At 40.1% G+C, this 71,000-nt stretch overlaps 1 protein-coding gene and 1 long non-coding RNA gene across 4 annotated transcripts; one reads left to right on the top strand and one right to left on the bottom strand.

Annotated features, from left to right (window-relative positions):
* Positions 1 to 30,707: 30,707 nt before the first annotated feature.
* LOC125290162 lies at positions 30,708 to 34,188 on the bottom strand. Of its 3 annotated transcripts, none has more exons than XR_007192761.1 (8): positions 34,051 to 34,188; positions 33,281 to 33,327; positions 33,060 to 33,105; positions 32,653 to 32,712; positions 32,464 to 32,546; positions 32,116 to 32,274; positions 31,938 to 31,982; positions 30,708 to 31,494 (listed from the first exon to the last, which is right to left on the bottom strand). It is a non-coding gene; the product is annotated as an uncharacterized LOC125290162 (long non-coding RNA). The 3 variants fall into 3 exon arrangements; XR_007192763.1 differs by lacking the exon at positions 34,051 to 34,188 and adding an exon at positions 33,954 to 34,034; XR_007192762.1 differs by lacking the exon at positions 32,653 to 32,712.
* A 3,803-nt stretch (positions 34,189 to 37,991) lies between these two features.
* LOC125290161 (N-acetyllactosaminide beta-1,3-N-acetylglucosaminyltransferase 4-like) lies at positions 37,992 to 39,289 on the top strand. Its single transcript, XM_048237103.1, has one exon. It carries the CDS (start codon positions 37,992 to 37,994, stop codon positions 39,087 to 39,089), a length of 1,098 nt encoding a protein of 365 aa, XP_048093060.1. The 3' UTR covers positions 39,090 to 39,289.
* The last annotated feature ends 31,711 nt before the right edge of the window (positions 39,290 to 71,000 follow it).

Raw genomic sequence — 71,000 nt, 5'->3', positions numbered from 1 at the left:
CTAGGTCTAGGCAAAGCATTTACTGTTGATTCAATGTCTGAAGGTACGCAAACAATTCCACCATGTATTAATTTCTGCTGGCCTTTGGGAAGACTGATTATTTTTGCAAATGGTATGTACCGTGCTATGATGTGCCTTTCAAGTATATTAAGATTACTGAGCTCTGGAGGAATTGGTGATAGCTCTAACATATTGTTTACAGCAATGGCCGGCATTTTCCCCATCTTCAAGTTTTCATGACAGCTGTAACAAATCCACTCTGTCTTTTCATCTGGTGCACAACATGATTCAAGTGCACTGCACTGCTCGCTGTATGTATGTAAATATTTGCCTGTTAAGCATCGATCAACCATGGCTCGATTATTTTTATAACATTCATGATTGCACTCTTTTACCTGATTATAAAACAAAGCTCTGTGACACACTGTGCAAACAAAAGTAGGGCCGTTCTTTACATCCATTCGAAAAGATGTGATGGCATCATGCAAAAGGGTGCTTTCTGTTGGTGTTGACTGTTGTTCAACCTCATGCTCTGATTGAAGTCCAGACAGGCGTGTAAGATTTCGGTATTTACGTTGTATATGTAAAGCACAACGCATTTTGTGAATCATTCTCTGGAAACTGTTATTTAGGCCCACACCTGCATTCTTTTTTTGTAGGGAACGATAATGCCTGAATAAAGGGTCATTTCTGTATCTGTCATTGTAGGTTTTATTTGTTTTCTGCCTGTATGTTGGATCATTTGCATAGTGATGTTTCATGGTCAACTTCTGTCTTGTCGATAGGTTGAATTTGCATAGTGATGATGTTTCATGGTCAACTTCTGTCTATCATTTGCATAGTGATGTTTTATGGTCAACTTCTTTCTTGAACGATAGGTTGGATCATTTGCATGTTGTCTTCAACTGTCTTGTCTTGAACGATAGGTCAGGTCATTTGAATAGTGATGTTTATGTATGTAAGCCTGCTGTCTTGATCTAAAACTCTGGTCACAGGAATAGCGGCTGTTGATGTATAACTTTTTTTTCAACTTATAGGTAGGTTCATGCATGTAACGGTCTCTGAGGTGCGATTTCTTACTGTGTTGAATGCAGTTTGCATACCTCTTTCTTTCATATTCAATTTTTTTCATTCTATTCTGTTCATAATATTTTCGCTGTCTGATTCTGTTGTTCTCACTGCAGGACATATCCTTTTGTGCTTTGGCAGCTTTTCTGCGCCTGCGATTCTTATTACATTTAGTAAGTGAATTCTCAGAAATGGCTGGAGCTGGGAACTCTGCAGTCCGAGCAGGTTGCACATTGTCAGTGTGGCTCTCTTGTTCATTATTACACTCAGATGTAAATAACACTGGCATTAACTCATAAAACCCATGCATCAGATGATTCAAGTAATGTCCAGAATGCAAGCAGATGATCAATCACGTCACTCAAGCTGACAAAGGTCAACATCACAGCAGTGCCATTGTTTGCTGGAAATCCATGAGGTGTTCTTGAATGTGGATCAAAAACTCCATATTTATCATCATCTCTAAACAAAGCTATTGTTGAGCTACCTACAGTTAGCAGTGCAAACTTTACATCATTTGACAAACAATGCAGTCTTTCAGAGAGCTGTAGGAAGTCCACACCATCAGGTCCATCTTGCCTTAGATAACCAAACCGTGACGGGCACTTTTCAATATGATACATCTGTCCATAGATCTCAACACTATCAGGTAATTCATCAAGAGCCAAGTGGTCGGGTGCTTCATTGCCTCTCCGCGCTCAACCTTACCAGTGCTTCACTGTACATCAAGTTACCTTTTTGCAAAACGTAGTCAAGATCATCACTGTTGAGCTCAGTTCTGTAATGGAGAGTTGCCAGAAATACCAGGGAATTGCAGGTGCACTGCTTGTTACTGTTGTTCCCATACCTTACATCACGTTGGCTATGAGTTGCTTGAACACATGTGATGGCTCTCTGCTCCATGTTCATGCGGAAAACACTAGTTACCTCATTTACCTGTTCTCTCTCATTCAAGTCACTCTGGTCTAATGAAGACTGATGTGGTTCAACTTCAGAGAGGTCCAACTTACGCCAACGTCTCTTTTGAGCCTCTGAGCGACGGCCTTTCCTTGGCATGTTTCAAAATGTTACAATCTTCGCTTAATATGGTCTACTGGTCAAGTTTACTTAAGTCTAATATGGGTTGTACAAATTATTGTTTATCAGATTATACAATAGCACTTACGGTTCTACTCACAGGTTACTTAATCTGAGTATACAAAAACAGATTGAATGTTAATTAACTCCAAACACTAGTATTTATTTCAGTGGTTTATTCCAATAAATAGTGGGCCCAAAAATGAAATGTTGCTAAGCAAAGAATTAAAACAAAATTATTACAATATGTTTGACACCCAATAAATAACAAGCTGGCTGTCAAAAGTACAAAATGCCAATTTTCACCTTCACACACAATATTTACTTTAGTTTAATTATTGATTAAATTCTGAATTTATCCTCAATTTTATCTTAATGCGTATTTTGTTTATCAGTGGCAATTCTGAATATGGCACTGGAATGGCTAGGTAGAGGTAACACTTGATGACACTGATGAAGAATGAGAGGAAGCTCTTGAGATGATCAGTTTTATGCAGAACTAGGATGGAATCTCGAAGTCCTCACACAGCTCAGGTTCAGTCTTGCAGCACAGCCCAGGTCTAAAAGTAGGCATATAACAGCAAAGACAAGGTCAAGGTATTATTGATATATAACCTTTAATTTAAAGGAGGTTTCAGTCTCAAAATGATTCCAAATAGGGTTCAAAGGATGTTTCAGTCTCAAAATGGTTCAGAATTTAAAGGTTTCAGTCTCAAAATGGTTCTGAATAGGATTCAAAGGAGTTTTCAGTCTCAAAATGGTTCAGAGTTCAAAGGCGGTTTCAGTCTCAAAATGGTACAGAGTATAGTAGCCAGGTATGTGTGATCAGAAAGTGGTCAATTCTTGTCAGTAATATGTTTGCAGGTATGTTTAGAGTGGGTTTGCTGGTTCAGAGTGATATTCAGAGTCTCAATATGATGCACAGTAGTATTCAGAAAAGGATTCAGTTTCAAAACGGTTCAGAATATGATTCAAAGGGGGTTTCAGTCTCAAAAGGGTTCAGAAAATCATTCAAAGGTGGTTTCAATCTCAAAGGCGGTTTCAATCAAAAGGGTTCAGAGTATAGTATGTGCAGTCAGATATGTTCTCAACAAGTGTTTGGTTCTTGTTGTAGATATGTTTGCAGGTAGGCGTTAGTGGGTTCTGTTGTATATGAGTGCAGTGCAATGTAGTGCAGGGTGTGCAGACGATGACAGGCAGCGTCACAAGTGACACGCAGACACCACTCTGACAGGGCTGGTCTGGAACAAGCCTAAAAGGCAAACAAAAAAGAAAAAAAAAACATGTTACACACTTCCAAAAATAAGCAGCAACACACACAGCAACATTGTTGCTTTCTTGGTTCTATCAATTTCAGCAATAGGTTGGTTTTAGTGATGTAGGATGAATTAAGTGAAGTGAGCAAAGAAAACTAATACAAAATTCAGCACAGCAGTATATTATGCAGAGCAGGAACATTCAGAGTTTGTAGGCAGCTGAACAAAAGATTATGTGATGGTTGATTGTTATGGTTATGTGATATGATGGTTACTTTTAATAAAAATAAAAAGTTTGGACACATTTGTAGTTGTCAATGCCGATATGGTAGGCATTCTGCCATCAAGACAAGCAACCTGCAAGTCAACTAGCCTCCATTAGTTACAGTAGGTCTACACCAAATCAGTGAAGTAGCTATTTTTCTTCAACGTCAATAAAACACAATTTACATGTTTGTGTAACAAAAAAGTGTAAGCAAGCAGCATAGCTGGTCTAGCAGTAAAAATAATTAAGATGACATACCTGAAAAGTCTGCAGCACAGCAAGGGAAGACAGGATGGGAGATGGGAGTCTTGAAGTATTTCTGTGGCAAAGACTGCCGCACCACAAGGGAAGGTGGAGATGGAGGAAGTCTTTAAAAAGACTATTGCTTGCTTTTGTGAGTAAAGAAACTTGTGTGAAATCGTGACCACTGCTATAACATTACAATGCAACACAATTATGTTAAATTAACAAAATGCAGCACAACCTCTCATCTGTGTGAGCAAGTAGTACCTTTAGGTTAAATACCATGACATGTACTCAACACAAATATTAGGGGCACACTTAGAAATAGGTTTGTTTGCTGTAACATTATAATCAGAAAAGAATTGGGCCAGTATGTTGATAGGCTAAGATTTTCTAGATAAGTCTATTATTTTTCCGCCACAATAAAAGTAAAAAAAATAAATATGTGATAGCATTGGATTCAGGATAGATGTTTGTCTTTTATCACCCTGTTGTTCATTACCCATATGCCTATGGAGGTTCATATTACAGGCATGTTGGCAACATCTAGCCGGCCTTAGGTCATGTAACGTTAACGTCCTAGTTCAAGGCATACCGTCAAACGCTTCCGCGTTGGCCAATTGTTTTTCTATGGAGAGGCGTTAACGTTAACGCCTTAATTTCGTTTTCGGTTTTGCGTTGTGGCCCTGACCTTTCTGTGTTGCTGCAGTGTTTTAGCATATAACTATCGATAGTTTCCAAATGTCAGACTTCACGAATCAACTATACTACTACCTGACCAATTGTGGGGCATAGTTCATAAACGTTGTTTTTTACAACACATACGTCAAATAAAAGTGATAATGAATGTCACATAAAGTACATGTCTAGTTAAAGTAGGCTAGATAATGGCTAGACCTGTCAAGTTGGCTGCCACGTTAACGTTAACTTCCCAAGACTTAACATTCTAGACAATAGCATTGCTAGATATTCTAGCTTTATTGACCCCAAACGTTTCCATAATTTCCAAATGGCAGACTTCACTAGTCAACTAACTATAACGTTACCCGACCAATTGTCGGACATAATTCATAGTTTGTTATGATAATGAATGTCACAAAGTACATGTCTATTTAAAGTAAATGATAGCTAGACATAACGTTAGTTAGCCACGTTAGCAGCCAAACTTTACCTCAGATAGCGAGCAATGTAACTATATAAGTCCTAGTCCCACGTTTCAATAATTTCAAATGACAGACGTTGAGTCAGCTAACGTTATGGTAGCTGCTACCCTACCCTACCAAATTGTCGGAAACAATTCCTTAACATTGTTTTTGACAACATATACATCGAATAAAAGTGATATGATTAGAGTAATTAAGGTGAGGGAGGATAAAGGAATTGGGGCACCAACAAGGACACCAAAACAACAGGGCAAGGAAAACTCCCCACAAGGGAAAACCTTTGGGCAGATCCACGGCTCAAGGGGCTAACCCAACTGCCAGGGTCTTGGTGTGTGTGTTGGGGGGGATGACAGGGGAGATGTGATAGTGTGCTGTGTATGTGGGGGAGTGGGCAGTGTGTGCAATATGTGTGTTGGAGAAGCTTCCTCATGAGACAATGTGCTGTGAATTGGGGGGGGGGGGGGGGAGCAACAGTGTGCTGTAAAGCATGTTGGGGGATGTGTGTTGGAGAAGCTTCCTGATGAAAATAATGTGCTGTGTATGTAGGGGATAAAGGGCAGTGTACTGCAAGTATGGTGAAGATCTTACTATTGCAAGCAAGTACATGTATGATGTATGTGATGATGAAGATGTGTGCAGGAGCGGGAGGGGGAGTGTAGCAGTGACTGTGTGTGTGTGTGTGTGTGTGTGTAGTATGCGTTAATAGGTAGGTGGGGGCAGTGTGCTGTAAGTATGTAGAGGATGTGTGTTGGAGAAATATCCCGAAGACAATGTGCTGTGTATGTAGGAGGGGGGGCAGTGTGCAGCAAGTAGAGGAGGCTTACTGTAGCAAGTAGTGTGCTGTATGTATGTAGAGGTGATGACAGTGATGATGTTAATGTGTGTGTTTTTTGTGGGGTGATGGGGGGGGGGGGGGGGGCAGAAAAGGCTAGGCAATCAAGGACATGGGTAGATGGAGAGAAATCAAAAATAATAAATAAAAGTTCTATGGAGATGTGCAAAAAGTTGGAGAAAGTCAGATATGTGTGTGTGTGTGTGTGTGTTTTGACGTGATGAAATAAGAAAATAATAAAAGGTCCATAGCATAGGAATTTGGGATGTAAAAGTGCTAAAAAAGTCTTGTAGGTGTGTGTGTGGGGGGGGGGGCATGAGAGTGCTGAGGAGTGAATAGAGTGCAAAGTCAGCATAGTGTGAGTTCAGAGTCAGGAAATGTTTGAGGAGTGCTGAAGAGTGAATGTGTGCAAAGTAAACAAGATATTGTGAGTCCAGAGTTGGGAAATGTTTGAGAGTGCTGAAGAGTGAATGTGCAAAGTCAGTATATTGTGAGTTAGGATGGCCTGGGGATAAAACTTCTCCTGAGCTCTCAGTTCTGGCTTTGTGACTACATAGGCGTCTTCTTGATTTCAGTGGTAGGAATAATCCATTGTTAGGATGAGAAGAGTCCTTCAGAATCTTTTTGGGCTCTTAGGAGTACTCTTCTGAATAGATATCTTGTAGAGCAGGAAGTTGAGTTCTAATAAGTACGTTCAGCTGAGCGCACTACTCTCTGCAGAGTACTACAATCTCTAACTGTGGAGTTCCCATACCAGGTGATGATGCTACCAGTTGTGAACACTCTCAACCGCTGAAGTGTAGAAAGCCTTCATGATGGATGTAGAAACTTTGAATTTCCTTAGCTGGACTAAGGAAGTAGAGTCGTTGTCTGGACTTCTTCAGAACATATTGAGTGTTAACAGTCCATGTTAGGGTCTTCAGTAATGTGGACACCAAGGTATTTAAAACTTGTGACTCTCTCTACAGGTTGCCCGCTGATCATTACTGGGGTGTAACTGTAGTTCTAATTAACTTGGTGGTTAAGGTTAACGGTAGTGCTAGCTCGAAAGTCGCGTTAGGTACCAGGCTCATTTAAGCTATCGATACAAAGAACGTTGTTAACCTTACCAAAATACCAAGCAGCTATTGTGTTAACGTTAAGAGAATAAAACTTACGTTTGTGGTAGTGTGAAAAGTCCCGGTAAGTTCAGGGCGAAGTTTTTGAAGGCTCCAAAACTTGACAGAGGCGACGAAGCTCAGCTCAGGTAGCAGTACAACAAGAGTGAGGCTAGTGGAGTAGACGAGGCAAGCTGTCAAGCGCGAGACTGAGCGACGTCATTGACTGAAGAGCATGGGTAGGTTTGGTCAAGTCAGGTCACTTAATGCACAGTTGCACACTTAATGCACACTTAACAGAGTTGATCCAAAGTGTTTAAAAATAAACAAAATAGTAAAAAAACAAAAAAAAAAAAAACAACAATAATAACATCAATAATAATGGGATTAAAATAAAGTAAAATAAAATAAAACAATTGTCAGCAATCAAAATGATGGTAGTTTAAATAGACAAAAATAAAATTAGGCCCAGTGTATTATACAATAATCAAATCAAATTGAAGGCTGGGCAGTTAAAATAAACGAGGAACATTATCAGAGAATATTAAAGGCCAAGGAAAAAAGTGTGATCACACTTCTTAGTTCCAGGGCGTAATCTAGCAGCAGCATTCTGAACCATTTGTAATCGCTACAGTACAGTTGGGCAAACCAAAATAAAGTGAAGTAGGCTACAATAGACAAGTCTTGATGTAATAAATGCATATAATTAATGCGACTAGAGAAGGCTGAAGCAGAGCAAAATATTGCACTTGATGCCACTCTTTAATCACTCCAGCAGACAGTTTGGAAGTGAACATATATTGTTATAGGCCTACTTATGATAGATAGATAGATAGATAGATAGATAGATAGATAGATACTTTATTGATCCCCAGGGGAAAGTGTTGTTTAAGAGTTGTAGGGGTAGATTAGGCGAATATGACATTATCTGACTTTATCAAGCCGTCTACAGCCACCTGAACCGGCAGATCTTGTCAGTCAGATGGACTCAGTCAGAGTTCATCTTGAATGCGCCTATTGACACTATGTTCCAACAAGCAGTAGACAAAAATGAAATAGTAAAAGATCAAATTATGATTCAGCATGTTAAATCGACTATCTTCTCCACTTCTACATTACCAGTCCTACAATTTCTTTTTTCCCTTGATATTTCACTCAAAATCCTGCATATGGTATGTGTAAATTAAAGTTTCTTTCTTTAAATTCTTTTAATTATACCTTAATTTTACGACCAGGTATTCCTAAATCACCTATTTAGCTATAGTGTTGAACTCGTGCATGAGCAGATATTCCAGCTGATTTAAGTCTGGTTCAAGTGAACAACAAGCAGATGTGGCTAACTCGAGTTAATGGAATAGCTTTAGCCTCATGTTAAAGTTGACACTACTTTTAACAAGGCTTAATCATGTTGGTTGTTATGTTGGTTGCTAGGTTGTCATTGTCAAAATGGTTGCTAGGCTTTTGCTAGGGTACTTTAGGTGGTTGCTAGGTTGTTGATAGGGTACTTATGGTAGTTGCTTTGCTGGTTGCAGGGTTAATCATGTTGGTTGCTAGGTTGTCATTGTGGAAGTGGTTGATAGGTTGTTGCTAGGGTAGTTATGGTGGTTGCTTTTGCTGGTTGCTGGGTTAATCATGTTGGTTGCTAGGTTGTCATTGTGGAAGTGGTTGATAGGTTGTTGCTAGGGTATATGAGGTGGTTGCTGGGCTATTGCTAGGTTAGTTGTGGTGGTTGCTATGCTGGTTGCTAGGTTAATCTAATTGGTTGCTAGGTTGTAACTGTGGAAGTGGTTGCTAGGGTATTTGACATGGTTGCTAGGCTGTTGCTAGGGTACTTGATGTGGTTGCTAGACTGTTGCTAGGGTAGTTATGGTGGTTGCTATGCTGTTGCTAGGGTACTTGAAGTGCTTGCTAGGCTGTTGCTAGGTTAGTTGTGGTGGTTAGGCTTAGGATTAGCAACCATCTTAGTATTATTTGCTATGCTGGTTGCTAGGTTAAACTCATTGGTTGCTATATTGGTTGCTAGGCTGTTGCTAGGGTACTTGAGGTGGTTGCTATATTGGTTGCTAGGTAGATGAGGTTTAATAGTTGGAATGACTGAACAGTTAAATAGGTGGATAGTTTAAATGGTTAAATTATTTGAGAGGTAGATGAGGTTTAATATAGTTAGAATGACTGAACAGTTAAATAGGTGGATACCTTAACCCTTTCGTGCCCGTGCCGAACATTCCATTTTTGGTGCTGGATGACCTCCTTACACAAAAAACCTTATTTCTTGAGTATAATACATACCATCAATGGGATATACATACCATTGTAATCAGAAGGGTCAGTTCTATCAAACGATGTAAAATACATATGGTAATGTTGATATAGTAATGAACAGTCTTTGAAAATCCTCTCCAAATGTATACCGAAATACGTTAAAATTTAATTTCATTCGCATAAAAATGAATTTTCATCATATTTCTATACGAGATAGAGAAAAATATAGAGTGTATGACATGTTTAGCAAGTTGTGGGCTATTTAACAAAAAAGACTGAATTGGAATATCATTAACCTTTCAAAAGTTATGATAAATTAAGTGATAAGTGTAAAAAATGCAGGAAACGGATTTAGAATGTTGACAGAATTCACATTCTCTTTCTCACCAAAAACAAAAGTATGCATAAAAACTAATAATGAAGTCAGACACAGTGGTTTAGATTGATTTGGTCCATAAGAATAAACCATTTATTTGTTGTTATTTGTGTGTTATTTGCTACAGTCAACAATAATGATATATAAAAGAAAAACATGTACCTTACCAGTAATACAGGAAGTAAGTATACTGTATATTTATTGAAGATCAATTCTGAATAGAGACATAGAATACATTTGATTCAACAGATACAACTTCCTTATATAAATTAGTGTAATATGAAAAATGATATACATCTATAAAATGTATTATTTATGAAAAGCTAGAATACAATCAACTTCAACATCACTCAAAAAAATCAATGTGTCTAAACATTTGAAAGTGGATTACATAGAACAAGCCTGTTGAGAATAAACACATATACACACAAACTCACACACACACAGAGGAGGATAGGGAAAGGTGGGGTGGGGAACCTGAAGGTTAAACACAGAAGACCTATGACTCATAACGAAACGCATCCCCTTCTGTAGAATGCCAAATCTGACAGCAATTTTGTTTACCAAAAAGCAGTCACCTACCGCTAAACTCCAGGCCATACAAGCTATTTTAGTGTTATTATGTATTGTTTTTATAACAAAGCCAACAATTTTTCTTTGGCTCCTGCTGTACAGGAATATGTACTTGATGAAAAGACGACAGAGTAGTAGTTGGAGCAGCTGAAGGCGAGGCTTAAATTTTGATGGAAATGCCTGCCAGCTGTTGTGATAGATTTTCGCCAAAGTCTTTCTGGCTGTAGCTACCAAACCTAGGTTAAACACCAGATTCTGCATTGCCAAACTTGAAATAATAAGAAACTACTGAAACAGCAATGTCAATGGAGAAAAAGTGTACACAATATGTATTTCTCATTTGATCAACGCCCCTGATCCCTTCAGAGACTTGGTTCCCAGTAGCAATGGATATTAGGGAGGGAAGTGAAGTCCCATGTCAATGATCAATCCCAGAAAACTGTGAAACTCTTCTGGGGTCTCTTCGTCCCATGCCCCTGCACTGTGTGTTTGCATACGACGGCCTACTAAGCACAACCTCCCACCCGTTCCGGTTGGTAAAACCACATATGCCTGGGACAACAACATAAAAATCAACATAACAAGTCTATTTCAGTGTTTTAGTGGCACTCTACACCACCCCACGCGACGCCACCTAAATCTATACCTTCTTCCTCCATCCTCACATGGTCTTCAACATTGTGAGCTTAAACTCATCAGCAGTCAGCTACCTCTTCAGGCCTGCAAGGAGGTCTGTGTAGGTCTTGTCATCCTCCATCTGAAACAACAGTAAAATCATACAAATGTAATACATTTATTAATTAAAAAAATAAAATCACAAAACTACAGATGTGTGCGTGTGTGCACATATATACACAAGAGGTAGCCTAAACTATTGAAGCATTTTGAGTAACTAAAAAATATTTAGAAGTATGAAAAGTCATTTTATTACACATGGGTTTAGCTACCCTAAATCTGAATATCTGGCTGGCATTAAGATAAAGACAGATTACATTTCACCTAGTAACTAACTGCTTAAATGCAATAATGACATTTCTGACATAATATGTGATTTCACATCATGTTTTCTATAAAACTACATATTGAGAAGAGTAGAATATCAAGTCATGCCATCTTAGAAAATGTTGAGACAAGCACGTCTGATGTTTGTCATTTATCTAGAAGTTAGCAAGGTAAAACAGTTCACTACAAACTGCCTAGCTTTGGGTAACAACCCGAGGAGAGGCAATACGTTAATTAGCACTACATTTCTGACAGATCCGTGATTTCACATCTTGTTTCTACAACTACATATTGAGAGGAGTAAAAATATCGCTCAACTTATTTCATGTAAGAGAACGCAACTTAGAAACGCGGCGCCCATTGATTTATTCAGCTTTGGTATGCTATACTGACTTGCCAATATAATGCTTACCTAACAAGCAAATTGGTACTAGAAAACAAACTTACTTACAGGTTATAGACTAACAGGTTTTTAAATGAAATTGTCAAATGAAAATAACTGATATCAAAAGCAAACGAGAATACTGCAAGCAGTTCAGAGTAATGCAGCTAGCTAAAGTTACATGACGATGCACTTAGCCCCCGCTATGCCATAATGTTGACTCTGATGAGAAAGCATATTACTGTCAAATAACATGATTTTATGACTACAAATTAAGATTAACCATAACTAGAAACGATGTAAAATATATATTACCTCAGTTTATCCAGCTGTGTGGTTTCCAGTCGAGGTAAACTCCAACGGCGCAGGTGGCATCTGGCGTCCATGTTAAAATGTACGACTGAAGTGAAAAGTTTTTTTCACGACTCATCTTCAAGTATCCAAAACATTTCGCGCCATAAACCCCTTAACCAATCATATCAAATTGAAGCTTATGTTGTCAGCATTACAGGGAAGATTTCAGAAATAAAATCAGTCATTGGACAGCTGAGATATTAGATGATTGGTCATCGTTAAAATTTTAACGAAATTAGAACGGTCGGGCTTGTAAGGGTTAAATGGTTAAATTATTTGAGAGGTAGATGAGGTTTAATATAATTAGAATGACTGAACAGTTAAATAGGTTGATAATTTAAATGGTTAAATTATTTAGGTAGATAGTTGACGATAACTAACAGTTGGAATGGCTCCAATGTTTGCTAGCAGTTATGCTAACTATATTAACAAAGATAATCATGCTAACCAAGTTACTATGCTAACTAACATGCTAAATATGCTAACCATGTTACTTAGCTAATCATTTTTAGCAGTTTTGCTAACTATGCTAACTAGCATGCTAACATGCCTGCATGCTAATTAAGCTAACCATGTTACTTAGCTAATCTTTTTTAGCAGTTTTGCTAAAAATGCTAACTAGCATGCTAACTATGCTAACCATGTTACTTAGCTAACTAAGCAGTTTTGTTAAAAATGCTAACTAGCATGCTAACTATGCTAACCATGCTACTTAGCTAACTAGCTACAGTGGGTAGGAGTCATAGTTGATGACAAGTAACAGTTACAATGGCTGAACAGTTAAAAAGTTCAGTAGTTTAAAGGGTTAAATTGTTTAACAGTAAAATATTGAGGAGTTTGTATGCTTAAAGCCTGAGACTAGCAGTTGATCCAGGTGGCCGGAACACCTGCCATAGGATTCTAATTACTTAACGGCCGTATTATGATGTCACAATTGGCAATGTTAAGTCTATGGGGATTTTAAAAGTTTTTCTTTAATAGTTTAAAAGTATAAAAAGTTTCAAAGTTGAAAAGTCATACCAACCCGATCTGTTTGAAGACCTACATTACAAAGTTTGAATGAAGTTTCTAAGTTAAACTGTTCAAGAGAAATTGCATACGGAAAAAGTGGTAAGCGGAATAATAATAATAAGAAGAAGTAGAAGAAGTTGCCTAGGAAGAACATTACAGTGCATTTTCATGCACTTTAATAATAATAATAAGAAGAAGTCTAGGAAGAACAGTACAGTGCATTTTCATGCACTGTAATAATAAAATGCCTTGGAATAACAGTACAGTGCATTTTCATGCACTCTAATAAGAAATTTTGGAAGAACAGTATAGTGCATTTTCATGCACTATAATAAGAATAAATCGGATAACAGTAGAGTGCATTTTCATGCACTCTAATAAGAAGCCTAGGAAGAACAGTACAGTGCATTTTCATGCACTGTAATAAAATCCCTTGGAATAACAGTACAGTGCATTTTCATGCACTGTAATAATAATAATAATAAGAAGCCTAGGAAGAACAGTACAGTGCATTTTCATGCACTGTAATAATATTAAGAATAATTCGGATAACAGTAGAGTGCATTTTCATGCACTCTAATAAGAAGAAGAAGAAGAAGAAGAAGCCTAGGAAGAACAATATAGTGCATTTTCATGCACTATAATAAGAAATCTAGGAAGAACAGTACAGTGCATTTCCATGCACTGTAATAATATTAAGAATAATTCGGATAACTGTAGAGTGCATTTTGTGACACAAAATGCAAAAATGGCTGCTGAATGAAATATTGTTGAATATTGTCTAAAATATAATCTAAGTAAAAAGATGGAGATCAGATAGAGAAAAAAGCTGGCGGGGAGTCATAATTGATGACAGCTTACAGTTTGAATGGCCGAACAGTTAAATAGTTTAAATAGTTAAATTATTTGATAGCAAATTATTGTATTGAGGACTTATTTTGAAGTTGAAGTTGTGGGCAGAGGAAACAGTTGGCGGGAGTCATAGTTGATGACAACTGACAGTTTGAAAGGCTGAACAGTTAAATAGTTGGATAGTTAAAATGGTTAAATTATTTAAAATGGAATTATTGTAGTGAGGAGTTTTACTTTGAAACAGTTGTGGGCAGAGGAAACAGTTGACGGGAGTCAAAGTTGATGACAACTGACTGTTGTTAGAGTAGTTATGGTGGTTGCTATGCTGGTTGCTAAGTTAATGTTGGTTGCTAGGTTTTAACTGTGAATGTGGTTGCTAGGCTGTTGCTAGGGTACTTGAAGTCGTTTGTAGGTTGTTGCTAGGGTGTCCATGGTAGCTACTATCAGAAATAAAGGAGTTACTACAGTGGTTTGCTAGTATAATCATGTTGGTTGCTATGGAAACTGACATAGATGCTTAATTTCAATGGTTGCTAAATTGGTTGCTAGGTAGGTGGTGGTTTAATATAGTAGGCTAGAGGCATAGTTGATGATAACTGACAGTTGGAATAGTTGAAAAGTTAAATAGTTGGATAGTTTAAATGGTCAAATTATTTAATAGGGAATTATTGTAGTGGAGACTTTTATTTTGAAACAGTTGTGGGCAGAGGGAGCAGTTAAACAGGATCTGTAGTCTTAATAGAGCCAGATTGTATGCTTAAAGCCTGAGACAGACAGTTGCTGGAGGTGGCCGGAACACTTGGCATAGGATTCTAAGTGCCCTACTGTGATGTCGCCAATGAATCGCCAATGTTAAGTCTAATTTCTAGTAGTTTTTAATTAATAGTTCAAAAAGTATAAATGTTACAAAGTTGAAAAATACATAGCTGAAGTCACCTAAGTAAGACCTACGCAACACAGTTTGAACAAAGTTTCTACGTGAAACGGTCGAAGCTGAATTAAACGCACAAATACGTAGAAGAAAAATAAGAAGAAATCGGATAACAGTAGAGTGCATTTTCATGCCCTCTAATTACCCCTTGCGTTATGTATAGGGATGAGCGTATTCTCTCTTTTACAAAGTCCATGCACAGCTGTTCACGAAGACTATTGTTTTAGTCACTTACCAAGGCACTCGCAATTTTGTCCAAACACCGCAACTTTTTCGCAAATTTGACCAATCATCGAAGTTTCACCGCGGAAATTTCACCTACCACAACAGTCCCTCGCAGAATATTGAGCCAGATGGCACACTTACTTCTGCACCTTCTGCATATGACACCAAAGACTGCCCTAACGTGTTCGTTCCTCTACAGTTTTGATGACAATAAATAGAAGGCTAACGTTAATGATCTGCTTACTTGCATCTCTCAACCTGGTGTTGCTAGTAAGTGAAAGTAAGTCATTGGGTTGCATAGCCTACTCAAATGTCAGTAAACCAGCCTTGGTTTACTGACATTTGAGTAGGCTATGCAACCCATTGGCAAACGTTTACCTGGATATGTCCTTTTAGCTTATGTCATGTTTGCTAGCTTGTGGGCTTAGTTTGAGTAGTGCTACCAAAATCATAGAAATTAATAAAATTGCAAGACATTTACCTCTTCTATGATCCAAGAATGATTTCATTCGAGTTGTTTTTTTAACATTTATTTTAACTAATGACATAGAAGACATCCCCAATTGCATCCACATATCGTAATGCACTATGCATAAAGTGATTTACACTCGTAGCCGAACACAGTGAGATGCAAGCCTTCCAATTCACTAAGAAATGTAATTAGGCTACTCTCGCGTCCATAAAGGGGCAGGCAGTCAATTAGACGTACACCACCAATGTAATGACATTAAACAGAAGTGTAGTCAAATAGTTTAAATCAATATTGTAGCGATCTCACTCTCAGACAAGATTCACCTTTGGCCAGGGCGGCCATTTATTGGAACGGGAAGACTCAGACACAATTAGACAACTTGGACAGGGCAACACAGAGGTAGTCTCAGCCGCACATGTAACACACAATAAGGGTTTACCACACACATCAACACGAGGTACAACCAAAGAGACTAACACGCTAACAAATACACAACATGCTAAACGTAACTACAACTATTATAACCGACATTACACCAAAGATTGTTAAGGCTCCACCTTAACAATCTTTGATTACACATTCTAGCATTCACTCGCACTGCATTCTGGGAGACACTCATTCAACGTTAGACATGAACATCCACCGACGCTACAATATGAAATTACTAGATACTTACTTGGCTATTAGTGATTATGCAGGCCACAGACTATGAATTATTAAAAAGAGATGAACTTAATATGAATTACAAAATATATGAATGTATTGAAACATATGACATGATGCCATCTCTTTAGGTGACTGCCTTTTTTGGACAGTTCTACGAAAGGTTATATACTGCTTTAATTACCTCAGTCAAAGCATTTTCACAAATAAAGTAGGCCTACTTTGATTTTCTGTAATCTTTACTGTTTACCTTTGATTATCCTTTTTTAATAAGCATCAAGATTATCAGTGTGATTTTGGTCTTACTAACCTTAATTGCCCTAAATTTAAAAAAAAAAAATCGCAACTATTTTTGCAATTTTCACTTCCTTCCGCAATTTCTCCACAAGAAACAGCTAAAAACACCGCAACTTCCATCCAGCCATTTGATTTGGAGGGAGTGGGGTTGGGTACGTGTAAATGAGCCCTATGACCCCAAAGTGTGCCATGACTGGGCCTCAGGTCAAAGAAGTTTGAGAAAGGCTGGTCTACATAACCTGTATCAGATTGAGGTTTGCAGTGATGCGCCTGAAGGCACGGGTTGAGGACCCAGTCAGTTACGTCACAATATGCACATTTGTTTAAATTCATACCTACATAATCACCATGACCAAATTTGTACTTTTTTTTTACTTTGAATCTTGAAAAAAAAACCTACCGACCCATTTTTTTATTTTTTTGGCTGTTACTGCAAACAAGAATATTTTCAAGGATGGCCTCATGACTGTGAAAATGGCTGACATTGAACCACAGTGCTTTAAATGGGAGCCCCCAGTATCAGTCATCAAGGCATCAAAATCTGCCACAAACACTTACAACACACAACATCACTCATAAACACACACACACACACACACGGACAGAACCACCACTGTTCAAGAGACCATTTTGGGGCTAAATGTGCTTTTTCTCATTTGGTTGTTTTCTGTTTGTTTATAGAGCAGAATAGAGTTCAAAGCACCCATTTGGGTGAAATTATTATTATAATTTATGTTATTATTATTTATTATTATTTACTATAGGTTTCTAGAATAAATAAAACAGTGTGTTTGAAATAATGGAATTTGTGCTCTCTCATGAAGCTGGGTCTATGGGACATGGGGAGGGTGGGTCTCTATTGATCGGGCTGAGGGGGGCGGGCGCCCACGAAAGTGGTTCAAGTAGACGAGGGACTTTCATGTACTTCCGATTAAGGGGGCGTTGAGAGCCCTGCTTGCCACATAAGTTGCAACCTGTGATAGAAAGATGAAGATAGAGACGCAGGAATTTAAAATAATAAAGACACTCCTCCAGGAAAAGCATATATGGAAAGTATTTGGAGAGGACATGAATGCAGCACTAGAAATCTAGACGCACCCTAGCGGCGGCAAATTAATTTGCTCAGCCTGTACATCTAGTATCAGACCATAGGGATTTCTATTGGCTGACGCCGAGACGCCATCCAATCACAGCCTATTTTGTTAGAGAGTCTTAAGGCGGCTTAACAGGATAACGACAGTCCTGTGACGGTGAACAACAAGGAAGGTGGCTATGGCTAACTAAGAGCGGTTGTTTGAATCGGCGCTGGCGCCAACTTTGGAGGAGTTGGACTTGTGCTTTTTCTTTGAAAGTTGAGCAACACAATGCACTTAAGTCATTCCTTTCGAAGAAGGATGTTTTGCCGCTTTGCCGACCGGATAATGGATATGGTCGTGAGCGCTGGCCTATTGCATGCCTAGGCAGTTTGAAAGACAATTCTCTGCCCGCCTTTGGATTAAGCTTGAGGTGAATGGTTCGATTCCAGACTATACATTTCAATGATATAGGATGGCCCGCCAGGCTATGCAGCACTGGTAGATTTAGCCCTTCCAGCCTAACCAAGTAACTTCAAGTGCAATTTCTAGGTCTCAAGCAATCAATATATTGCTTTACATGATACACACTGACTTGGAACAGCTCTTTTAGGCTAGGCACAAGACATAATGACAAGTCGCTCAGTAAAATAATGCTGATACTAGCCTACCAGTATTTTATGATCCCACGTCCCATGTGTAGCCCACGTTAAATTTTAAGCCTAATGTGTTGCAAGTTGTGTTGTATTCAACACATTCGTTTTAAGAGTGTACAGCCAGTGTTTGTGAACATAAATGTTATGGTACACAGACTACGCAGAGCCATCTATGCATACACTTTTAAAATGGATGTGTTGAAAACACATGTGTGTCCATTTTGTTTGTTACATTTTATTTGATGTGTTGAAACTACCACAACTTGCACTGGAAACACAGCTTGCAATGTTTTTTAACACATCTCTGTGTCCAGATATGGACAACACATGTTTTAAGAGTGTAGGCTATGGTAGGTTTCACATATTGGTATGTGCATAAAAGTTATCTTACTTTGTTGTGTTTGTGACTTTAAACAGTGTGTGTGCTTTAACTTGCGTAAACTTACGCTGTTTTGACCAGTAATTTCTCTCTCTTGTATGGAAGCCAGTTTCCGCCACTTGAAAGAAAAGAGGTATAGTCATAATTATGAAATATAAAGTCAAACTAACGTGATACTAAATCATAATTATAATATAATTTGTTTTATATTATAATTACATTTGTGCCACCCCTGTTTGGTGAGCACGCCCAGTGCACAAGAAGCACAGTACCACTGACGGACTGTAAAGCTCACCAATCAGAATTTCTGTGCCCCTCAGGCACACCCACTAACGAGAAGTGCCATTGTCAATGAGGATGAAATGAATATAAAAGTCAGAAACTGTGCACAATTATTTGTAGCCTTTGCGATTGGGTAAATACATTGGTTCATATTGTGATTATGATTGCGATAATCGTGCAGCCCTATTTTCCGAGGATGGATACTTTGTATCTCTAATGTAATGTCAATACTCTCGTTGGTGCTTTTACATGTCACATGCACACCAGCTATGATGCTGCATCTGAATAATAATACACTGGCCCGCACTTCCCAACACCAGTCTGCACATGAATGTGTGTGCCTCCAAAGGAAGTGAGACGATAGTGCTATGTTGCTGCCTGCCAAGTCATCATTTTGACTTAGTGGGCCCTTACAGCGAAGCTACATCAGCCGCGTAACTGAAGCGTTCCGTTCGCGATGCGTAAAATCCATTTTAGATTAATGGTCTATTTTTTTTCGAACGTACGCGCCGCTATCATGTCTGGTGTAGCTACTTCCATTGATTATAGTAGAAAGCTAATTGTTGCAGCATACGCAATGCGAACGGAACGCTTCAGTTACGTGCCTGGTGTAGCTTAGCCCTTAGTCAGAAACGGATGGTCAGAGGTACAAAGTTTATAGACATTACGGATTTTTCGCCATGCTCTGTACTTTTATTAAGATTTGCGCCCAGGGGTGTGGCAGAAGGTGTGTTCTGGTGCACAATCCAAAATTGCTATCTTACACCCTCTAAAAATCATTACGCCACTGACCAAGAGAAACCTGGTCAGAAATCCTTGGCGAGTTGTTTATCTTATTTTAAGAGCGTGCAGGAATCCTCTCTGCTTAAAGCCTTGGTTACTAGGTAACGATAAACAAACTCAAAGATCGTAATTCTTGATTTCGCTTACAAACTGACAGTTTTATGCGTTCACTAAACAAAGATTATGGAAATTAAACACCACTTTTCCATCAAAAAGCTTGTTGTAAAAGGCATAACTTGTTACATTTAAGAACTAGGTTCGCTAGCTCTGTGTGTTATGACTCCCATAGAACAACACTGCCAATCTACTGGATTAGAAAGTCTGTCAGCAGGCGAATTAGAGGTAGGCTATTTGTGGATCTGGGTGGCTCCTCTGCGCAAAGATTGTCTCAAAAACATGTGTGCTGATCCACAAATGCGAAAGGGTGGTTGAAGTTTTTGAAAAATAATTCAGATATTAGGCATGGAAATCACTTAGTCCTGTTGTACTGACCCTTCCATTCCCAAAAATATGTATGGTCTTTTAGATTTTGTGTTGAAATTCATATTTATTCACTAATTAGTTGTGGTAGTGACTAAAATTGTCATATGGTGTGACATGAAAGTTATTGTGTATAAAATTATAATGGGGTATTTTTTTTTATGTGAGTCAATGTATTATAATCTTCTATCATTACTTCATCAAGATCTAGCATTTCCTTGTGCAAATTTATTACATTTTACAGTATATTTCTTCATCAATACACAGAGTAAGGCATATGTCCTCAATCTTTCAATAAACGTCATATTCATTTTGACATACATTGATATAAAAGAAAGAAAATGCTTGTGACTTTTGCTGACCCTATTTTCTATCTGTTCCATTGAGATTTGTATGATTTAGACCCCAAAAGCCTTTTTATTTTCATAATTTCTTGATGTCACACCAAATGATATGGTGTCACGCCATATGATAAATAACACCACATAACAATCTGTTAAAGGTCTCATCTCATCGTTTTTTCATTAATTTTCTCTCCTGCGTCTATTTCATGCTGTTCTAGTTTGGTGAGGAAGGTGGGAGGGGAGGAACGACAGGATTTGCCTCTTGCTCATGAATATGACAAACCTCTGATTGGCTAACAGTACTGTGACGCTCCCTCCAGTGCGTCCTCATCCGATTCTGCCTGTGCTATGCTCCATATTCAACTTTACAGTGCTAAAACCTGGCTAAAACTCAAATCAAAACTGTTGCACAAAATGTCTTCGAGATACAACTTCATGTGTTTGATCCTAGTATCCGAAAAGTAGGAAGAAGAACCGCTCTGATCGCTTGTCGCTGAACGCTGGTTTAATAGAATGGTAACAATTGCATGTCAGCTTTAAAATTTCTCCTAAAAAGAGGTAAAACGCTTGTGGCAATCACATCTTGCATTCAAGCAATAAACAGTTGGAAACGCTTTTAAAATAAAAGTCCTATTTCTTTACATAGTCAAAAGTCTTTTGCAATCTTCCTAGTAGATATTTTACTTCACAACACAGGTTATAAGCACCCTAAATGCAGTTCAGCCACTGACCTAGCCTGCTAATTGTATGCTATTGGAATAGATAGTTATAGTTCCATGATACTATCATTGAAAGACCACTTGGTTATAGCTCAATATATATATAGATCTAAATGCAAACACACACTCTACCTACTACTAGCTAAATTTCGCTGAATTGCACCAGAATGCCTACAGAAGCAGAGAACGAGAACGCAGCTGCAAGATCCTCCAGTAATGAGTATACTATGGCTTTGATAGCCTACATTGTCAGAGGTTAGCCTACTCAAGTTGTTTTCACGTATGACCCTTACCTTAAAGTACTATAGGAATCTTATAGTATAAGACTACTATAGAAAAACTATAGCAGTTATAGTATTTTGGGACAAAATATTATAGTAATCTTATAGGAATACGTATTTTGGGACATACTGTAGAAGTACTACTAATAACTCTATAATATCCTATAAGATTCCTATACTACTTTTTCATAAGGGGATTGCTCATGTGGTTAGAAAAATGGGCAACACCAGTACCCCTGTTGTCTGTATGACCCTGTACCCAGGATTAGAACCAGTCTGCCTTCACATGATGTACTCCCTTCAAAATGCACTAAACATTCGACCATGACCTACTATGGCCCCTATGAGACAGAAGATATGAAAGGTAAGATAAACCTCTAGCCTAAAAGGGACAAAAACTGATGCAACTCCTAAAACTAATATACAAAACAGGTCAATTTTCAATAAATAGCTTTATTATATTTACATACAGCAGTGGTACTCAAAGTGTGGTCCGCAAGCTCTCTCAAGTGTTCCATATATATATAATAGATGAGCTGTTTGAAATATTGAGCCAACTACTATATGTACAGTAAATCCAAACAGTTCTGCAACACTCCGCCAACTGTAACCTACAGTATGCCAGTTTAAATCATATGAATCCTCTGACAGCATAAGCATGGTGCAAAGACAATAAGCAAGGTGGTTTAGTGAGAAGGCCTATTGTGTAATATACTGTTGAAGTAGGTCTACTGTTTTTCTTTTGCTAGGTGGTCAGTGATCTTTTTTTTTGTTTAAATTATTATTGTTTAAGTGGTCCTTGGTCTGAAAAAGTTTGAGAAACACTCACAAATAGTAATATTGCAGTCTATTAAAATAATGCAAACACAAAACAAGAACATCCAAACTATGCACAGAATAAACAATGTTCTCTTTTTGCCAGACAATGCAGACATCTGGCCTACAGATCCTTTGTAAGATGGTGCTGGGATTGTTTAGGGAAAAAGGTCTGAGTTGTTGTTTCGGCTTGTGTTGTCTGGGTATCTGAAGGGACAACACACAAAACACATTCGTTGGCTGTGATGATTCTATTACATTGCTCATTGATTGTGCTGGGCCATAGGTGGAGCCATCAGGTGTTATTATGACCGCCCCAGCAGCTTGCCGGGCGGTCATATAGGTTTAGTCAGATTTTTTTTTTTTGTTTTCTTTTTCCCCCCCCGCTGGACTGGACATCCCGAAAGGAGGGTAGGGCAGACACAGTTCTCTGTGAATATCTTGAGAACTGTAGGGCCTAGGATGACCAATTTTTTCCGTATGTTTGCCTCCAGGGGTCATGTTAGCCCATTCCATGTGCACACATGTGCATAAACAGATACACACGCACACACATACATTTACAGTAATCATAATGCATGACAAATACTCACACAGTAGACATATGTACGCATGCATGCACATGCACAAACACACATACGCAGGCAAACACACAAGCACGCACATACACACACACACACACACCCACACACATAAACATAAATTTGTACACGCACACATGCACACAATTCAAATTTTTCCCGCATTCTACTCCCTGAATTTTTGGTCATTGATACCCGGACACCAACCACCGGGTACATGAAATTTGGTGGGTATGTAGCCCCACTAGACTTTTACGGAAAAATTTAATTTCGTCTGGCATTCTCTGGGGGTTTGCCCAGTTTCGTAGAATTTCATCCATGGGGGTCTAATAAAATTAGGTTATGTGTACATTTAGTGACTGTACACTCATTGGCCTGTAAATGGTGGTGCACACATATACACATGCACACACACAGGCACCCACATACTATCGGTATTAGAACGGCCGACATACATAATTACAAATTCAGTAGGATGAAAGCCAAAATAAATATTCATCATCATCATGGCTGCATTTTCAGTATTGGCGAAGTAGTCGCTTGTCCACTAGATGGCGACGTTGCAGTGAGGCGTAATTTTGTTGGAAGTTAAAAGTGGGTTGGAAAAACAATGGACGCTTCCTACAAGGACTGTAATTTCACTCACAACATCTAATAAGGATAGGACGCATGTTCACATGAAGTGTAATTCCCATTTCTTCTTGAAGCCTAAATAAATCTGAGGATGTTTATCGGACATGCTTGGTTTTACTGCAGGTAATGCTAATCTTGTAATATCAATAAGGACCTAGGTAATGTTACCGCAAGCTGCTGGTTGAGTGATGGAGGCATTTGATTGATTGCATTTGTAGAAACTATAAATGCGGTTATACCAAGCAAATGTATAGCAGCACTGTTTGTATCTTTCGACTGTCATTTATTGCACGTGGCTACAAAATCATTCTGTGCAATGGAAGATTTACCAACGCTTACACCGTCTGATACAGTTTTGCCTATACATGCGTGAGACTGAGACGCCTGTTTATTTTGTTTTAAGTGCGTGCAGGGTGTGAGAGGGGAATCGATGTGCTTTGATTACAGCTTGGTAGTTGTAGTCTGTGAAATTAAAAAGCACGTGTGTGTGAAGTATCCAAAACAATGACACCTTCATTTCATTATGGCTGCTTTAGCAAAACACCTTAAGCTACTGTGTAGTGGGTCCCATTTAGAAGTGGCTACTTCATTCGCTTTCCTTGACTCATGGAGCTGCATGAATGTTATTACAACTTTTCAGCCAATGATATGACAGTTTAAGTCCGCTTTGATACTGTAAAGGCGAAACCATTGGTTTCAAAGGAGATTTTATTTGTGTCGCCAGCATAGCCTATTGACAATTTATTTATGTAGAAGAAGAAACATTCACAAAAAATCCATCCATCCAAAATGACCTTTGTTTTTGATAGCTGTTGAAAACGACATGGAACTGACAGAGATGTTTTTGTTTATAAATACATAAAAAAAAAAAAACATTATGCTGATACCTTTGCTTTTCCCAAATACAATGTAGCCTACAGGTGTAAGTGACCTTTCATCAATCCAGTTGCAATGGATGAACTGTGATGAAATGCCCTACTTGTGATTGTTTAGAGATTTTAAAGGTTTTATAACAATGCTACATCTTCTTTGGCTATTCTACAATCTATTCACCTTTTCAGCACCAGTAGGCTACTTTCTGTGCAGCCGCACACACACACTCAGGCATGCCAAACAAGCATACACAAAAGTTTCAAGAGTGGGGGATGGAGTAAAATATGGAGACAAATTGAAGTGTGATTTATTTTCGCGGAACGGATGTACAGGACTGAGCGGCGGTCATATTTTGTACCGCTATGCGGTACATCTAGTTGTGGAGATGTCACTTTCATCCTCCTCCTCCTCTTGATCAACCCGAGGTCTTCTAGCTGGCCTTGGATGAACAGGCTTGATGGGAGTAGAGGTAGCAGGCCCCCATGTCCATGGTGTATCCGAAGTGCTTGTATCAATACTCATGCTTTTCATGAAGTATTCTGTTTGGGTACTGTGATGTCACGAGAGGCTGCGTTCTGGAGGGGCGCTACATTCCCCTGAGATGGCTGCAGTCACGGACAGCTTTGGCTCCATCTGCTGGTGGAGTTGGAAACTCCACCCCTCAAACACACGATATCCCAACACACCTGAGACCGATCAGGGCCTGATGAGCTGAAGGGCTTTTTAAGGCCCAGACCGTCGAAGTGGCACTTTCCACGTGAAGTACTGGAAGACTGGAATACTTACCGCCGGATTGGCCACGGGCTGCGGCGCTGACTAAAGTAAGGCTGAAGACCGCTTTCCAAAGAAGATTACCTGAGGGAATGGGACTATGATTTCACGTTTGAAGAGACATTGTTTAAGTTTTGACTGTTGAAAGATCAACCGTATCCTTAGTTACCCTTTTGAACTTGGGAATTAACAAAAAGGTATGCCAAGAACTTTATTAAAAACCTTCCTTGTATTATACCATTGTGTCCTTGCACTGCTGAACTGTCCCGCTGAGAGCCGTGTAGCCTCTCATGATATCACATATGGTGGAGAATGCGGGCATAGTTCAAGGACTAATAGTGCATGTCAGAGGAGGACACTGAACATTTGATTCCCCCCCCCCCCCCCAATTTTCCAAATTGGCCGTAGGCCCCCCACAAAACAAAATGGAGGCAATTTTGCAAGCCCTGGTGGCTGGCCAGCAAGCCCAGACGCAAGCGAACGTGGCTCTCTTGGAGGAGCAAAAGAGAGCCAATCTTCTGAAGGAAGGAAGGAGGAACTGCAATTACAGAAACAATTGGCCATCCGTAATGTCCGCCAACCCAGCCACTTCAGGAGCTGTCCAGGCTCCAGGGGGAGCCAGAAACCAGCCGGCACCAGGAAGAGGACACCGGTCGAGTGAAACCCGACAGTGTTACCGGTGTGGGGAGATGGGACACATCTCCTGGCAGTGTGGGAAACCGGCGGATGAGCCTATGCCCACTGCCGAGTCCTCCAGTTCACCACCTGCCCACCTTTTTGCTTCGGCTGCATTGGGAGTAGATGGCTTCAAGAACGACCCCCCACCTGCCGGTGACTGTGAATCACCATGATGTGGGCAGCTCTGCTAGATTCCGTAGCCGGGTCACCCTGGTGCATAAGGATCTGGTGGATTCATCGTGTCTGACCCCAGGGAAAGTCCTCCCGGTTTCCTGTGTCCATGGAGACACCAGAGACTACCCCACCACTGAACTCGCAAATGACCACCACCAGGGGAACCATCCTCACGGTGATTGTGGTTGATTCCCTACCGTCCCTGTTCTAATTGGATTCAGACTGTCCAGCCTTTCATCCACTGTGGAGGGAGACTCAGGAAAAGGCTGACCCGAGTACCTCGAAGCGAGAGGTAAGACGTGATCCTGAGAATACATAAAATACAACCCTCAGAACCACTCACTCCAGCCTGTGCTCTTGCAGGGATGGCAGGTGCCCAGGCTGATTCAGAGACTGGTCTAGACACGGAGGAAGAGAACATGGTCCCAGGAAGTGCTCCAATCTCCAGTGAGGAAGACGTCCAAGGCACCAAAGAGCTTCCCCCTCTCACAGGCCAGTATGGTACAGCCCAGTTACAAGATTCCACTCTTGCAAATGCCGTGAAAAATGTGCAGGTGATAGAGGGAGTGGTGCTAGGGGATAGGACAAGCCCTACCTACCCCCATTTTGCAGTAAACCGGGGGTTAGTGTATCAGGTGGTACAGAAAAATGGTGAGATGCATGAACAGCTCCTCGTACCACAGCTCCACCGGGCCACCGTACCCAACCTAGCACACACCCACCCGCTAGGGGCCCACCTAGGGGTGGAGAAGACGAAAGAAAGGATCTTGCGACGCTTCTTTTGTCCAGGAGTGCACAAAGAGATAAAGAACTACTGTCGTGGTTGCCCTGAGTGTCAGCGGGTGGCGCCAAAGCCCACATATAGAAACCCGCTCATTCCCTTGCCCATTATCGAGACCCCGTTTGAGAGGATTGGACCGGACATCGTTGGGCCCTTACCGAAGAAGTTCCAGGGGACATCAGTACATTCTGGTCATCCTGGACTATGCAACCCGATATCCTGAGGCCATCCCGCTGAGGAAGGCTACACCAAACAGATCGCCAAGGAGTTGTTCCTTCTGTCAACTAGTCTGGGGCTCGAAGGAGATATTGACAGACCAAGGGAGTCCATTCATGTCCAAGGTTATGAAAGAACTCTGTGCTCTGCTGAAAATCAAACAGCTGAGAACGTTGGTCTACCACCCCCCAGACAGGCGGGCTAGTCGAACATTTTAACAAAACCTAAAATCCATGCTGGGAAGGCGATCGGGAAGATGGGCAACTGGGATCAGCTGCTACCGCATCTACTGTTTGGCGGTGAGAGAGGTACCTCAGTCGCCTACTGGTTTTCACCCTTTGAGCTCTTGCTGTCTTACAGACCCCGAGGACTGCTGGACATCGCCAAGGAGGCCTGGGAGGAGCAACCGTGCCGACAGCGGACCCTGATCGAGCATGTCGGGGCCATGAGGGAGAGAATGAAGGCTGTCTATCCCATGATGCGTGAACACATGGAGACTGCTCAACGGCAACAGCAAGCCTCCTACAATATATCTGCTCAACCCAGAGAGTTTAAGCCCGGGGACCGAGTGCTGGTCCTGGTGCCAACCGTGGAGTGCAAATTCCTGGCAACCTGGCAGGGGCCAAATGAGGTCATTGAGTGTGTGGGAGAGGTAAACTACAAGGTGAGGCAACCTGATAAAAGAAAGCCCGAGTTGATTTATCATGTTCACCTTTTAAAGAAGTGGCACGCCAGGGAGGCGTTGTTCAGCTGTCTACCCACCACAGAGACCAAGGAACCAGGGAGAGAAGAGGTTCAGGTGGGTCCAAGCCTGTCCCCACATCGACAGATGGCCCTGGAGTTGGTGGATCGCAACCGAGATGTCTTCTCCTCCCTACCTGGGCACACGGAGGTGGTCCAACACGAGATCCGCACCATGCCTGGCAAAACAGTAAACCAGCCCTTACGGCGTGCGGAGGCTCGTAAAGTGGTGATTCAGGAGGAGGTAAGGAAGATGCTGGAGCTGGGGGTGATCGAAGAGTCCCAAAGTGCCTGGGCAAGTCCCATTGTACTGGTTCCCAAACCAGACGGGTCAGTACGATTTTGTAATGACTATCGGAAATGAAATGAAGTGTCTGAGTTTGATGCATACCCCATGCCTCGTGTTGATGACTTGATAGACTCCTTGGGGCATGCTCGCTTCCTAACCACCCTTGACCTCACCAAAGGCTACTGGCAGGTGCCCCTGACCCCGTCGAAGGAGAAGACTGCCTTTGCCACACCAGGGGGCTCTACCAGTATACCCGGCTCCCGTTTGGTCTCCATGGAAGCCTGCCACGTTCCAGCTTTGATGGATGCGCGTCCTCGCACCCCACAAGAGGCAATGCAGCAGCATATTTGGACGATGTGGTCATACAAAGTCCCGATTGGGCCAGCCACTTACCCCGAGTACAGGCTGTGATTGATTCACTTTCGGGAAGCAGGGCTCACGGCAAACCCGAAGAAGTGTAGGCTGGCCTTCAGCGAACTACCTGGGGTACACCATTGGGGGGTTGGTCAAGCCTCAGGAAGCCAAGTTGCGGGCCATACAGGGACTGGACCGGCCCATCACCAAAAACAGGTGAGGTCATTTTTGGGCCTAGCCGAGGTACTACAGACGTTTTATTCGGATTTTGCTACCATTGCTGCACCTCTAACAGAGCTGACAACCAAACGCCACTCACAAATGGTGAGGTGGAATCGGGCGGAGGCAGCCTTAAAATGACCTGAAGCAAGTCCTGTGTTCCAGTCGATCCTAGTGGCGCCGGACTTCAAGAAGGACTTCATTGTCCAGGCGGATGCTTCGGAGGTGGGTCTGGGTGCTGTACTCCCCAGGCACATGGCGGTGAGGAACATCCTGTTCTCTACCTCAGCCGGGAGCTACTTCCAAGGGAGAAGAACTATTCCACTGTGGAAAAGGAATGCCTGGCTGTAACCTGGGCCCTGGAATCCCTGCGGTTCTACCTCCTGGGACGGCGGTTTTACGGTGGTGTCCGATCATGCCCCTCTACAGTGGATGGCCAGGAACCGGGAGACTAACAGTAGGGTTACCAGGTGGTTTTTGAGCTTGCAAGCGTTTAACTTTTCTGTTGTTCACAGGGCTGGCAAAGCCCACGGCAATCTGGATGCCCTTTCGGCGCCGCCCTTCTTGGCCTCCTTCACCCCGACGAGGACGTCGGTCTCGAGGGGGGGGATGTGTGATGTCACGAGAGGCTGCGTTCTGGAGGGGCGCTACATTCCCCTGAGATGGCTGCAGTCACGGACAGCTTTGGCTCCATCTGCTGGTGGAGTTGGAAACTCCACCCCTCAACACACGAGATCCCAACACACCTGAGACCGATCAGGGCCTGATGAGCTGAAGGGCTTTTTAAGGCGCAGAGACACAGTTGGTGTCAGTGGGGTTTGGGAGACAAGCTCCAAGTTGTGCTCTCAGAAAAGCTACAGACCGTCGAAGTAGCACTTTCCATGTGAAGTACTTGAAGACTGGAATACTTACCTGAAGACTGGAATACTTACCGCTGGATTGGCCACGGGCTGCGGTGCTGACTAAAGTAAGGCTGAAGACCGGTTTCCAAGAAGATATTTTCCTGAGGGAATGGGACTATGATTTCACGTTTGGAGACATTAAGTTTTTGACTGTTGAAAGATCAACCTTATCCTTAGTTACCCTTTTGAAGTTGGCATACCTTTTTGTTAATTCCCAAGAACTTTATTAAAAACCTTCGTTGTATTATAACATTGTGTCCTTGCACTGCTGAACTGTCCCGCTGAGAGCCGTGTAGCCTCTCATGATATCACAATACTTATGTTTACCATTTCTTCTTGCTGTAAGTGCATGTTGTGTGTGTGATGTCTGTATGCTACCGAGACCCTTGAATTTCCCCATGGGGATCAATAAAGTATCTATCATGAGTTGATTGCACAAAGCAAGAGGGTACACAACCGCTACGTGGGCTAGATGGTGTATGGATGAGATGACTTGACTTGACTTAAAACCCATTCGAATCCTAGCAGTCTACACAAAACCATGTCTTTTTGGGAGAAGTTACTTTAATAGATATAAAAGGTTCTGTACCTGATGGAGCAATTGACAGGCGTAAGAAGGATTATCTTAGCTGTTGACCCGCTAAGCTGATCTGGCGTGGCTGACGGGGGCACAGCCACAGTATCATGAGTAGCTTTCCCACCAGCTTCAGCCTCAAATTCCTCACACTGTCCACAGGAGAGGCATGCACCCCGAAACAGGCCGCGTTTGTCTCTCATGCACTTGTCGACAGTGACGATCCTGTGTTGGTGAGGGACGCACTGAATTTCGCGGTAAGGTCAGAGGTAGGGGTGGGCGATATATCGTCTGCGATAATATCGTGATTGTTGTTTTAACGATGTGCAAATTGACATTATCGAGTATTTAAATTACTTATGGGGAAAAAACACTCAATCACGCACTGAAGACTCACACTCAAAAAAATGATTTTTGGGGTTACTTAATTTCCACAGATTTGAATTATGTAATTTGAACCTAATACAGGTAAATAGGACCAAAGAGCAGAAGTCAAGCTCAACCAATGAAAAACATTACTTTCATTCAAAGTATTATGAGTAGTTTACTTCAAAACTAATGAGTTGTTGAATCAATTGATTTTAAGCATGTAATTTAGACGTAATCTGTTATGTTGCACAAACTAATACCATTTATGTTAACTGGACAACTTTATTTACTTTAAATCAAATTTTCCTCACTCACACATAAGTGAAGTTACAACTGAATTCTCAAAAAAAAGGTGTTTATTTTATAGTCACAGACCAGAAATCAGTTATCATTTTCATTTTAGCAGCATACTTAAACTTACTAATAACTGTATTAATAATTAAAGTGTTGTTGACGCCTCAAACACTACTGCATTTAGTTCTGCTGCATTTCTTTTACTGTCAAAATCCATACAATCCTCACAAAAAGGTAAAAATAGAAATAAGACTTAATGGCAGGGCAGATCAATTATCAAGACCTTTTGTCACAACAGCCTTACAGTTCCACTGCAAAGCGTCAAATCAATGGACTCAAAGAATGTGTAGGCCACCGTTGAAGACAGTCCACATGGGAAATAAAACGTTTCAGCTCTTTTACAATTTTTGTTATACCAGTTTTTGTTTGACATCACATAATAGCTTGTTGGGGAAAAAACTAAAAAAAATAAAGATGAACGCTGAATGACATGGTTCACAGATTACTGGTAACTTACTCAAGCATCTTGTTTTTAAGGGCTTGTACCTTTGGCGAAAGCCTCTGTCCATGCAAGTTGAAGAACACTTTCTGTATAACCTCAAATGAAGTTTTGAGTTCACGAAGGTATGAAAGGTTCAATGTGTACATTAATCCAAACAACATAGCCGTTGCCACAGCCACACTCATCACAGAGCAGATGGTTTCAACACCTTCAATGATGACCCTGATGTCCTCTGGCTCATCGTCTAGTTCATGTCCTTCATGGCAAACATTGTAGATCCCCATTACTGTCTGATCCATATCCTTTTTGGCTGCCAACCCATCACAGTCCTATGCAAGACCAATAAAAACAATTACTTATTTATAAAACTACTACAATGCTACCCACTTATTGCCTAGACTGTGCGGCCCAACAGTCTAATTTGCACCACCAGTCTAAATATTGGCCAAATAATATTTCAACCATATCTGATAAGTATACATGCTGATGTTTCAGTCTTTTATTTACATTAACTTTCATCACGGTCAGTTCAGGTAAATTTTTCTTTAAAAACAATGGACATAAGGTCAAAGGAAACATTGAAGTGTTGGGTATAAGCTAAGGCAAGTGTGTGTGTTGTTGTTGCAACTGTGGTAAATGTGTAACAAATGTCAGACTATTGACCAGCATGTGCAAAAGATGGCATGAGGCCAAGTATAAGTGTGTCAAGAGTATGTGTTAGAGAAAGTAAAGTGTGTGTGTGACCAATTTAAAAGCCGTATACTGTACGTACGTGTGCTCACAGTGTATTTATTCCGTCGTCAATGTCAATGATGTTCTGTTGGAAGCACGGACAAACAGAAAACAAAAGAAATAAATACATGTTTACATTAGCATGACGTCACAACAAAATCTATGCACAGAATAATAACTAAAAAGAAAATTCAATTTGATGCAACTGACTGAACAACCTCTGAAATGGGTTGCATGATGGTTCGAATGGTTCGGCCAGGGACTCCACCTTTGCTGTGAAACATCTTCATCAAGCTGTCTGAGTACTTATCTAGAATCATGTTTAGAAACTTTAATTCCAGTAGGACTGTTGTGACTCGAGCAAATTCATTATTGATCTGTAAAAGTGCAAAGGAAACAAAAAGAACCAAGGTAAGTATTTAAATTCCAAAACATTTCCTGTAAACTGTTTCTCCTTTTGGGTGTTGAGGACAATAGTTAACTTCAGCTTTTCTGGATTTTTTTTTAATGCTTGAAGCAGCATGATGTGGACCTTGCCGTTTGTTCTTCAAAGAATTTATACTCACTTCAGAACACCCAACACTTTGTTGCTTTGTGCGCAAGTTTGCCATCTTGAATTATTCTCAGTTCCACCGGTTCAGTTATTGCCCTAATTATCAAAAAGAGAAGGCAAATGCAATCACAGTAAAGAACTAAGTTATCAAATATCAGGATTTTTTTAGGGGGAAAAACAACACACAAAAAAGAAAAATTACCCTCTGTTATCAACTACAAAGGCTTTGGTGGTCACCTCCTACTCCTACTAAGTTAGTTACCTACAGTATGGAAAGGCAAAATCAACACTAAGTTAATACCACTTCAAACCCAAAACCTTCATCTCCAATGTTATAACATTTGCTGGCATAACTTGTCTTGGTACATGCCTCCGATATGTATGAAATAATCTTTCTCTGAGGAAAGCTCAGCAAAATCACAAAACTGACAACTGTAGGTCAATAATTTTGTTCCTGTCTGTGAGGGTAATGAATGAGCTCGGTAAACATGGTTTTTCAAGCTATTCCATGTCCTGAAACTACATGGACAACTGGCATAAGTGCACAGGTAACAGGGATTCCTACCATAATGACCATGGCATAATTTACAGTGTTCTAACAATTTGTACCTGCTAGACTGTGAAGCACAGCATAGAACACCACCTAAAGAAAGATCTAGGAAAAGGACAACAGGTTATAAACAGTTTATTCCACACACCCTGTGCTTCAGGCTAAGCCAAAAGCTTTGAATACTTTTCTACCAAAACAGATTTGTCAAAACAATCTCTAAAAACTTTAATCTTTAACATATCAATCATATTCATTAACAACATTGCTGAATCCAACTTACCACATGAAGCGTGGCCTGAACGCCAGGCAAGGCAACACTGGTAAAATCTGAAAGGGGTGGGGCACATTAATAATGATTTCAAAAGCAACTTTTGCGTTATTACCATATATTAATTAGGATAAATACGCCAGATAGATAGACAGATAGATAGATAGAGATACTTTATTGATGCCTAGGGGAAATTCAAAACAAAATTAAAAAAGATGAGTTCATTGGGTCAAATATAAAATATAAAGTATAGAATAAACAACACTTGAACGTCACAAACGACACCAAAAATACATTTAACTGCTGCTGTGTTCACATCTCCTCAGTCACAATAAACAGAGCCTGATGCCCAACGTGTTTGAACACTGTAGCTACCAACATAGCAGGGCATCTACCTGCTGCAACACGTTTTGCATTTATTTCTGAATTAGCTATTCATTAATGCAAAACGCCAGCGTTATCACAACCGTAGCAACTAGTCTAAAAGAACGGCAGTCATGCCTAACCTAACTGGACGTGTAATATCACCGACAATTTTTTTTTATTTAACTTACAACTACCGTTTCTGTAAGGCTGCATGGATTTGACTACATTAGCAGCGTGAACACGGTTAGCCATCTAGACATGTGACTAGCTGATACTAACAAATCACACGAAATACTTGGAATATCATTCAAATACTCACTTAGGTCGATGTTTTGACAGTTTCGAACAGAATTACGATCTACTTAGCACCAACTATAAATGCTACTCGCAGATGATAAAAGATGTAGGTTACTCACCAGTTAGCTTCGTTTTGTCGCTTTCAAGGCACTTCCAGTTCAGTTTACCAACGTCTCTACAGCATGACATGAGCGTGACCAAAAACTTCCGCCTTGATGTCACGCGATGATGTGAAGTGAGCATGCGCGAGAGATTTAATTGCATCAAATCACTTGTTACGTGTTTATTCAACAGAAATGAATTAAACTCCTCCAAATTTCCTGATATCTAATTTGGATTTAATTAAAACAACTATCTACATCTCTCTAATTAATCAGTTTTAGTTATTTCATCATGTTTCATTTATTTCTAACAAACAATACCCAGTTTTCATTTTTTGAGTGTACATTCCCAGGAGGTAGGCTATGCGGGAGAAGTGCAGCAGAGCAAGTGTCACGTGATCACTAGTGGGTCACAACGTTGTCCCATGCAGCCTAATGTTTATTTTGTGCAGGGAGAGTTACTTGGGATTTTATGGGGCTACTTCTGTTCAAGTAGCATTGATGAGACAGTCACGTTTTTTGCTACACGGTATTATATGGAGAGAAAACATTAGCCTTTGAGTATTTTAATAGTCAGTTGTAAACAAATTACTATTCTCATGTAACTCTTTTGTAAATGGACTGAAGTTAAACTAAATATCTACGTTTGCCGATTATGCTAACCGTTAGCATCTTTATGGATTTCTCATATACATTAGCCATAAGCTAACGCATTAGTTTCTATTCTGTAACTTGGAATGCTAGACTACGTGATTGCTCTAAAACAAAACATAGAAGGAAATAACTGAGATGTAGGCTACTCTGTTGGTCTGCTCTTAGTTTTACAGTGAATCCTATGTAAAGGTTTAAAAGGAACAGCTTCAGACTTTCTCGCCAGTAAAGTACTACAAAAACTGGTCGAAAAAGGCCCACTCTGATATTATTCTTAACCACACATAAAACACAGTATTTCCCACAGAATTGAATTCTATTTGTGGTGGTAGGTTTGCAAAATTAACTGTTTTTAACAAATTAGCACAGCGTGGTTATGATGCAGTTTAAGTCAATTGCAGGATTGTTAATGTTTTCTTTAAACATGCACGTAGGTTTGTTGAGGGACAAGGGGAGGCTGCACAAAGGTGCACATATCTTTACAATGAACGAATTCCATCCAATTTAAAGTACAACATGCAAAATCATTGTGTGGTGGTAAATGTTGATATTGTGGTGGGCCGCCACAAATAAGTCAATGTATGGGAAACACTGAAACGGCATGTTTTCCCCTTGTTGTTCTGTATGATTCCGAAGCATCTATATAGCCTACGAGAGGCGTAGTATTGTAAAGATCAGCGCTGCGTGTGTAACCGTGTGTGTGTATGTGTGCTTATGACATTTGCTGGCCGTTTTAACCATGTAAACGTCATTTTTTGACCAGTTTTATTTGATTCACATAGGGGGGAGGGCCTAGGACAATTTTTTTGAGCCGGGGGGAAGCCCCTGGAAAAAAACATTTGATCAGTGGGGAGGGCCAGGCAGAACATTTTTAACCCGATCGTCTGGCGACCGGCCCTCCCCCCCCCGCTAAATATCGTACAGTCCCTAATCTAAGCGTGCTCAGATGACGTGATAGACCAGGCGCTGTTGCTCACCTGTCCATCATCGTAAAGCCCGATTTGATCGGTTCGCCCGATCTAGGGTGAGCATAGTTGCTCCACAATGGAGCAATGCCAGACCGAACTTCCCAACCTCAAATGTTGTGGGCGGGACTAAGTTTGGCTGGCACCCAGGCTAGTTGCATACCGCATTCAATTCAAAATTCTGCTCCTCACACACAAGCCCCTACATAGTCATGCTCCCACCTATTTTACTGACCTCTTGGAAAACTATAGACCCTTTCAACAAGGTAAACAAAAACAATGCTTGAACATTCTATTTGGGCCCCAATCTACTTCCTCTGCATTAATATAACATATGGAATGTTAAAAAGGAAGTCTTATGGGGCCAACTATGATGCTGATAATGGAACTCTCTTGAACGGGTCTATACCCCTGCCCAAAGCCATATAAATATATATATATAAATTGTCGCAACTCTACCTTTATATGGCTCTGCCCCTGCCCACTCACTGCGATCCATCGCAGCAGGTCTAAATAATACACCAAAAATGAACATTCTGTCACACTGCCCCTAAACTCTGGATTTTTGATTTGACTGCATAAGTTGACATTTTTTTATTTTAATATTATATTAATTATTTTTGTAAGTGACCTTGGGTGTCATTAAAGGCGCTTTTAAATCAAATGTATTATTATTTATTATTATCTGAGAAGGGTTCCCTTGGTAAAGATGAACGATTTTGAAGTTGAACACTGTCACTGTTGAACGCAGTCACTAAGTCACTCGCATAATGAATTGATAGAGGATGCGTTGCCCAAGCTCCCACAAAAAACACTATTAAGAGGATCCTGGTAATGTTTATGACAGTAAAAAGTTCATCTTAAATGAAGGTCACGGGAAAACCATTCTAGAAGTTATGCTTTGCCTCTGTCAGGACTTAGTTCTTACCACTTTGGGTCATATAACTCTATCTCCAAAGGAAATGATCAGACACTCTCCATTAGATACCAGAGGAGTGATTAAAGGACTCAAACATCTTCACAGCCTCTCTCACTTTCTCTCTCTCACACACTAGGTGGATGTTGCTGATATGTGTATTATCATTGATTGTAATTTCTTACTGATTTGAAAGGTGGATGAATCCCAAGATAGGCTTTGCGGGGCTACACATTCTTGTTATTTTCATCCTATAGAACCATCTACTTACTAAAGGTGCAATGTTCTAGTAGTGGAACTTCATTCTGTTAATGGACTATGGATATGGTTTTAGTTGCTTGGCAGATCCAAATCCAAAATGATTTACAACATACTGTACATTATAAAAACATTACAATAGTTTACAATACAGTGTCTTAAAATGTCTGTGTCTTTGAAATCTGCTGTACTTCCTTGCATTTTAAATTTCACAGGAATTTCATCAGAAAAAATAAATCTCAAAATCAGTGTTCTACTTTTGATCTAAAATCAAAAGTCTGACAAACAAAGCGTTGTTGTAATTTTAAATTGATTCTCAATTGAATCAAATACATAGACGAATCATACACAGACTATATGCGTACCTCAATCTTAGAAATATTTAAACCTTTTAGTACTCCATCATTTGCTTGACAAATTAAATGAACACGCCAACATTTTGGGAAATTAGCTAATTCAGAGTCTACCCCAGAGTTAGATAAGATGATGCATATCCTTCTCGTCTCTGGGCATGCAGCAACTCAGTATGACGCACTCACTGAGATGTTCATTGAGCTCATTGAGATGGGCAGAACCAATTAGCCTTCAGCTCCCAAACGTGATAAAAGAACTCCAACATTTTCCACATTTACATGTTTTGACTTGTATACTTACAATATAGGCTACAAATACCAATGTAAAATGAGACCATGATTTTCTATGTTCTCATTCAGGCAAAGAACTACTACTTGGGTGGAGTGATTTGCACGTAGCACCTGAAAAGATCCGGTGTTACTTCAGCAAATCCCAACTAGCAGTGCTTTGCCTGAATTAGAATGTAGTTCTAAGTTGTACATGCTTAGAAAAGTCATGTGTCTCATTTTAGATTGAAATTTGTACACATTGTAATGATTCTAGTCTCAACATGTAAATAGGACAATGTTGGAGTTATTTCGACACTTTTGAGAGATAGCTAGTTGGATCTGGCCACCTCTGCTAAGCTAGGCTGATGGTGGGAGCAATGATGTATGACTGGGGGCACGGTGATGTGCAGCTGGATGTGCATTGTTTCACAGTAGTGCTTAACATGTCCATGTGATGTCATGGTAATGGCCACTTAGAAATAATTGTTTTGTTGTCATTGCCTCTCTCATTTGACCTGATCATCTGCTTTGCCTCTCAGCATAAAGATGAAGATGACAAGAGTTCAGTCCTGCTGGAGTAGGGCCTTGGTCTGTGTTGTGGCCTTCCTCTTCAGCTGTGTGATATTCAAGAGGTACCACTACCTGGTCGTCCCACTGGACTCCAAATCATCACCTTTCCACCAGACACACACACATCCTCTGTTGTCCAACATATTTAACAGTGGCACTCCCTCACCACCAGTGCCCCCCCCCCCATGCTCTGGCAATGACAGCACAGAGGTCATTCCATCACACCTGCCCCAGTCATACCAGGAATTCTTACGCTACAGACATTGCCGGACATTCCCAATCCTATTGACCCCTTCACCTTGTGAGGATGACCTCTATCTACTGTTGGCCGTGAAGTCCACAGCTATGCATGTCGACCGCCGTGCTGCAGTGCGGAACACCTGGGGTAACGCAGGTAAAATCCAGGGTCGACGAGTTAAGCTGGTCTTCCTGATGGGCCGCTCATATGACCTGGTGCAGGGTCACGACCTTCAGCCACTGCTGCAGAGGGAGAGCAATCGCTATGGGGACATCTTGCAGTGGGACTTTGTGGACAAATTCTTGAACCTGACCAGGAAGGAGGTAGGATTCCTCAGTTGGTTCTCGCGTATGTGCAACAGCACGCAATTTGTGTTAAAGGGCGACGATGACGTGTTTGTGAACACAGAGAATCTGGTTGAGTTCCTGACAGACCACAAACCTGTGAATCACCTGTTTGTAGGATACATCCATGACCCTGAGTTGCCCATCAGAGACAGAAACTCAAAGTACTTTGTCCCTGTTGAGATGTACCCAGCCGGTAAGCTCTATCCACCCTTTCCGAGTGGCGGTGGATATCTGATGTCACAGCAGACTATGTTGAGACTGGATGTGGCGGCCCAGAAGGTGAAGCTGTTCCCACTCGATGATGTCTTTTTGGGATTGTGCTTGCAGAAAATGGGTGTGAGCCTCACACACCATAGAGGTTTTCTGACATTTGGCATCAGAAATGACCTAAAGCATCCCTGTGTATATCGTGAAATCATGCTGGTGCACCAGATGAACCCAGTAGAGATGCAGCTCATGTGGTTGTTGATGCACCATGTCAGTTGTTGACAGTCCACCATGTGGAAGTTGAGGGGAAACACTTTGAGCCTGTGGAATGACAAAAAAACTAAACTAAAACTATAAAGTCTCAAAAATGTCTTTAAACAGCCTAGGGGGGACAAAGTCTGATGGATAGGCAGGGAATTTAATTTGGCCAATGATATCCTTTAGAAGAGAAAGTGTGACACATATAAATTAGCTAAAGACAGAAAGTTAGACTAGCCAGCCAAGATGCAAAGATTGAAGAAATTAGTTCTTCTATCCACCGAATTCATTGTATATAGGAGGAACAGGATGAGATTCTGAGAATGCAGTGAGAGAAGGAAACCTAACATGCCTTTTAACCCAGTTGACGTATTGGCTGCAATTTGCAAAATATAGCTGTAGCGAACCGGCACAAAAGTAGCCTCCCGTAATACTCCCATTTTATTCAAAGGTAGAACGCTACTGACAACTCCAGGCTTCCACGATGCTTGTTTGTTTAACGAATACAAGCTGAAGTGCAAAAACGAAAGTAGGCCTAACGCTTGCCTACTGCCCCCCATCAATGCAGATATTTCAAATAAAAACTAAAAGTATAAAACATATATCCTTGATTAGCCTATGTTGGGTTTTGTGGAAGAGAAAATGGACTGTTTTAGTAGTAGTATTAGGCAGTATGCAGTCAGATAGGTCACCATGGGCATATTTGGATTAGCTACAGATGGATTCACAAATAAATAAATTAGCCTACATTTGGCAGGATACTTATATTATATACAGGCTAAATGCAAATATGGCAATGTATTATATTATTTTACATTAACAAAATGTAGGAAAATAGAACAGACTGAAAATAAAGTAGGCACTGATCTTTAAAATCCTGTTTCCTGTAGCCTAAATGTTGTCAGTCATTCTTAATATTCACAATTGGTGCACTGGCATGTTTAACTGTTAGCTGCAGTATAATGTTAGATTATGTGTAAGTTAAGTACAGAACTGACTGTGCGCCCAAATTTTTGTCTGTGCTCCTAAAATTTTTAACTTGGGCGCACAAGTGCTCCTGGAATTTCTTTTTAGTGTAGAGCCCTGTATATTCAAGATCTTTTTGGAAGTGGACTAAAGAAGCGAGATAATTATTTACAGTCAAGGGGTGTGCTTAAATGAGTCGCAGTAGCATGTTTTAAAGCACTTGAGGATTGGGTAGCAGACAGTGGAAGGATTAAAGGAAAACTCCAGCGATTTTTCACACAGATCTCCATTTCTCCAGGTCACCAAGTAGTAAAAAAACAACAACAACTAGAGCAGCCAGGCAGCTACAGTGCTACACCATGGGGGCATCTTTAAAACCATGCCCCCAGAGTGTAGCACTGTAGCTGTTTCCATTTTTCTTTGTACAGACAGTACTCAGTAACCTTGAGAAACCGAGATCTATGTGAGAAATCGCCAGAGTTCTCCTGTGTGTGACAATAATGGGAATCTCACTCACTTACTGTTATGACCTTGCCAGGTCTTTCTGGGCCCTGCCCATCTTGTGTGCCCATGTGTCTCTTTCCCTCTCAGTTGCAGCAGGTGAATAGCCAAGGTGTACTCAGGTGTAAGAGTTCTGCTTTCCCCATTCTGGCTGTTCTCTCCTCCTTTCCCGATATTTGATTTCTGTTTTGCTTTACGTCCCCAAGACACTGACTGGCATTAAGGGTCATTTACACCAAGAACGATAACGGTAACTATAACCATAGCGATAAAAATGTCCACACTGAACAACAATAAACAAAGTCTCTCCTTGTGTTAATGAATGTGACAGCTAAAATTTGATGGGTTCTGATTGGCTATTAGCTTTTTATCGTTCTCAATATCGCTCTGAAAGTGATCCCCAACGATATCGTTCTTCATGTCGTTATAGTTTATGTGTGAACGTTGTCATTCATATTCACAAGAATGATATTTGTTTTTAGTTATCGTTGGTGTGAATGATCCTTTACACTTTTGTTTTATCTGACTTTCTTAAAGGAACCATACGTAAGAAATGTATTTCAATTAATCATAAAATGGCCCTGATATGTCACTAGACATTAAGAAATCATGTTAATGTCAAATACTTGACTGACAACAGTACTCCGGCCAGGATATTGTCATTTAAAAAGTGAAGTTGCAGCCCTCAACTGATGTTGTGTTTTGTCATGTCATGTGCTTTGGCCTGACAAGACGTGTTTTGGCCTTTTGGCCTGGCGCCACCCTCCACCTATCTACTAATCACAAAGTCAGTAGTGTTTCGGCATCCGGGTTGTCAACCTCAAGGGGGGGAAGGGGAGGGCATACATCGCTCTACAGTAATTTGAAAGTGATTGCAGTACCAGTTTTGGCCACAATCTTACATATGGTTCCTTTAACATTTTTATTCTTTAATAAATGTACTTATGATTTAAATTCTGCGTGTGGCCTCCCTTTCATGTTTCCACGCTAGAGTCGCATGTATTAAAGGTGCCCTGCCATACTTATTTCATTACTTTGTGGTAATGTCTGAAGTTCTGCCATGGATTCTGTAACATTTTTTGTGAAAAAACATGCCTTGGTTACCTTGTTTAAAGCCATTCTAGCTGTATAGAAAGCCTGCAGGAAGACTCAGCTCCATTTGCGCCACTTCTCATTAATATTCAACGAGCTAAGTTGCTTGACTGTAATTGGCAAACAGATAGTCGGTTTTGTCCATAACATGACAGCTATCAACTAATTTGGCATGAACTTAGCTTGGCTAGCGAGTGCATTGTCCAAATGGGCATAAAACCTGCTAGGCTATAAGTGCATTAAACCTAATAACACTTCCTTGAGTTTATGATCTCGTTTTACTTACGGACTTGGCACTGGTCAAAGACTGTCGCAATGGTAGCTGTTATCAACTAATTTTAGCTTCATTGCATGAACTTAGCTTGGCTTGCGAGCGCTAGCCTTGTCCAAATAGGCATAAAACCTGCTAGGCTAGCAAGTGTATTAAACCTGTATAACATAGTGTAGTGAGAAATTCCAGAGTGTATGTATTTTAACATTCATTTTAATCATCACCATAGTCTTTGATCATGCCAAACCCTTTGTCGACCAAACTGCTCTTGTGACCTTTGTCAATCAAATGCTCACGTGACCCATTGTTACTAGACGATCATGAGAACCGCATGAGGACACATGACGACAATTAATAATTTGATGACAAGTCCTTTCCTCTTGACACAATCGAAGAGGGTGGGCTACGCTTTAAATGCAGAGGGAAGACGCAGCTCTAGAGGTTCAGTTGGCCACCGCCATAAGCGATGAGCTATGCTGGCCTACGAGCTCGTAGTTCTAACACCATTGTTAACCAATAAACGTTTCACCATGTTTTCAGTTTTCACACCTGCCTCTGTCTGTTTGCACTCAATTTTTCTTACAACATTAGTACTTACTTGAGTTGACAATAATGTTTTACTTACGACTGGGCACTGGTCGTAGACTGCCGCGATGGTAGCCTATACTGCTCCAGGCTTCAGCAGCAACGTTTTTGCAAAGCCTGTGGTATTGTTCCAAAAAATGAACTGAAGCCATTTGATCCTCAACTCAATTTTACCCACTGAGTTCTTGGGCAAAATGCATTGTTGATTCATGGGAGGGTCAAGGGGAGAGTGGGAGCCAAACTACCAGGGGCGCCACAGCGTGGCGAGCTGTAGGCTACAACATTGACTATTACAACATAATAGTCATGAATGAGACGTTCAAAGCCTACAGAAAGCAGAAAAGTGCACAGATTGAAAAACTTTTCTCCCACATATGATGAGGGTGCTGATCTTCAGCCTAAATCGCCAGGTTGCTAGCAGTGGAACGTAGCAGAGGGGGCGGCAATGTAATAAGGTAAAATCTGATCAGGATCAATTACCTCGTTTCTGCGCAATAATACCGTCCTATCACGGGTTGGTATGAGACAGCGACATGTCATGTTTAAATGCACACCTCACAGACGGCATCATATTCAATAGGTACCCAGTAAACAAAATAAAGTCCTGGCGACGTCCCCTAAAGGTCCCCTGGCGAACGTCACCTCCTCGACATTGTGTAGGGTTCCCTTTACGTCCCGCGGACCTCTGTTCAGGAGGTCTAAAAGACGTCCACGAGACTTTGAGAGGACGTCCTGTAATGGTCACCGCGACGTTATGCGTGCAACGTTTATTTTTCCGCGATGGTAAAAAGAGAAGAAAAAAAACATGAAGCGCGATTTAGTATGGTAGGCTATAACATCCTGTAAGTCTCAGCGTTGCTAGGAGAGAAGGAACATGAACACGCATTAACGACTTGTTCTACAACTAGCTTACAGAATCAACTTCAATCACCTCATATTTTCACGCATGTATGAAATCACGTCCTCCGAATGCATTACACTAATGATGAGTAGACATGGACATTTATACCGGGCTAGGATGTGCTGCTTTCACATCTACGGTGTCATTTTCTTAATAAACTAATACGACGTTTTAATGGGCATATCCCGTAGCATATTGTTCAAAACATAATCAGAGTAGGCCTAGGCTAGCCTAAGATAAATTGTTCAAACCATATTGTTTCAAAATATTAAAACGTAATAATAGCCAAAAATACTAAATGAATCGCAGTGCATGCTGGGAAGAAAAACTCAACATGAAATAAAATACATGAAACATAACTAGAATGCATTGACATTATATCCGCTCGTTTTCTTGGACCTGTGATCAAACAGGGACAGCCTATAAATGTAAGCCTTCCTGGAACATTGCAGATGAAGAAATGTATAGTTTTCTCTGAATGCTCTTTGTAGCCAACTTTAAGATTAAATAAATAGATTCCAGATGTTTCTATTCTATATCATTGTTTTATTAATAAACAGTAAGGCTCTGGTGAGGCAGAGAGCTTGCTCCTCGTCAGAAATCTCATCGGATATGTGCACTCTTTGTAGGGCTGAAACGATTCATCGAGTTACTCGAATAACTCGATTACAAAAATTACTCGAGGCAAAAACCCTGCCTCGAAGCCTCGTTAAATTCCTATGACGCGCACTATACACGCAGGGATTTGATTGCACCACACGGACCGTTCACACTACTAGCGCGTGAATCGTGACACATTCTGAATTTAGCTGGCGTGATGGCAGAGTCAAGATGTCCATAAATGGCAGAGAATGTCTAAAGTTTTCAAGTTAAGTTTTGGGATCTTTACATACTCAAAAAGGAAAAGAACAAAGGCATCTGAACCGAAAACATCCACTCCATGCTGTTTCACCAAGCGTCAATAAAGTAGCCTATCTGCGTAGCCTATAGCCTACAATGATTGTTGGCTGATTTTAATCACATACTGTATTTGTAGCGATGTCGTGATATACCGGTAATGTTTAGCTTTGATGTTTTTAAGTAGTAAGCTTAAGAACCCCTTCTTATACACGCATGCACCCTCATCTTCCCTCACGCACCGCATGCGCACACACACACACACACAGGTTGCTAGGTTACCATAGCAAATAGGCTCACCCCAGAAATTATTTTTAGTAGCCTAATGGTAAAATTATTTGCTAGTAGCCTAATAGTAGGCTATTTTTTAGTAGCCTAATGGTAAAATTATTTGTTAGCCTAATGGCAAATGCTGCAGGTGTAGAAATCTACATAAAACAGATATTTACTTTGATGTCAGGTCTAGATTACAGCATGAAACTTGTTGTGCATATTAATACATTACATTGCTTTCACTCTTCTCCCTCCCAGCACTTCACAACATAGTATGGACAGCTTTGTTCGCCCAGCTAAGTCATGCACAAGAGGCTGCAATTTTACAGAGCGCATTTTGAACATTATTTAATTGTTGGCATTGGCACTTATAAACACTAAATAGGTAAATTGCAATAAATGGGCTTAGTTTTGGAGCCAAATGTTGGAGTTAGAATAAATACCTCTGTGCCAATTGCTTGATCATTTTTACAGCCATGTCATTTTCGCTATGCATTATTTGTTTTGGTTGTTTAAAAATGCAAAAAAAAAAATATCCGATTAATCGATTAAGATTCTTAACGGGAGCATTTACTGCCTGAAATATCAGATTTTGTTTACCACGCTCGGAGTTATAGTGCTGGCCTGATGGGTCGCCTACTTACGCCGTTTCAATGGCACATGAACAGTTAGACCGAGAATTCTCGTCATGAAATTAAAATGCCACTGGAGCTCCAAGCGGTTGTGTACATGCAGCCTTACAACACTGTTTACAGCTCTTCGAGTTACGGTAAAATGTCATTTGGTACATAGCTAATTTAGATACACCTATGGTGGGTGGTTGCATTTCTTTAGAAGTCCGCCGTCTTTGTTTGTATAGAAATGGATATTAAGTGCCACATACACGCAAGATGGTGGAAATACAGGATCGACGGTAATAGGGGGAGTTCCGATAGTTTTTTTAATTGAGACAAGGCATTGCCCTTTTCAGCAAACCATTTGTGGTGGGGTGTACGAAGAAAATTATTGTATTATTTTTGAATACATATGCTTACATTACATTATATTATATATTGTATTACAATGCTCTTGTAAACACTCACGCATAAAACATGTTGCCTGCATCAGCCAGGCTGATGCCATCCACACTTGCCACCTCGATGGCGGTGGGGTTGGGGCACATGGTCTTGGGGTACTCCGTCTTCAGGTCACTGACAGTCTCCCAGTCTCCAGTTCCAGTTGGGTCATCACGGTCCATCCAGTCTGTCCAGCACTCTAATGGAGACCAAAGCGTCTGTCAAATCCCATAACCATAACACACCATAACAAATAACACACAATGACAAAAATGCACATCTCTTGTATATGTTTTATGCACTATGTAGTGTGCAGACACTCAGAGAGTACAGAGAGTGGAACTTTACACAAACACACACACACACTGCATGTTTTATCACTTACTGATGTGTTCAATGTCTGTGAAGATGAAAGAAAAGAAATTAATGTTAACACAAATATAAACAACACTAACGGTGGAATGATTTGTAGGTTGAGAAAACATTTTTGGTGTTCCCCATGGTTCCATTTGAAGTACTTTATGTAATTGAATAACCCATTATATATGTGAAAAGGCATTCATTAATTGACTACATATCCAAAAGTAAAATGAAACAGTCATTTTCTTTTTACTACTTTCAGCAGGACCACATTGCAGACCAACTTTCTTTTAGGCATAGATCATACCATGGTGGTATACGATACATATATGAAGGCTTGATCAGTTCCGGCAGAGGTTTTATTTGTGCCAAAGAAACAGCAACCAACGCACACTACCTGGAACCAAACAAAATCATCACCTGAGTTTAAAACAACATTCAGTGTGGGATATAAACAGTTTTTAAAAACCAAGCAGTACCATCTTCACCAATACCATAGTAAAAAGCTTATTTGGCCTGCTATGGTCGCAATGATTTGTTTTGGGATGCTATGCTGTATTTGAATTGGTTGAAATACAAAATACAATACAAATACAATACAAATTGAAATACAAACACATCACAATATTGTCTATGTGACGTGTAACAAAAACTCTACTCTTACTTGATTATTGTAATAATGAAAATAACTTGCCGGACTTAAAATACATTTCTACTGGTGTAATGCAAGACTATTGGAAAAAGAGGGGATGGATTTCATACCAGCAGGATCATGGTGAAAGGCAGGTGAAATCTCAGATACTCTGTGGGGGAGATAAAAGTAATCTATAAGAATGGTCTTTCTAATATATGGAAAGAACTGGGCTTTGCACGATTATTTAGGCCTACATGATCATTTGAGATGCCGGTATATGAAACACAAGTAACAGAAGTAAAATTACACTACATTACTGTTCTTGTTACATTGTAAATATATCAGTCTATGAGTAATATTCTGGTACACTCTTGAGTATTAAGGCTTTTACACTACCCTTACTTGAGCTTAACAAATGAGCAATGACAAAATAACAGATTTTCTTTTATTGTGCTCTTAAGGGACTCCCAAGTGTAATAATGTTTTTAACACTCATCAGTGTTAAAAGATCCATGTTTATTCATTTAGCTAGTTATCATCTTTAATATCAATTATTTATTTACTTAATATCAATTATATATCTAACTAGGGATGTGACGCCGAAGCTGACGCTTCAAACAGTGTCGAACTTCTGAAACGCATAAGTGTTTGAACAGTGTTTGAAGTGTGGTTCAAAAACGCCCATGTCACGCGTGACCATGGCTTAGTGAGGCTTCGTGGTGTTTCAATTTGGTTTGGACAGGTGGCACACTTGCCGCTACGAGCCAATTACCCGAAAGTAAAACACCTGTTTGATCTAAATTACAAAGTCCCAGAATGCTTAAAAGTCATTCAAACACATCCTATCTTTGTGGGTTTTTTGTGAGGAGAGAGATTTTGAGAGATATAGCGACATAGAGACATATAAAGATATAGTGATTTATAGTGCACTTGTGATTGATAGGTTAGTGATATAGATTAATTGACAGGCTAGACAGACAGTGAACGATAGTTTAGATAGATATAGTCTAGTGACGTTAATATTTAGATAGTAGCAGAAGTAAAAAAAATATATGACTGATGCCTTTATTTCAAGAACAGCTGACCCTTTGAAATACTGGCAGGAGAGGAGAGTGGTTTATCCAAACCTAACTGTGATGGCAAAAAAATATTTGTGCATGCCAGCAACAAGTGTGCCTTGTGAAAGAATTTTTTTCCAAGGCTGGGAGGTTTATTCAAAAACAAGAAACAGATTAAATGCCAAGACGGCAGAACAACTGTTATAATAAAATGTATGTTGACATACAAACAATGTGTTGTTTATTTTTCCCATGTTGTACCTGATTAGTCTGCTTCACATGTATCCTTTATTTCCTACAACATGTTCCAAAAAAAAACCCTGGGCCATAAGCATAGCCTACATTTTAAAACCATTGTAGCATTTTCCTCTCCAGCATATTCCAAAGGATAATGTACTATGAAACTGAAATAACAAAACATCTAACTGGCAGATATAAAAATGTTCTAGTTACTGAACGCATATACTAGTCTGAAATTTCTAAGCACCAGCAGGGAGTCGAACACCAGTCGCTCCGGCCGAATGCAAGTGTGTTAACCACTGAACCACGTGGCTGTGGACGAAATCTTGCGTTCCATGTTGGCTATTTATATTCTTCGTCTGAAGCAGTTGTGCTTCACGGTCAAAATGTTATGTTAGCAAAACTGGCCACTAGATGTCACCATGGAGTTACGTGTGTCGGATTGTTTCGAAACCTCGACACATTCCGGCACAATTGCTTCGAACGTTTCGTTGTTTCACAAAGCCTCGTTCTGCCCATCCCTATATCTAACCCTTGTCTACACCACTGCACTGCAAATTAGGTTGTATTATTTGTGCACTGACATTAAAGACATTCTATTCTGTTCTATTATATTATATGTATGCTATTCTATTCTATTAATGTTCTTTTATATAAGAAAGAAAATTGTTACCTGTAAGTCAGAATAAGGACACTGTGTGGACATGTACTGCCCAAGACACCCTATATTTGTGAAATGGAGTGGACTGCCATTCTTTTTTATATGCTGCAGACACACACACACACACACACATACAAAATACACGCACACGTAACACACATAACACGCACACTCATACGCACCCCAGGCGATAGGCAGGATATTTTAAAATACTCAGGTGAAAGGAATCCACATGTGACCCAGTCAGAGATTAGTAACAAAAATGCATTTGGACATTTTGTTTACTTGTTTGTTTGAACATACTGTAAGACAAACACAGTCACAGAGTCACAAACATACCAGCACACTGAAAGCTGCCCTTGACTGCATGCATACAGTATGCTATAGGGAAATGTGAGACATGGGAAGGACACTCTAACCCTCTGTAAGACCCTGCGATTCTGAATAGACTGGGATATTATAACCCAAGATTGTTTTGTTTCACTAGACATTTGAGTATCATTCACAAAAGGACTGTGTACCTGTAAGACTATGCCAATACAGTCAAAACACCCGTGTTGCATGGAGTTGCTTGTACTGGACGTGACTTTATTCTCCTCACAAAGGGCTGTGTCGCGTTTCTACACTTCGTCTTGGGAGAACTCTGCACATGTTGCGTACTGGTTGTAGTCCAACAAAGGAGGACAGTTCGCGTAAAAGGACATGCAAAGATCCTCCCTGTAGAGCTGTGTGTTTGTGTGGTGGTAGGGGATTCTGTTGTGTAATTACAGTAATGTTGCAGAGGCCTGTGGGAATTTTGGTCAACTCTGGTATATGGGATATCTCAGGGCAGCTTTGTTTATAAAAACCCTTTGTCACACTACCCTCCCATTAGGGGAGTTGGACCAGTTTAGACATTTTAGCTGCTAAATTACTTGGAGTTATTTAAACCCCAGATTCCCCAGGCCAGGACACCCCCAGGCGAGCTGGATCTATGCAAATCTTATACAGTATGTCTTGTCCCTGCTATGTAAGCCCCACCCATCCTCTGTAAAGCAAGGGACAAAAAGTTGACGCTGGAAAGTACTCACATTGTAAAGAAAAGATTGTCATCTGACAGGCACATCAGAAGAAAAAAAACATGTTAAAATACATTTGTTTTTTATTGGAAACTTGGACTATTTGTATAGCTGTCTTTTCATTTATATGAACTATATTCAAAGTCTTTCAATGCCAATTGCCAGAGTTTTATTTTTTTAATTGGCTGATTTTTTTTCATCAATGGCAGTGGATTGTTTCCCAAAGTCGGTGCGATTATTTTTTTGTTTAAAACATTTTAAAATTACCTAATATCAACTGAATCAGAGGAAACAACGTTTGATATATTATCAAAACACCCATGCTCTGTCCCATAGGAAATAAACTGTCTAAATAAGATCTTTTCTTTGTCTATTCTGTAAGGATTTCTGGGAAATTGAATTTGGGTCTCCTGCGTGAGAGTCAGAAACCTTAGGCTACAAGTGACTGGAAGACTCAAGTGCAGAGACAAATTCAGTTGAGTTAGTTCTGATCAAAAGTTCTTTACTTTAAGGCTATGCAGAGGTATCCAAAAACAAGTAAGAGTAATCCAGGCACAAAGGAAAAAAAAAAATCCAGGCAGTCAATCAATCACTCAAATCCAACAGAGAAGTAGCAAAAAGGTACAGGGAAAAAAAAAAAATGGCCACAGCTCAGAAGTCAGATCGCTTTAACTAGCATTCAACTTACAAGGTGGCATCATCGAGTATCAATTCAAGACTGCGCAAAACACAAAGGCTCAGGCAGCTTATATAGGAAGGTAAACAAGGCTCAGGTGGACATAATTCCCTAATTGAAAATTAGACATGTGACTAATCAAACAAGCACACAGAGTTACCCACATGGGCAAAAGAGGCATTAGAAAGATTTTGTCCATTTTCGGATATTTCTTAATTTGAGAACTAGCCCTTTTTTTGTCTCAGGCCAAGTCTAATTTAAATTCAACGTAAGGTTGTATGTATGTAATTTAGCAGTGAGGTGTAGTAGACAGGCAAGGCTAGAGGAGGTGGAGGAAAGGTTGTCTCCTGTTGCTGATCATTTGGGGAACAAGGTGTAAGAAATGATTGGAGCAGATTACACTTCACTTTAATATGTCCCAGTTGACCTCTGTCCTCTAGGCCACACCTCCTCACATCTACAAACCTGGTTTATCAATCAGAGAAGGCGATAACTTGACTTGATGTGTGACTCAATGACTTTGATGTTTTCTTATATTCAAATGTAATGACATTTACACCAGGGTTCTGCACAATTCAAATTTCAATTCTGCTTCCTGTTTGCTACCTCAATTGAAATGCAAGAATTTAATTGGAATTTAAGAGCCAGTTTCAATTAAATTCTGGAATTTTGCACAAGACTGATTTACACAAAATGTCTGTCTAAAAACTCTCAAAATGGTTTCTCTACATTCAGTGCAAATTTGAGGGTAACTTAAGTCAGTGTTGCACCCACAAACCTATGGAGCATTGAAGGGAGGGATCTATTTTGGCTGTTGAGTTCAAATATCAACAATCTTTCTGCTCTATTGCTAACTGTACTTTCATTGATTGACTTTAGACTTGCCCTTTCTGTCTCAAACTGTGTAAAAATGAATTTCAAACATTTCCTTGGGGGAAGATGCCCCTGGATCCCCCCTTAAAGCTCTTCCAGCGCCTCTGCTGGGACTTTCCACAAAGGTCTGGCACAACTCTTGGTTTTGCATAATAGACAGACATAGACTTTGCTTTTAGTGTATGTGACTTTTTTTGTCGTTGTTTTAATAATCCCTTAGGAAAAAAAACTTTTAGCTGCTGAATTACTTGGAGTTATTTGAACCCCAGATTCCCCAGGCCAGGACACCCCCAGGCGAGCTGGATCTATGCAAATCTTATACAGTATGTCTTGTCCCGGCACATCAGAAAAAAAAACATGTTAAAATACATTTGTTTTTTATTGGAAACTTGGACTATTTGTATAGCTGTCTTTTCATTTATATGAACTATATTCAAAGTCTTTCAATGCCAATTGCCAGAGTTTTATTTTTTTAATTGGCTGATTTTTTTTCATCAATGGCAGTGGATTTTTTCCCAAAGTTGGTGCGATTGTTTTTTTGTTTAAAACATTTTAAAATTACCTAATATCAACTGAATCAGAGGAAACAACACGTTTGATATATTATCAAAACACCCATGCTCTGTCCCATAGGAAATAAAATGTCTAAATAAGATCTTCTGGGAAATTGAATTTGGGTCTCCTGCGTGAGAGTCAGGAACCTTGTGTGACTGGAAGACTTAAGTGCAGAGACAAATTCAGTTGAGTTAGTTCTGATCAAAAGTTCTTTACTTTAAGGCTATGCAGAGGTATCCAAAAACAAGTAAGAGTAATCCAGCCACCAGGGGCGGAGCCAAAGGGGTGGCCGGGGGGGCACTGGACCCCTCTGAAATCTGATTGGACCCCAGGTGCCACCCCAGATGATTGACATATCACGCACCGCACCGCGACGCCTTGTTGAAAAGAGCCTGTTGCATTTTGTAATCGGTTGACTGCTATATCCCTCCTGTGCAGTAGCTGGCGCTATGTATTACAAAGAGTTGTCATTCACACTGTCCACCAGCAAGCATTATACAGAGAAGGAGAAGAAGAGAGTCAAACGCTCACAGAGAATATTGCGACAGGGAGGATTTTTTTTAACAGGACAGCAGCAGCCTACTTGACGGACAGTGAAATACACGTTCTAAGGTAAGTTTTCTTTTGTAAATAATCATTGTTTAAAGTCACTTTTATGTTAAGTTAGGAGAACCTGGACTGGGGGCCGGAGGGATAGGGAATGGCGGCAACTGGAGGAAAGGAGCGTAGACGTTTGTCTGTTGAGCGTGAGCTACAGGCGGTTGGCAACAACTGGACTGTGAATGGTCAGAGGTCAGGAAATGACGGATCAGGAAGTGAGGATGGGGAGATGGATGTTGGACGCGGGAGTTTGGATGAGTGGAAAGTAATCAATAGGAAACGGAAAAACTAAAGATAGAGACGAATCAGATTATAGTGACATTGATAAAGAAATAAAAACGGTGAAAAGGAGGAAAATGAGTTCAAGGTGTTTATCAAATTGTTACAAGAGGGGACTACTTTTAACGAAAGTGGAGTCCAATCCAACTAACCAAAAGTCTGCATAAAGACATTGGGGAGGTAAGGAGCTAAAACAATTGAGGAATGGTTCTTTACTGGTAATATGTAAAAGTGATGAACAACAACAGAAAGCAATAAAGACAAATAAACTAAATGGACAGCGAAAGTGAAGTGTTCAATGGCATATGACAAAAACTTTGTTAGGGGTGTGATCTCTGGGATTCCTCTAAGTGAGTCAGTGGATTCAGTGAAAGAAGGAATACAAAAAATGTTAAAGTAAGGGAAGCAAAGCGACTTAAAACAAGAAGGAATGGAGTTATATGTGACAGTCTATCAGTACTGTTAACTTTTGACGAAGCTAAACTCCCAGGAAAAGTCTTGATTGGTTACATGAGCTATGATGTCAAGGTTTACATTCCTCCACCACTCTTTGTGTTTTAAATGTCAAAGATATGGGCATGTAGCGCGATATGCAAGGGCAAACAAAGATGTAGCAAATGTAGTGGTGAACATGAATATGGAAAGTGTGAAGAAGGGGCAAACTAAAATGTTGCAACTGTGGAGGAGAGCATAGTGCAGCATATGGAGGTTGTGAGGCTAACAAAAGAATGCAGGAGGTACAGCTAATTAAAGTAGTCCAAGGGGTTTCCTATGCAGAGGCAACTAAGAAAGTCCCAAGAGGTGTAGGTGTACCGGTAGAAACAATAAAGGATGGGACTAAAGATGTAAAGGAATGTGTAAAGTGTGATCAACTAAAAGAAGATAATGTTGATTGTGAGTAAAGGTGATTTTGTGCTCTTCATGGCGGAGATAATCAATTGCTCAGCACAGACCACTAGTAGAACTGAAAGAATTAAAATAATTGTAAAGTCAGCTGAAAAAATACCTGGATGCAAAAGGAATGCCTTGGGAAAGAGTAAGAGATATTCTTAATGATGAAACACAACAATCACAGTCATGGAGTGGGCCTGTATAATGGTTTTAATTATACTTCAGTGGAATGCTAGGAGTTTAATTGCAAACGGCCAAGAATTCAAAAAAAATATGTTGAAAATTTACAAGAGAAACCTAATATTATTTGTATACAAGAAACCTGGCTAGTGCCTAGGTTGGATTTTGTAATAAAGGGGTGTTATGACTCTATAAGAAGGGATAGGAAATAGGTAAAGGAGGAGGAGTTGTAATTTTTATACAAAGGGACTTCAGTATAGAGAGGTAAAGAGGGGGAATGACTTGGAATACATTGCTACAGAAGTATGGACAAATGAAGATAATGTGACAATTATAAACTTTTATAACCCATGTAGACAAGTGGAGATAAGGCAACTGGAGGATATTTGGAAGGATTTGACAGGGAGAATTATCTGGTGTAAGGGATTTTAATGCACATAGCACATTATATGGGGAAGAGGGATGATGGGAATGGAAATGTAGTCCAAGAATTTATGGAAGAGAAAAGAGTTTGAATGATGGATCTGGGACTAGAATAGATGTGGCAAGGGTACAGAGTCAGCAATAGATCTAACTATTGTCACAAAACCATTGCAGATAGATGTGACTGGGAGGTAGTTAGGGAAAGCACAGTAGGAAGTGATCATTATCCTATTAGAATTCAGATAGGAGTGGAATTAAGAAATGAACATGACATAAGAGAAGAGAGATGGATTTTAGGAAAAGCAGATTGGGGTAAGTATAGAGAAGTAAGTGATGAATTGTTACTATCTATTGATAAAAATCAGGATATTGAGAAATTGTGTAATGAAATTGGCAGTGGAATAATTATTTGCAGCAGGAGTATCAATCCCAAAAAACTAAGCCTAAGACGTTAACTAAAATAGTGCCATGGTGGTCTACAGAATGTAAGGAAGCAATTAAAGGTAGAAATAGAGCGTTTTAAAGAGTTAAAAAAGAACACATAATTTTCAGAATTTAGTTCAATATAAAAGATCTCAGGCAATAGTTAGGAAAACAATAAGACAAGCTAAAAAAACATCATTGGAAAAAAAAAGTTCTGTGACTCTATTATTCGAACTACTCCAGTGGAGAGAGTTTGGAATATGATTAAAAAAAAAAATGAAAGGGAATGGAAGGGAATATGGATACCCAGTGTTGGTTGAGGGGCAAAGAAACGATCACCAATAATAAGGAAAAAAAGAGAGGTTATGGCTAAAACATTAGCCAAGGTGCACAGCTCAGGGAATTTAAATCAAGAAGAAAAAAAAAGAGGTAGAGAAGTTACAATTGAAAAATATCGCAATGTGTTTGACATTGAGGATAGCGAAGAAGGGGGTATTGGATGTGTTATTTACGAAATCTGAACTCAATAAGGCATTAAGTAAATTAGGTAAGTCATCTCCAGGGATGGATAAAATCTGCTATTCCATGTTGGAGAACTTAAGTGATAAGGGGAAGGAAGTTTTGTTAAGTCTATATAATAAAGTATGGATAGATGGCTGTATTCCTAGAACATGGAAGGAGTCTATAATTATTCCTATTAGGAAACCTGGGAAAGATCCTAAAATAGCAATTAACTATAGACCTATTGCATTAACATCCCAGATGGGAAAAAACTATGGAAAGGATGATTAATGACAGGCTTACATTTTGGGTTGAAACGAAAGGATTAATGAGTCATTATCAAAGTGGATTCAGGAAAGGTAGAGGCACCATGGATCCCATTGTATGCCTTGAAGATAATAATAAGGAAGGCTCAAGTGAACAAAGAAAATGTAGTGGCAGTGTTTTTTTGACATTGAGAAGGCATATGATATGTTGTGGAAAGAAGGTATACTGATAAAGGTTAAAATATTGGGAATAAAGGGACGGATGTTCCAATGGATTAAAGGGTTTTTTTTGTCTAATAGAACAATTCAAATTAAAATAAATGGAGAATTAAGTGAGCAATACAGTGTGGAAAATGGTGTCCCACAAGGAAGTATTGTTAGTCCACTATTATTTTCAATAATGATTGATGATATTTTTTTAAAGACATACAAAATTCAGTTGGGGTGGCATTGTTTGCAGATGATGGAGCAATGTGGAAAAAAGGAAGAAATATAGATTTTGTGGTGGGTAAGATGCAAATAGGCAGTGAACAGAGTCCAAGAATGGGCCCTTCAATGGGGTTTAGGATCTCAATAGATAAAACAAAGACTTTATTCTTCTCTAGGGAAGAAAATAAATGAAGATGTTAAAATCAAATTATCTGGGGCAGATTTAGAAAAGAGTGGAATTCTTCAAATATTTAGGAATGTGGTTTGACAAACGATTAACTTGGACAATGCATATACAAAAAAATATTGAGAAATGCAAAGAAAGTGTTGAATGTGATGAGGTGTCTGGAAATGGAGTTGAATGGGGGAGCAAGTAGACCTGCTTTAAAAAAGCCATTTATACAGGGCTGATGAGATCTGTATTTGACTATGGGTGTGTAGTGTATGGGTCTGCTGCTAAAACATCACTTAAGAAACTAGATGTAATTCAGAACCAAGGTTTGAAGCTATGCTGTGGGGCAATTAAGACCACGCCAGTGGCAGCAGTCAGGTAGAGATGGGAGAGATGCCTCTCTATCTTAGAAGAGACCAGCTGTCTCTTGTGTATTGGACAAATCTAAGGGGTCATAGTGAAAAACACATGAGTCAATCAGTCTTATGGCAGTGTCAAGAGAGAGAGAGTTACCTTATTAAAAGTTTTTGTTGGACAATAAAACAAAAGGTAATAAATATGGGAATCAGTGCTCTTGAAATAAGCCCTACAGTGGCATATCCTGTTGTTCCTCCTTGGCTGATGTCAGAGGTTCCAGTAGACTTGGGCTTATTAGAGGAAAAGAAGGATGTTGAAGTGGATCATTACAGGGTCCAGAGTTACATTGCGAGCAAATATAAAGAAGCAGTCATTTTATATACTGATGCATCTAAGCAGACTGATAAGAAAATGGGAGTTGCTTATGTTATCCCTCAATTAAACATTGAATCTGGAAAGAGAATCAATGATGATTTAGCTGTATACACAGCAGAAATTATAGGAATATGGATGGCCTTATTGTGGGTAGAGAGCAATAGACCTAAGCAAGCTGTGATTCTCGCGTCAGACTCTAGCTCAGCTTTAATAAGCCTTAAACGTTGTCACTCTGAGTCTAGACAGGACATAGTATATGAAGTAATGCAATTAGCCAACAATCTGCTTAAGTCTGGTATTAGTACTACATTTATATGGGTACCAGCTCATATAGGTGTAGGGAGGTAATGAATTAGCAGATAAATGTGCAAAGAAAGCAGGGGGAAGTCTGATATAGAGTTGAATATTAAATACAGCAAAGCTGAAGTCAAAAGTATAATCAAAGCTAAAATAAATGAAAAATGGCAATTTGTATGGGATAAATCGAACAGTCTGGAAGACACCTGCATAGTATTCAAGGAAAGGTGGGGAGGAGCAGGAATACATGCAGAAGCAAGCAAGAAGAAGATGTGGTGTCCAGAATGAGGCTAGGACATACAGGATTAAACAGAACATTAGTGGGGGCGCTAGTGTGCAGTAATGGAGTAGGTCACGCTTTTGTGGAGCTCCGTGCAATTTCCTCTTATTTTATTGAAAATATACTGCATCCATCGTTTTTTATGTCATAATTTGTCATTTAAGTTGTACTTTAAACTAGTGGGCTCAGTTTGGCGTCGAAAATGCAAAGGAACAAAGCTCAAAACCAGAAAAAAAGCACTCTCCGGCTGAGGCTAGCAACGAAGCAATACTAGCTGCTATCACTAAGCAAGGAGAAGAGCAACTAGCTAAGGTCTCAAAGCTAGTCGATGATCTGAAAAAGTCAATGGAGGGACGTCTTGATTCAATCGATGCAAACTTGGCCACGCTTCAGCACAAACATCACGAAGTGGAACGTCGTATAGATAGCATGGACATGGCTCTTACAGATGCCGACCACCGCATCACAGCACTAGAGACTACATGTAAGGAGCTTCAAGTAGCCAACGGCCGTCTCAGTGCCAAGCTAAATGACCTAGAAGGGCGCTCTCGAAGGCTCAACATTAGGATTGTTGGTATCAATGAGGGTGAAGAGAATGGTCGTCCAACTGAGTTTGTGTCTCAGCTGATTTCAGAGATACTTGGTCAAGAAAACTTCAGTAAACCGGTCAAAATAGACAGAGCACACCGCAGCCTAAAGCCAAAGCCAACTGGAGAGGAGCCGCCAAGGGTCATCATCGCCAAACTTCACAAATCCACAGAGGCGTGAGAAATATCCTACGACTAAGCCGACAAAACGCACGGCTCAGTTACAGGGAAAAGAAAGTATCGATATTCCCGACTACACTGCAGATGTGGTAGCACAACGTCAATCCTTCAATAGTGTCGGAACAGGCTGGCTGATGCCGGAGCCAAGTGCACCATGCGCTATCCAGCTAAACTTCAAGTGACCTTCAAACAAACTGTGAACATCTTTAACTCACCAGCAGCTGCAGAACGGTTTGCCAACTCTATTACAATTGACAATGAGGCAGTTTAGCTGTCTGTGTATCTTACATTATCCATAGTATTACACTTTACGTTATGTGTGACCGATTTGCGTTAGTATTTTGTTTAGCATATGTGTGCCTGTTTGCACTGAAGCGATGTTTTTGACTCTCAGTCACACATTCATATTGTAAATTATTTTCAATTGCAATAGATAGTAATTCTCTGTGCTGCTTTCGGTGTGACGTTGAGCCCACCTATCAAACTATTGAGTCCTTCACTTTTTTTTTTTTGTTTTCTTTTTTTTTATTGCAGTACCGCGATGTATATTACAATAGAGGAGAGCGCGGAGCTGTCGGTTTAGTTTGGCCTTTAACCGGCTGTTTAGTTGGCTCTGTTACCCAGCAGTCTCCTATCAGGATTTGGGATGTGCCGCTTAGTTCTCCGTTGCGGCTTTGGGGTTGTTGTGGGGTTTGTTTATGTGTTGTTTGTTAAACTGCCAGATTATTATTTTTCATGTGTCAGTCCAAATTCTCTGTCATACTTTTATTTTAATGCAGGATAATTACTCAAGTAGGTCGGGAGAGAGTCCTATTACTTTTTACCTCCTGGAACTGTAGAGGTCTTGGCAAAGCCCTTAAAGCGGGAAAAGTTTTTTCACATTTAAAGACCCTGTCATCTGATATTATGTTTTTTTAAGAGACCCACATTATTCAACTGAACAGAGGAGACTGAGAGCTGTATGGCTGTCTCAAGTTTACCAATCCACCTTCTCTTCTAAAGCTAGGGGGTCGCCATTCTTATTAAGTAAAACAATTCCATTTATATTCAAATCCATGATTACCGACCCAGGTGGGAGGTATCTTCTTCACAGGTACAGTTAACTCTGTTCCATTAGTCCTTTTGAATATTTATGCCCCCAACCGACTGCCCTGACTTTTTTTTGCAAAGTTTTCAATCTTGCTATGGAACATAACACTCACAATATAATTATTGGAGGAGATTTTAACTGCTTTTTTTAGATCCTCAGGCAGACCGCTCTTCTTCTAAAAAGCAGCCCCACAATTGAAGTCTGTATCTGTACTCAATAACCTGATTAAATCACTTGACACAGTTGATATATGGAGACATCAGCACCCTTTAAAGGCGAGAATACTCTTTTTTTTTCTGTACATGGTAGCTTTTCCAGAATCGATTATTTTTTTTAGTAGATGCTAGACTAATATCTAGAGTCATCAGCTCCACATATCATAATATCTTAGTTTCAGACCATGCTCCTCTGTCCATGAAGATTAATTTTAATCTCCATGCACGTCAGTACAACTGGAAGTTTAACTCAACACTGAACTCAGATAAGAGTTTTCAAGAATATATTTCTAATAGGATGTCAGACTTTATACTTATTAATGACAATGGTGCTGTCTCTGATTCAACTCTCTGGGAGTCCTTTAAAGTTGTTATGAGAGGCCACATCATCTCCTATCAGTCAGCTAGTAAAAAAGCTAGACAGAAACGTCTCTCTGAAATTGAAACTGAATTGACTGGCTGGAGGATTCCTACCGAGAGTCAAAGTCTGACGATATTCTTAATAACATCTTGAAGATAAAATATGAGTACAACCATATTCTTGGTGAGCAGGTCAGGCATTATATTTGTAAGTTGAAACAAAAGCACTTTGAGCTGGGTGAGAAAGCGGACAAGCTGCTAGCTAGGCAGTTAAAAGGGGGTGCAGGCAGATAGGGCGATCCATAAGGTCTCATCTTCTACTGGACAGTTGCTAACTGATCCTAAACAAATTAATGATAGGTTTTTGACTTTTACTGTCAACTTTATGCATCAAAGTCAAAGGCCACTGATGTTGAGATCTCAGACTTTCTCGACACATTGGACATTCCAGTTCTAGATGATGTAATAAGACAGGAGCTGGATTCTGATATCACACTGGATGAAATCAAAACAGCTATTCGCTCCTTTCCTAGCGGTAAGGCTTGTGGTCCTGATGGATTTGGCATAGAATTCTATAAGGCACATATAGAAACCATTGCTCCACTCCTTCTGCGTATGATAAACTGCTCTATGAAGGCGGGGATTTTTCCCAGCACTCTTTATGAAGCTCATGTGTGTCTTCTCCTGAAAAAAGACAGAGATGACACTGATGCCACATCATACCGTCCCCTAAGCTTGCTAAATAGCGACCAAAAAATTATTGCAAAAGTTCTTACGAACCGATTAAGTCAATATATCAGTGCTCTAATCCACCCGGACCAAACAGGTTTCATTCCAGATAGATTCTCCTTCTCTAACACTCGCCGCCTGTTAAATACAATGTACTCTAATAAGTTACCCCATGCTGCTGTTATATCGTTAGATGCCCAGCAGGCCTTTGACCAAGTTGAATGGAGATACATGTTTGCCGCTCTTGAAAAATTTGGCTTTGGTGGTAGATTTATGAAAATGTTAAGAATGCTATATGCATGTCCTAAATCCTCCATATTGACTAATTATGACAGGTCCGCCCCATTCCTGCTGGGCCGTGGCACCAGGCAGGGGTGCTGCCTTTCCCCTATGCTTTTTGCCTTAGCTCTTGAGCCCCTGGCAATAGCTATTAGAGCCAGCCCCCAAATCCGTGGGATAATTTGTGACACATCTGAGTGCACTATAGGCTTATATGCAGATGATGTGATCTTGACCCTGTCAGATTTTAGGACATCCCTGCCCCCCTTGCTTGATTTGATAAAAGCATTTGGTCAATTTTCTGGATTTACTATTAACTGGAACAAAAGTCTATTCATGCCCCTATCCGATGGCCTAGACTCTAAATATCTTGAGGAGCTACCATTTAAAATTTCCACTGATCAGTTCAGATATTTGGGAATCAATATCACCAAAAACCCCAAACTTCTCTTTAAATGTAACTATAATGATTTGACAGACAAACTTAAAACTATGATAGACAAATGGAAACTTCTCCCTCTTTCCTTAATAGGGCGTGTGAATATTATCAAGATGATTGTACTTCCAAAATGTATTTATCTTTTTCAAAATGTACCTATTTTTCTTACAGCTGCCTTCTTTAAGTCTTTAGACTCTATCATTTTGCAATTTGTATGGGCCAATAAGCCTCCACGATCTCTAAAGTACACCTGCAGAAGCCTACAAATGAAGGTGGTTTGGGCCTGCCTATTTTTATCTCATTATTACTGGGCCTGTAATGCCAGAGCATGGGTATTCTGGAATCATGCCTCAGCCACTGATGATGAGGGTAACCTCTGCCCGAATTGGCCTGTGATCGAGTCCCACAGGTCAAAGACTGTTGGAGCTTCCCTCAGTGCTGTTTTATTTTCAAATCCAAATTTATCCATTAAACAACTAAAAGGTGACTTTATTTTATCAAACTCCTTGAAGATTCTTAGGCAAATTAAGGGTGTGCTGAATCTCCCTGAGCTTTCCTTTTATGCTCCCATATGTCATAACCCTTCTTTCAAGCCAGGTCTAATGGATTCAGTGTTTACACACTGGTCTGAAAAGGGGCTTGCTACTATTAGCGATCTTTATATTAATAACTGTTTTGCATCTTTCGCTCAACTTCAGGAGAAATATGTGCTACCATCTACCCATTTTTTTAAGTTATCTTCAAATTAGAAGCTTTGTAAAGGGAGTCAGAGCCCACACAACACAAATTTTACCAACTTCTGACTTGTAACCCCACGCCTAAAGGTCTGATTTCACAGTTTGTAGCCCTCTTTCCATCAGTTACCTCTTCTCTTCACATTAAAGAAGCTTGGGTTAAAGAGACCGAGAGAGGAGATTTCAGATGGGCTATGGTTAATGGCATTAGAGAGAATCAAAGCATGTTCTATCAATGCCAGACTTCAGCTTATTCAGTTTAAAGTCATTCACCGACTGCACTTCTCAAAAACTAAACTGAATAGGATTTTCCCCTCTGTCTCTGCCACCTGTGATAAATGCAAGTCCAGTGATGGGACTCTGAGTCATCTTTTTTGGGCATGCCCCAAGCTCAAAGGTTTTTGGGATGATATTTTTCAACTGTACAGTGTCATATATAAAACCCCATTAAGACCTGACGGCCTCTTTGCAATACTGGGTTGCTCCCTTTATTCAGTGACTCTCTCCATTGATCTACAGCAGGCCCTTATGTTTGGTATGGTCATAGCCAAAAGGGTTATTTTAAGAGAATGGAAATCAGCGTCCCCACCTTGTTTTAAGATATGGCTGAATGATATGGTATCCTGTTTGTACCTGGAAGAGCTGCGCTACACTTTGTCAGATACCCACCGCAAATTTCGTAAAATCTGGGGGCCTTTCACAGACCATATTAAGAGAGAACAGTCTCAGGACGAGGTTTAATGGCATACGATTTTGTTGTACTGTATAATGTGATTTATTTTCCTATGCTTATTATGTTAATTGTTTTCATGTAAATTGCTTGTTGGGACCTTGCCCTTGATTTGGGCCTCTTTTGACCTCATCTGGAACTCTGTATCTTCAAAACCTGTGGACATTCTTTTCAGTTTTTGGACTGGATTGCATAGATACATAGTGGTATACTTTATATGAACTGGCAGTTGGTTTTGTGTTGTCTTGTTTGGTGTCTGTTCATGAATGTAATACAGAAAATCCTTAAAATAAAATTCTTAAAAAAAAAAACAGAACATTAGTTACCATGAAAAAGCATGTTGATGGAATGTGTGAATATTGTAATAGTCAAGAGACCATAGAGCATGTAATTATGTCTTGTCCTGAGTACCATCAAGCCAGACAAAGATTTATCTCACAACTTGGTGAAATCCAGATGACATTAAATTTGAATGATATACTGCAAAGAGAATCAGGTGAAATTTGTTTTTCCTTTTTTTTTTTCTTTTTTTGAAGGTAACTGGGTTATTTAAAAGAATTTAGGAAAGTGTAGGATGACCATTTGATCCACACTCCAGTCCAGATGGTGGCGGTAATGCACCAAAAAGCTGGTTGCCAACCGCCATATAAAGAAGAAGAAGTTAAGAGAACCTTTTCTGTAGTTTAATTTTTCTGTGATATGTTCCCCTACAAGCCACGAGTAGCCTATCAAGGTAACGTTAACATTACGTTAGTAACCTAGCTACATCTCATGTCGCCTGTAGCAGCTAACTGTTAGTATCAGCCAACATGCATTTCACATCAGATTGTTATGTAGCATAGTCATATACATACCGTGTTTTCCGGACTATAAGGAGTATGAGTCGCATCTATTTAGAAACTTCTTTCTCAAAATCCAAGACCAAAGAACAGACAGACTAGTCTACTGTATGACTTCAACGAGGTGATCTTTAGTTTCGTTCTACTTACAGTATCTCACTGCCACTTGCAACGCCTTTGAATGAAATCTGCTGCCGTTTACTGGCAATGCTACAGCGGACTTAAACTGCCACTTCGTGGCGATAAGTTGTAGCCTAATACATTTTAACTTGCTCGTGGATCACTGAAAGTGCGGATGAAGTGGCCACTTCTAAATGGGACCCACTGTAGGCTATGTGGCAACACAGCTAATGCAGTTTTTCAAATGTGCTTCATAAACATACAATACTGCACTACAAAAACGCAAAGATCTGAATTATACTTCTCTCTTCACCTAAATAATGAAGGTGAAAGGAAGTTATTAAGCCTTAATGGTGTTTCCTAAAGGGGGTATTGTTAAACCTGCTACTACTAATACTACAAATACAACATGAAGAAAGTCAAGGACATGCATGTCAGCTTCCTCTCATCCCAGTGTTAAAGTAAATCTGGTCTTAAATGAAAATGTATGGCTGTGTTATTTCTTTTTTGTGGGATGTCCAATTTATATGTAGAAATGCACATTTGCAAAGGTGACTTAGTATGTTGTCATAAAAGTGGCTCTCCTTTTGATCTTGCACTGCCAATGTGGCTCTTGTGAAAAAATAGTGAGGATCGCTGGCCTAAAAGCGTCTGGCATATGATTCTGATAATGCGTGCCCTTGTGTCATTTAATCATAACAGTCTGCATAATCTTTGCAGCTAACCTCTTCTGAACTTGTGTTAAGATAGTTTGTCACTTAATTACTGCCATGACTAGGCCCTACACACTGTTCTACAAGTTTAGTTTGGTAATCAGATTGTTCCTCTGGTCATGGTTAAAACAAACTGCACTACTTCATGTCATGTCAGTTCATGTCAAAATGGGGTCAGATTGTTTAGAAATTATGTTTTTTTTATTATTATTATTATTTATTTACATACATGCATTTACAAAACTGTAACTGATGAAGTATCTCAAAAAATGAAAGCATTTAATATGTCATTAAACTTATATCCGTGCATAAAATAGTACAGCAGAGAACAGGGGTGTTTCCTCCCAAACCAAGTTCTAAATTCCAACCAGATCTGACGGGCAACCATATCAGCTTTCATTGGACCTAATATTTGGAAATTGTGAAGTTCTCACACTTGTACTTAAGCTATTTTGGCTTTGCTGGAATTTGGAAAGTACCTTGAACAATGCTCTGATTTCTTTGTCTCTTTCTCTGCTCAGATTGCCGTTGGACTGACAAGTGGTCTACACTTCTGACTCAGTGAGGAGAAAGTAATCACTTGTGTCTTTGTTAGTTTTGGGGTGCTGTGTGAGTGTCTGTCTGTCTGTGTGTGTTTCTGTGTTAGTTTTGGGGTGCTATGTGGGTGTCTTTTTTTCACACTGCATCTTGAGTTGGGGCCCATGGCTTTCTCCTAGGTGTGAGTATGGTTCATTTAGTGATTCTTCCTAGTGTGCCCAGCTTTGTGTGTGTGTGTGTGTGTGTGTGTGTGTGTGTGTCTGTCTGTCTGTCTGTCTAAGTTGAAGTGCACAATTTAAGAAGCAAACACTATGTGACAGAATCCTGAAAAGAATCACATCTGGGACTTAATTACTGTCATGACTAGGGCCTACACTGTTCTACAAGTTTAGTTTGGTAATCAGACTGTTCCTCTGGTCATGGTTAAAAAATCATGTCATATCAGTTCATGTCAAAATGAGGTCAAATTGTTTTGAATTTGTTTTTTATTATTATTATTATTTACATATTGTACGTTTTGTATTAACATTGTTAATAAACTGTAGATTTTATCCACAAATCTCCTGTGTGCTTAAGATGTACTTCATGAAAACATTTCAACATTTACAGATTTTGATTGCAATTGATTGTGTTTCTTGAACATTCATTGTTGTAGTCTGTGGACCCCCTGAAATAGCTTTGGCCACCCTCTGGCCACCCCAAGGGTAAAAGTCTAGCTCCGCCACTGCCAGCCACAAAGAAAAACAAAATCTAGGCAGTCAATCAATCACTCAAATCCAACAGAGAAGTATCTGGTAGGTGGTAGGTGGCCACAGCTCAGAAGTCAGATCGCTTTAACTACCATTCAACTTACAAGGTGGCGTCATCGAGTATCAATTCAAGACTGAGCAAAACACTTCTTCTTCTTCTGTTTCTTGGCAGATTACTTTTTTTTTTTTTTGAAGTATACCGCCACCAACTGTACAGGAGTGTGTAATACCATGAACGTCATAAAGTCTAGGCTTATGTTAATTCAAAGTAAACAAAACAAAAACAAAACAAAAAAAAACAAAACAAAACCAAAAACTCTTCTCATTATACCAGTATTAGTAAGATAAATAAATAAGGCTTTAAGTCTCTCACTTGTCATGCCCTTTTCCTCAAGTATGTCATGAATTGAGTTCTCCCCTTCCATGTCCTGCCAGATCACTCTATTATCATTATACTTCTCACAAGTAAACAATACATGTTCCACATCTTCATTGTCTTGGCACTCCATACATAAACCATTTCCCTTTCCTATTATCTGTAAAGTAGAATTCAAACCTGTATGTCCTAATCTAAGTCTGGTATAGACCACTTCTTCCCTTCTGTTTAAACTCAGTGATGTAACCCTTTTTCCCTGTCACATTCTTCTGAATTTTGTATGGTAGTGTCAGCCTTTAAATTCTGTCTCCCATTCTCCTTGCCATTTTTGTATAATTTCAGATTTAATTATGGATTTTGCTTCACCCTTTCCCATTGGAACATTAATTCCTATATATTTGTTTTCCAACATCTTTTTTGCAATCTTATCCGCCTCTTCATTTCCTTTGATGCCTTTATGAGCTGGAACCCAACAAAATTGAACACTTATTCCAAGACTTCTGAGCTGCAATAGTAAATGTTTTATTTCAATACTCAAGTCATCCCTTGATGAGTGACCTGTGTATGTAAAGCTATGTAAAGCTGCCATGGAATCTGTACAGATTACACTTCTCAATGGCTTAACCTCTTTGATCCACCTAAGGGCTGCTATTAACCCAGTCATTTCAACAGAATATACAGTTTCAATTCAATTCTGGAATTTTGCACAAATAGCACAAATTTGCACAAATAGCATTGTTCATACACTTCTAGTGCATCCTATTCAACTACTAGTCTCTCGTCCAATACATCACTTCAATAAGAGCAACCGGAAGAAAATGGAAACAGGGTGTCAGTTTTATTTTGTTAGTTTTATTCTCTGCATCACAGCAACAGCATTGAAGAGACAACAACAACAACAGCTGTCAGTGCTTTTACAAAAAAAACTAACCTCATCAACACGTATCATTGCTTCACCATTTTTTACATGTTGTAACATGCAGTCATGCCCTTATGGGTCTCTAATGGATACAGAATCGTCCTTCTCAAGAGCCAGTTTTCCACAAGGACACCTAATGGCCACCTTACACCAAACAACTTTGACAAGATTTGGGAAAGATTCTTAAAAGATTGTAGTCTTTTAACTAATGCCCCCCATTCAAGCTTTACTCAAAAGACTCCAGTCTTTGAAGAATCTTTCCCAAATCTTGTCAAAGTTGTTTGGTGTAAGGAGGCCATAAAACGGACTTTGTAATCCTTCACCTGAACGGGTTAGTGTTTTATCTCATCCAGTGATGAGTTAAATAGTAATCTGCAATTGGCCAGAATGAAGGTGAAGCCAGAAGTAAGGATCTAGGGTCTCTCAATTGTTAAAGGAAGGTAATAGATAAGAAGTTTGCTATAAATAAGGAAGTGATTCCCACAGTTCTGGAGAAACCAGTGAAGGAGTCTGGGAAGGTATGATGCAAGCCTTAGTGATAAATCACAGGTTGAAGACTTGAGACAGGTCACTAGGCAAGGTATTGCAAAATTGACAAGTCAGGGGCTGCCAGGTAAGCTCAAGCTGTGGTGTTTGCAGTTTGGTTTGTTGCCTCGGCTAATGTGGCCATTGACGGTTTATGAAGTTCCTCTGTCAAGGTAGAGGTTGGAAAAATGATCCAGCTCCTTTGTCAGAAGAGAAAATGTCGAGGTCCAAGCTTCTTAAGCAGTGTTCTTAGCCTTAATGGGAAGGTATTGTGGGGTGCAATATCTAGTCTGACAGAGGAATTTAAGTGTGCTAAGGCTTGGATTTAAATGACTCTTACTCAGTCAAGGACAGTGGTGAGAGGAAAGTTACCCACAGTTAATGCAGGGGAGGAAGGTGGAACCCAGAGCAGGCAGTTAAGCAAGCTCAATCAGCATTGAAGCATAGGGATATAATGGGCCATGTGCACCACGGGGGGGGGGGTCTAGGGGTGGGTGTAAAGTAAACCCTTGTGGAGTGGGGCTTCTGCAAGGGAGAAGAGGAAAATGGTAGTGGAGGAAATACATGTAGACAGGAGGGAGGCAGTAAAGATGTACTGTACTAAGGCAGTGTCATTGAGCAAAACAAAAGGCAGTGGGTGAACTGGGAAGGGTGGAAAAAAGGCAGTTAAATGGAAAGATCTATGGGGCATGGAAGCTGGTAAGATCAGATTTATGTTGAGTGCTACATATGATGTGCTCCCATCTCCCAAGAATTTAAGTCAATGGTTTGGTGAGGGAGGATAAATACATACTTGCTCATGTGTGGGCAGTCTCACCATATCTATCAGGGGTGCAAGGTAAGTCTCACCAGGGCGGTATATGTGGCGTCATAACCAGGTATTGAAATGTGTGGCAGCTGACAATAGGGATAAGGAGAAAGAAGTCAATTCATTAGCAACTGAAGTAAAGGGTAAAACAAATTAACTTTGTAGGTCAGGGATAAACCTTGTTCCTTGAGAGGCCAGGTGTAAACCGACCAGTTGAAAAAATGGGGCGGGCTGGAAATGAAGGTTGATCTTGGCCAGCAGATGGTGCACCTCACATATAGTGAGGTACTAAGCGCTACACCCGTTGTCAATTCTATGGTGGGATTAGAGAGAGATAGTTCAAAGATTGTTAAAGACGAACAAGATATTTCATCAGGGGCCACTTCCGGGAACCGGATGCTTGAGGGGGGGGTCAAAATCCCCTTTGCAGAGCAGAGCAGCGACTGCTCCATTGAGATCTATGGGCATAGCTCAGAATTCACACCACATATGCTAAAGTCTTGGTTCTATAGAGTTAGGAATGTGAATTTCAGGCACATTTTTCATGATCCTCAAACCCTTCTGAACATTTCAGGTACATTTTTAGCTTTTTTGAGCAATCCAGTCTGGAAAAATCAACCTTATATCAGGTGTCGCCGGTTATTTCTGCAGCTGCTGTTGGCCGGTTGCAACTTTCACAGCTGGATCAACTCGTCATGCGACACGCCTCTTTATGCAGACAGGATTGATCCCCATTTAGCCCACCAGACATGAACTTCTGACCGGTATCTTGCTCCGCCTTAACAATCTTTGGATAGTTTACTTCATTGAACTCACTGTTCCTTGGGAGAGACAGAGTGGGGTGGCTAATGAGCTGAAGAGAGCTAAATACACTGAAAATAGCAGAGGAGGCAGCTAAAGCGGGGTTGGGTGCACGATTAAGGCCTATTAAAATCGGTTGCCGCGTGGGTTTGTGGCCAGATCTGCTATTGGCTTGCTGTTTGAATTGGGCATTTGTGGTTCGAGAAGTCTAAGGCAGGTGGTTAGTAACATGTCTTTAGCAGCAAAACGGGCAAGCGAATGGTTGTGGGTAAGGGAGAATTTACCCTACCTGGGGAAGCAAGCTAAGGTAAGCTAACTGGCTCATTTGTTTTTGTGTTTGTGATGGACTGTGCCCTAGGTTGATGGTACTTGGCTAAGGTTTTTATGGTTTATGGTTCAGTCCGTGATCAATGGGACGGACCAACCTAGCCAACTTAGACCATGCTTAGGTTGGTTAAGGGTATTTGGATGTTTGTTCATGGTAATATGGTGCCAGCATGGGGCGTAAGCTAACTGGCTAATTTGTTTTGTGTTTGTGATGGGGCCTAAGCTAACTGGCTAAGCTAACTGGCTAATTTGTTTTGTGTTTGTGATGGGCTGTGCCTAGGTTGATGGTTGGTTGGCCAAGGTTTTTATGGCTATGGTTCAGTCCACATCAACGGACGGACCAACCTAGCTAACCTTGACCATGCCTGGGCTGGTTAAGAGTATTTTGGGTATTGGATTTTTCAATGTGGTAATATGGTGGCAGCATGGAGGAGTGTCTCCAGGGCGGCTGGTTTCACTGTTAAGCCTGAGGTGTCGTGGGCCTAACTTAACAGAAACATCGGTGAATGAGGGTGCCCACTTGATAACCCCAATGACATGCAGCATACTATATACTGCTGTTGGATGGGCCATTTGTATTGTGTTTGTGACCATTTGTTGGCGGATTTGTGGGTAGTGTGCTTTTTAAAGTTAAACTTGAGCAGGGGCTTCTGAATGTGTTTTTACCTTGGATTTTGGCACAAGGGATTTTAACATCTAATCCTGTGTATTAATGTAATGCTGGCAGCGTTGGTTGGGCCCGTTATTGCAAACAAACCCGACCGTCGGAGAGTAGCTACAGGGAGGAAAGACGTAAATTATATATTCAGGACTATGTAATGTGATGAACTCCATTTCTATGCGTCCAACCTTATATTGTAATTAAAGTCATAATGTCAATATCTTTGCCCTCTAATTTATAGGCCAAAATAACTGTTGTTGTTTAAATGTCTTCAAATGTTTATCAAAAGTCATTTGAAGACCCATCTCTGCCATCTAAAATCATTGCTGATTAAAGCTGGAAACAAGTTCAAGTTCAATAAGTAATGAAATTCTTGTGATCAAGAGCCAGCTCAACTTTAAAGAATAACTTCAAAGTAGTATTAAAAAGGTATATTGTTTGTGTGTGTGTGTGTGGAGGGGAGGGGGTTGGTGTGTGTGTATGTTTGTGTGGGGGAGAGGGGTGTACCTGTGTGTGTGTGTGTGTGTGTGGGGAGGGGGTATGTTCTGTGTTTGGGATGATGAAATGGTGTGTGTGTATGGGGGAGGGGGGAGTAAACAAGTGTAATTTGAGAAGAAAATTGAAGAGAAAAATAACACTACTCACTGTATGAAAATAAGAAAAATAACACTACTCACTGTGAGAAGTCTTGACCAGTAATTTAAATATTATTATTAGGGGTGTAAAGATTAACCGATACGTATCGGTATCCGTTTTTAACGTGTAAGATACTTATACATCGATACGCGGAAGCCCGTGATCGAATAAAACTGAAATGAACCCGTTAAGCTACAGTATATCGATTTACTTGTTACGAATCGGTTCACAACCTTTTCTGAGGGGTATTTCACAAAACCTAGATAAGGGATTAAGTTGGGATTTTTAGGTTATCCTGGATGAATTTAGCCTTGACTTGGTTTCACAAAAGAGATGGCACATAAGTTACCATGGGGATTTATTCTCTGCACCTACTGGTCCCGACCAGGCTAACGGCCAAACTAAGTTAATTCTAGTGGTAATTATGTTGTCTTATTGGTTCAGCTAGCTGT

This window comes from Alosa alosa, unplaced genomic scaffold (assembly GCF_017589495.1).
Source record: "Alosa alosa isolate M-15738 ecotype Scorff River unplaced genomic scaffold, AALO_Geno_1.1 AALO_1.0_unplaced_15, whole genome shotgun sequence".
Lineage (NCBI taxonomy): Eukaryota > Metazoa > Chordata > Actinopteri > Clupeiformes > Clupeidae > Alosa > Alosa alosa.
This window is presented reverse-complemented; position numbering and strand designations above follow the sequence as displayed.

Excerpts from the sequence above, each read along its gene's own strand:
- LOC125290161 (XM_048237103.1), top strand. The coding sequence starts at position 37,992 with ATGAAGATGACAAGAGTTCAGTCCTGCTGGAGTAGGGCCTTGGTCTGT.